The sequence below is a fragment of the Equus caballus genome, chromosome 15, assembly GCF_041296265.1.
Source record: "Equus caballus isolate H_3958 breed thoroughbred chromosome 15, TB-T2T, whole genome shotgun sequence".
Classification (NCBI taxonomy): domain Eukaryota; kingdom Metazoa; phylum Chordata; class Mammalia; order Perissodactyla; family Equidae; genus Equus; species Equus caballus.
The window spans coordinates 19,689,157-19,761,245 of NC_091698.1; the positions used below are offsets into that span (position 1 = coordinate 19,689,157).

The following is a 72,089-nucleotide window of genomic DNA, read 5'->3' on the forward strand; positions in this document are numbered from 1 at the left end:
GTAGCAAGGATGACTTCCAGGGTTCCATTCAGGATCCTAGAAAAACGTTCAAACATAAACGGTCACATTTTAGTTAGCTGCCTTTCTCTTCAATAGTGACACAGCAAGATTGCATAAAAATGAGTGGCGTAAGGCCCATTGCCCATGAATCTATCAAGTTTGCAGGATAGTTAATGGAGAACATTTTCAAAGCAAAGTGCTTAGGAGACATTTGAATTACGTGTTCAAGGAGAGGGCTGCACGTGGGTCTGGGGGCACTGGCCTGCAAAGCCGTGAGGCAAAGCTGGCAGCCACAAGGCGCAGAGGGTTCCTTCCATCCACAGCAGCCACACGCCCCCACTGCCAGCTCGGGGGCCACTCACGGGCTCAGGAAATGCTTCTGGTGTTGGCGTTCAGGATCCTGAGTCAGTTTTCCTGATTTTTGAAGCCAAAGACCACAGGATCTTGTTTTCCGAGCTTCCAGGCACTGCCCTGTTCAAAGTGATCCCAACAAAGCGGAAACGACATCTAGAGAATATGTCCCTTGTCCTCACTCAAATTTCCTTCATCGGAAACCAAAGACTATTTCTATCCAGACAGACATTTTCCCACTGGCTGGAAGACTGGCACGCTGTATTTCGGTTTATACAAAAGAAAAGCAGCAACTGTGCCGAAGCATGGCATGACTGCGTATTTACCCTTCGTTTATTGGAGACAGACTGGAAGAGTGTCCTGTCTAGAGCGTTGAAGTAAAATCTCTAAAAGACAGAGTTCTTAATAAAAAGAAGAGAGAGGGGGAAGCCAGCATACGTGCATACAAACAAAGCCTTTATTCACTCCAGCGGGACCAGAAGTCAGCAGTGGGCACGGGCTGGGGTTTCAGCCGGGATCCGCCAACGTGGATGTGACCCTGCAGGTGAGAGATGGAAAACGAAAGCACAGGATGGCAGATAATCTGAGAGCCATGAGGTCCCCCCACGCTCCCCGGGAGGCCCCTCCAGCAGCGCTCAGAGTCCACTGTCTCCTAACAGCCTCTGAGAGGAAAGGTGAGCAGAATAGAAACAGTTCACTGGGGTTCTGAATTCACTGATGTTGGTGACAAGGAATATGACTGTATTTACACTCCTCTCTCTGGCATTTAGAAAATGATTAGTTGAATATTCAGGAGTGAGCTCGAGTTAAATGCAAATGTGTTTTTTAAAATGCCTCAGAGGAACAAGGCAAAAATCCTGGGACTTAGACTATTAACATTTATTCCTATTCTAGAATAAATGATTTAAAAACATCTCTCTTTTTACACGCAGGAACAAGAATCATTCAGCTCCAAATGCGCCTGTGGTTAAAGTAGTGTCTGGACGATGTCAGAGAGCATCCCACAGTCCCCACTGGAAGCTGGCATGGAAGGCAGGGGTGTGGTCAACACCCAAGGAGACCCTGTTCTAGAAACACAGCAGTGATGGCCTGGAGAGTCCAAGACAAGACCCGGTTGGGAGATGTGTTGCTCCACATTTATGTTATAAAATACCCAGCGGTGAGTTCAACATGACAAGAAAAGGAACGATCATTCACCCTTTCCGGCAAACCCGGGTGGCCATCATTGACAAAATGCGGTAGAACTTGTGAGAGGTCCCAGGAGCCAGCATCGCGGGCCGTCGGCAGGGTCACCATGCAGTGTCCTGGTCACCAGGGAATCAGGGTGAAATAAACGGTGTGAGGGAGCTGCAGGGGCAAGAAGATGCATGTCGCTCAATACCTACAGGCCCTGGGAGGCCATGGCACTGAGGGATTCATGAAATTAGACAGGAGTGGCGCATGCGACAACAAAGAAATTGAGGAGAAGGACTCTACACACACACAAAATTTGCCCGGGCCCTTCACACCCTAGTTACACAGGTCGTCCAAACTCAAAGCGTCAAAAAATGGATTTCATTATCTTCTTTCCAACACAAACTCTGCTTCCCCTCTGGTTACTTAGAGATGTTACTATTCTTCCAGTCACCGGCGTTAGAGACCTGGGAAAGGAGTTCACGTCCTTGCCCCCTAACTCCTCCCCGAACGCGCACACAGTCCTCACTGAGACCCTCTTTCCTTGTCTCCGTCATCACTCACACTGCTGTGGATCACGGCCTCGTTGGTTCCTGCCTGGAAAGAGCAAACTGGATGGTCCCCTGGTCTCTGGAAGTGATTTCCTGGGCCCTCCTCCTGTCTGTGTTCATGCAGTCACAACGAACACATGCAGCTGTGGGATAAAGAGCACTTCCTATGCCGTGATGCCTTGGCGCCCCTGCTCCCTCTGCACAGGATCGGGATGTCTTCTTCGCCTGGCCCCCACGGGTCCCTCCGCTCACCCTGGAAGACTGAAGGTCATCCCACAACATCCTGGGCAAAGGAGGCGCCGAATCCTTCCTTTCCCAACTACTTCCTGAGCCTAGACGGTATTTATCACAAATTACAGTAACTGTTTATTCTCCCCTCTATTCCTACCACCTACCGGAGGAATGTGACAAGTGAACCTGGACTCTCATTTTGCTTTTTTGTTGTAAGGATAAAATGTTATTGTGTAAATAAAGGTAGATGGCGCACGATTTAAGGCGAGGGGGGTTTTGAGTACAGCACTCAGGCCACATTGGATGCACAACAGACAGTCATGGGTATTCTTATCTTTCCACTCTCAGTCCCTGGCCCAGTGCCCGACACGAAGTATTCACTTGGTAAAGTGTAGTGGCAAGTGGGTGGCTGTTCAGTGGGACTCTGCCAGTTGGTCATCTGATATGGGTTTCTCCTTCTTTGCCAACAGAGCTTCATGTCTGTTTAGAGCTGTGAAAACACTCCCTTCCCCAGCATTGCTGCAGTGAGGTTGACAAGGGCACCAAGTTCCGATGACATAGAAGACCCTGGTGGTGGCGGGCTTCAGGGAAAGCCATAGTTTTTCCTGATAAAAATGAATAGATTGTGCTGGCATGTGCCTTTTGTCTTTGCCTTCCCTCTTGTTCCACCTGCTCTGTGGATGTGACGCTGGAGTTTGAGCAGCCATCTTGTGACCATGAGAACAGAACAGTGGAGCAAGAGATGGTCTTGAACAGCAGTCCTGGACTTCTGACATTTGGATTCTTTGTTTTGTGAAAAAATAACCCCCCCACTTGTTTAAGCTGCCATTTGCAAGTTTCTTTTATGTTTAACTCAGCTACTCTAAATGCGGGGGTTGGGGGGGGGGAGCAATTTTGCCCCCCAGGGGCCGTTTGTCCAGCATCCCAGACTCAGTGTGACTCAAGGTGAATTCACCATCTTTATCACCAACTCCCTGTCTTCTGCCTGTTCCCTGTTTTGTCTGTGGTCAGTCCACGGTTTCACACGCTCCCTTCCCGTCATGAATTCCCTCCATCTCCAGGAGGTCGTCCCTCTCTAGCCCACAATGAGCTTTTCCACTCTATGTTCCATGGCACTTCAAATCATCTTGTCTACACTTAATTATGTAATATTTCATATTATTATTTTCATATATGGACAGCTTGGTTTTAAGTATACATTCCATATTTGTAGGACAAAGACGATGTCAAGAACTTCTGTATCCCTGAGGTCAAAGCTCACCCGAGACAGCACGGAGCTGGTACTCGGTGATATTCTCTGCTGATTCTGTAGCATCTTCTCAATTAACAATTTGCCACAGCAGTCTAGGTTTGGGGCTTCCTCATAGCGCTGATCAGCAAGTTGACCAGAACTGAAACCAAAGCCAGGTTGTATTGTCTTAAGCAACACCCCCTGTTTCCTGAATCCTTGCCTCTTTCTACCAGCATCACTTCCTCGAGAGCACACGTGGCTTCTCAGGTCTCCTAGGATGTTGTAGACCCTCAAACTGTGCAAAACAATAGTGCTCCACGGGCAGGACCTCATCACGCCCCCACGTAGCCGGCCATGAGCACTACAGGCTTGTGCATCCACCATCGTCGGCAGCCGAGATGAAAGTGGCAATAATTCAGGGCAACTCAAGGGAACGACTTCCATGTGGGTGAAAGGAGAAAATTAACCACAGGATAAAAGGCTGTAATTCAACAGACAAACTTCCATGAGTGTCAGCACAAGGGAAAAAACGTGAAATGCAGATAAAAGGTGAGCACATTCACTTTTCAGGATGACATAATTGGAAAGGCTTCCTTGCACAACGCTTCCTCTCACAGCCACTCACATCTAGAACAGCCCCCCACGTGACATGCGGAGCCGACGCAGCCCCGCCTGGGAAGGTGGGTGTGACCACAGCAACACGAGCCACCATAAACCAAGGTGGCAGTTTCTTCAGTTAGCTCAAATATATTGACAAGTCTTAAGTTTCAGGGGGAAAATACATTAAATAATCTCTATTTTCAAAATGAAAAACGAGCAGTGCAGTTGAGACGGCAATTATAACCATGTTGGCCCTCTGTCGGAATATGTGATCCCTGAATTAGATTTTCATTTTCTCTCTGAAGTTTTGAAGAATTGTGAGTGCTGGAAATTTGCCTTATAATAGGGTGTTTGAAGTGCCAGCTCCTGGGTCCACCCAGCCCTCCTATATGGGGTCTCTGTGGGTGCAGCCCCAGCATGTACATTTATAAACAAACTCCTGGGCAGGCTCACAACACTCCAATTCCAGTTGGAGAAGGACTTCCCCGGCAAGTCCTAAGCACCTCATGACTTTAGTTCATTCAGGGAGATGAAACAGAGAGCCCTGCAGGAGGCTCTGATGGACAGAAGGGGGGCGGGATGGGAACAGCTCACAGATGAGGAGACCTGAAAGAAGAAAAACCAAGTTTCCCGCAGCCTTCCCTTTCAAACGGAATATCTTTTGCATGAAACAGACCCTCGGAACATGCACCGTTTTCCCCGGCCGTCAGCAGACGCACAGCTCCTGGGGATGTTCTGGGATGTTCTGACCACTGCACAGTTGGGCTTCTGCAGAACACTGGCCTGAGGTTTGCTCCTGGCCCCGTTCGTTCCTTCTCACACTGAGATGCGCGCACGGCTGAGCCGGGAGGCAGGCACACTGGGAGCGCTGGTTCGAATGACGCACAAAGGTTTCCAGCTGCTCTCGCCCTGGCAGCCTGGGGCCCACTGCCAGCACGTGGCACAGGGAAGCTCCACATGCACTGCTAAGTTTCTAAAAAGTTGTAAGAGTAGTATGCTTATGGGAAAAAACCAATACAGAGTGATATTGGCTATATTACTTCGTTTTTTTCTTCTCTGCTGTCCATAAGGAGACACCCTCAGCACGATGTGTATATCCTTCCATGGCTTTCCATGTGTATAGACATCTCCGTATGCACAGTCAGCTCACGCATATGCTAACGTGACAGGAGGGTTTTGGTGCCATAAGAGGATGCTTCCCCTGCCTCCTTGCACATGTTCTTCTGGAGGCCTTTGCGGTCATTGCAGTCTAAGCTGCCCTCTTGGCTACCATGAGGGTTCCTTTACCAAGAGCCCCTCAGCGCCAAGCGCAGCTTTCCCTGTCTGATGCTGCAGCTGGGACTTGGCGAACTGCATTCTCCAAACTCCCTCTGCATGGGTTTCCAGATGGTTCCTGCCAACGGAAGGTTCCGGAGGGAGCTGGCTGGTGGGAGGAGGGAGAAGGGACTTCTGTTCTGTTGGTGACATCAGCCTTGCCCAGCAGCAGAGGACAGGGCTCCAGCCTCGGGCTGCTCTCAGCTCCGCCCGCACCAGCCCTGCTGGATCTGCTCAGAGCTGCCAAGACAGCTGTGCCACGTTCCCTCACTCTCAGGTCACATCCTTCCTCGTGCCCTGAATATCAGCCGCCTAGACCTGCCCCGCCAGAGCCTGGGCGGCAGCTTCCGTGGCCCCCACCTCTCATGGACCCCTCAGTCTCAGCGGTGGCAGCTGCTCCTGAGGGTTTGGACTCAGCGTCTCCTTTTGCTTTCTCAGCCTTCCAACACCCACATAACCAATTCCCCGTGTTACGTTTGCATCCCCTGGGTCTGAAATAGCTGGTGTCGTTTCCGTTTCCCTGAGTGGTCTTGACTGATGCTGACAAGCAGATTTTGTGAAGTCAAAACAAGTAAGATGGTTTGATTTTGCACGAGCCAGGCTTTGTTCTGAGAAGTAAGCCTTTGGGTATAAAGAGTAAGGCTGTGGAAGACTGAATGTACAATCAGACCGTGGCCAGCATGTGCATAAAACTAGAACTCTGCCCACAGCCTGCGCCAGCCAGCCCACCAGCCAGCCCACCATCTCTAGTAACCAGTCTGTGAAGCCAAACACACGCTCTAACAACCCGCCCCGAGTGGCCAGGACTTGATAATAACTGACAGCTTCCCTAATTTTTGCCTCTGCTTCCAACTCGGGACCAGCCAGAGAAAGCCAGACCTGCACCCTCACCAGTCACACAGTGAGCCCCTGGCCCAGCCTCCACGCAGGCCCAGCAGGGCCTCCCCCTTTCCCACCGTAAAGCTCCCCAGTCCGCTGCCGGCCTTCGAGTCTGCAGGCCGCCCCCTCGCTGCCGCCAGCTCGGAGTCAACAGTGATCGCTCTCATTTAGGGGGTCTTCTTTCTTTCCATGGCTGAAACCATGCTGTTTATGGCCAAATCCACGGAACAGGGAAGAACATGCATGGGACAACAGTGTTTTCTCTCCGAAAAGAAAGCCAGTTCTGCAGGGCCACAGGACGAACAGGTCCGGATGACATGACTCCGAGCAAGCCGTGCTCCCCTGACAGTGGGATGCAAACTCAGACGTGCGTCAGGGGACTAATGTGGTTCGGGGGCGGGGGGGTGGGACCCGGGGGCTTCGAGCTTCAGAGGAATGTCCAGTATCCGACATCGCACTTGCTAAGGTTTCGCCTGAACAGGGCTTTCAGCCTCGCAGACTCTTTCCTCAGAGAGAGCGATGGACAAGCCGAGGGGGCGGCTCCTGCAGCCCGGAGGGGCCTGAGTGGGAGGCTGTGGGTGCCAGTGCAGGACGAGGCTGAGCCCAGGAGTGCCGAGCCGGAGCAGCCGAGGTGGCCAGGGCCCACCAGCACCTCGAGCCCTCCTTGGACGCCCAGGTCACACACCACGTGCCGGGAACTTCGTCAACTCCGGGAGAAGCAGGGAGAAAACAAGGAGAGAGAGAATTCAAACCTTGAGTTTCACACATTTAAAATAGACGGGTTTGTCTTCTGCCATTAGCAGAAATGAGGATATGTGAGCTAAACTGGGCCCAGCCGTGGAGAAGTACAGAATGATAGACTTCGGGCCTCTGCATATTAAATACTAGCATAAGATGTATATCATAACTAGTGTGTGTATAGATATATATATATACGTATTTTTTACATGATTAGAATTATACTAACCCTAATAATCTTTGAGAGCAATTTTTCACTTATATCTTAAAAATCCTTTTTGCCTTAGTAAGTTTAGTATAAAATTATTAACATTTTTAACTTATTTAACCAGCTCCCAGTGAATGAACATTTAGGTTGTTTCCAGTTCTTTGCTACTACAAACAATGCTGCAATGAACATTGTGGTAGGCGGGATTCCAGACGGCCTCCAAGATCCCCACCCCCATGTGGACACAGCGTGTATAATCTTCTCCCTTGAACGTGGACAGGACCTACCGGTTAGGGCACCCATCAGTTGACTCTGAGTTAACTAAGAGGGATGTCATCCTGGGTGAGCCTGACTCAATCAGGTGACCCTTCTAAACAAGGTGAAGTGTCAGGAAGATACTCTCCTGTTGGCCTTGAAGCAGATAAAAGCTGCCATCAGTTCTATTCCACAGGACAGACCTGAATCGGCTTCAAAGGAGACCATGAGGCTCGGATGAGAACTGAAGCCCGGCCAACGCTCTGACTGAAGCCATGTGAGACCCTGGGCAGAGGGCGCGGGACAGTACACCCAGACTTGTGACATGCAGAAATTGGGAGGCAACAAATGAGTGTTGTATAGTTGTCTAAATTTGTGGTAACTTGTCATGCAGCAATGGAAATATAATACAAACATCTTTGTGTATTTTTATCTTTATATCTTTGACTGCATTCTCAGATAGTTTTATAGGAAAACCCGAATCGCTTTTTAAATGACAAGATGTACACCTAAATTTTGGGAATACAATTGTTTTTGAAAAGTACATGTAAAGTGATTTTCTGTAAATTGCATGCTATTTTGTTCGGTGAGGATTTTTGGAGTGTACATTTGCATGATGGCATGCTGTAAAAAGTCAGCAATCGGGTTAATGGTAGAGTAGCTCATATTGGACTAAGGCTCCTGCAGTTAACAATGATAAACTCTGAACAAAATATTAAAGAAAACTGGAGGGGATTTGAGTTTTGAAAGAAGTGAGCCACACTTGGTGAGAGCCGTGTTTGTAAAGATTCTTTGCAGGGGCACTCCCAGTCCATAAACCACGAGTGGGAGGAAGTCACAGTCTTGGTTACATGTTAACCTGACACATCAGGGCTTCCAGAGTAGCTAGAATTGAAGGAGGGACCCTGGAAAGGAAGGAGCCACAGACAGGTCAGCCCTAAATTCTGCACATAAACTCCTCTCAAATGCTTGGCTGACCGCAGAACTGTCCATGTCTGTGGGCATCTCCCAAAAGTCCAGTAGAAAGCTGGGTGGTTGAAAGAACAGACCAGAAGCTGTAGCTTAGAAGAGGCAGAATTCAGGGTCTGAGTCCTGGCAAGTTAGGTTTGGTAAGCACCTTGAGCTTTCCCCTGAAGCCCCAGGAAGGCCATGCCTTAGGAGTAAACTCTGTGTCCCAGGACTGAATGAGGCACCCTAGTACTAAGGGAGAAGCCGTAATAGATCTACTCGAACAGAGCATAAAACCAAGTCTCAACAAATTCAAGGGGATTAGCCACTAGCTCAATTACCTGTTAGAACAAAACCAACGCTCTTTAGAGCAAGAGCAAAGAATGCAGAATCTTTCCAATGTATCCTCTACAATGTCCAGTATAAAATTTTTTAAAATTACTCACATATGAAGAAACAGAAAGATGTGAATCACAGTCAAGAGCAAAAGCAGTCAACAGGAAGAGAAGCTGAGACGACGCAGACATTGGAGTTACGGCTTCAAAGCTGTTCATCTAAAGATGTCTGGGGACCTCAGAGAAGACGGTCTGGACTAGGGAACTGACAGAGAATCTCAGCAGGAAAACGCAAGCTAAAAAAGATAAAACGAAAATTCTAGAACCAAAAGCTACAGCATCTAAGATGAAAAATTCAGTGGATGCTATTAGCGGCAGATTATAGACTGATAAATAATACTTATCCAATCTAAACAACAGGAATATAAAAGATGGGGAAAAATGGACCAAATCTTGGTGATCTCTGGGATATAATCAAGCAATCTAACATGCATTTAACTGGAGCCTCAAAAGGAGAGGAGAGAGGAAATGGGGCAGGAAAAACATCTGAAGACATAATGGCTGAAAATATCTCAAATTTGATGAAAAACATCAACTTAGAGTTCCAAGAATCTTACTGAAACCGAAGCAGGATAAACACACACACCAAAAAAACCCCCCAAAAAACAAACAAAAAAACCCCACATGTAGGCATATCACAGTCAAACTGCTGAAAACTGAAGATAAAGAGAAAATGTTAAAAGCAGCTAGCTAAAAGGATTTATTACATGTTGATGACTTTTCATCAGAAACAGCAAAGACCACATGAGAATGAAACAGCACTTTATAAATGCTGAAAGAAAAAAGATAACTGTGAACTCAACATTCTATATCTAGCAAAAGGTTTATTTTACAAATTAGACTGAGATAAAAACCATTTCCACATGAATGTAATCTGAGAGAATTTGTTGCCAGTAGACTTGTACTACAAGAAATGCCAAAAGAAGTCCTTTAGTCTAATGGAAATGATACTAGATGGAACTCAGATCCATAGGAAAGAAAGAAGAACACTGGAAATGGTACATATGTGGGTAAATTAGAGAAAAAGGCTACCTTTACCTCTCTTAATTTCTTTTCTTTTCTTTTTTTTTGGTGAGGAAGATCGGCCCTGAGTTAACATCTGTTGCCAATCTTCCTCTTTTTGTTTGAGGGAGATTGTCACTGAGCTAACGTCTGTGCCAGTCTTCCTCTATTTTACGTGGGATGCCACCAGAGTGTGGCTTGACAAGCGGTGCTAGGTCAGCATCTGGGATCTGAACCTGTGAGTCCTGGGCCGCCAAAGCAGAGTGCACAAACTTAATCACTGTGCCACCAGGCTGCCCATCTCCCTCTTAATTTCTTTAAAAAAAAACAAAACCTGTTTAAAACAAAAATTATAACACGGCATTGTGAGGTTTTTGTTTTCTGTAGCTGTAGAATATATGACAACAAAAGCACAAAGGAAGAGGGGCAAGTGGAATTATATTCAAAATTTCTCATAATTTACGACAATATTAGCTCTATATAGATCACGATAAGCTAAGGATGTATACTGTGTTCTCTAGAGTGACTACCAAGAGATAATTAAAAAGCCAATAGAGGAGTTAAAATTGAAGATGAAAAATATTCAATTAACCCAAAAGAAGGCAGAAAAGAAGAAACACAGAAACAAAAACCAGATGGAACAAATAGAAAATAAATAGCAAAATGGTAAACTTAAGTCCTACCATGTAACTAACTGCCCTTAATATAGTTGAACTAAGCAGTCTAATTAAAAAGAAAAGAATGTCAGAATGCTAAAAAAGCAGGATATAACTGTATGCTATCCACTAGAAATGCAATTCAACGAAAAGGCAGAGATTGTCAGACGTAATAAAGCCAAATGCAACTATATGGCGTCTACTAGAAATGCGCTGAAGACACTAACAGGCTGAAAGTAAAAGGATGGAAGAAGATGTTCCACGCCAAGCTTACGGAAGCTGTGCCACTGTATGAACAGCAGACAAAATAGACTTTAACATAGGATTATCAGGGGTACGTTTCATAAATGTGTATGCATCTAATAAAATAGCACCAAAATATGTGATAGAACTAAGCAGAGAAATAGAAAATGCATGATCACATTTGGAAATTTTAACACCACTATCTCGGAAACTAATAGAACAGCTAAGCTACAACAGGTTTGAACAAGAATGTCAATGAACTTGACTGAAACTGACAACAAGTGCAGAATACACAATCTTTTAAAGCACGTGCAGAATGTTCATGAAGCTAAGGGTATACAATAAGTCTCAGAAACTTTCAAAAGATTAAAATTATTTTCTCTAACTGTAACAGAATTAAATTAGAAATCAACAAAAATGAGATACCTAGAAAAATCCCCAATACTTGGAAACTTAATGACACACTTCTATATAACCCACGTGTCAAGGAAGAAATCACAGGGAAATTAGAAAATACTTTGAACCCAATAATGACTAAAATATAACATATCTAATTTGGGGGAGGCAGCTAACGCAGTGCTTAGAGGGAAATGTATAGTGTTAAGCGTTTATATAAGAAAAGAAGAAAGGCCTTGAGTCCAGGATCCAGGCTTTGACTTTAGGGCGCCATAAAAGGAAAAGCAAATAAGCCAAAGTCAGTAGAAGGAAGGAAATGCTAAAGATAAAAGAGTACGTCAATGAAATTGATAACATAAAAACACTAATGAAAATACACACAGCCACAGTTTTCAAAAATCTTAGTCAGTTTGATAAGCCCCTACCAAGAATGATCATGATGAAGTCATACAGAACACAAATCATGAATTTCAGGAATGCTGTCATTACAGATCCTGCAGGCGTTTGAAGGATAATAAAGGAATATTATAAACAGCTCTATGCCAATAAATTTGATAACATGGATGAAATAGTCAAATTCCTTGAAAATACAACTTAAAATAACTGACATATGAAGAAATAGAAAAATCTGAATAGTGCTATTACTATTACTTAAGAATTCAGCAGTTGGAATTCATAACAAAAATCTTGCCCACAGAAAACTTCCAGGCTCAGATAATTTCACTGATGAATTCTGTTGAACAGTTAATTAAAAATCTTGTCAATCTTACAGAAAGTTTCAGAACACAGAAGAGAAAGAAACATTTCCCAACTCTGTACGGGCCAGTGTAACCCTGATACCAAAACCTGATGCAGAGGTTATGTGAAAAGAAAGTTACAGACCGATGTCCATGTGAATTCAGATGCAAAACTCATTTCAAAAGTACTAGTGAACCAAATTCAGCAATATATGAAAAGGAAATTGATTGTGATCAAGTGGGGTTTGTTCTCAGGGTTTAGTATCAGCAAATCAATCTAGGTAATGTGTCATCTTAACCAGGCTGGGGGAGAGCAAGATGATCATCCATTACGAGCAGAAAAGACACTGAACAAAATCTAACACCACTCGGCATAAAAATTCTTAGCAAACCAAGAGTACATGGGAACTTCCTTAACTCACAAAGGACATCTACAAAAATCTGTAGCTATCATACTCACTGGGGAAATACTGAGTGCTTGGGAACAAGCCAACATTGTGCCACAGGTACTGTACTGGGGCTTAAGGGTGGAAAAAAGAGGAAGATTGGCAACATGTGTTAGTTCAGGGCCAATCTTCCAAAAAAAAAAAAAAGAATGAATTACTGATTCATGCAACAGCAAGAATGAATCTCAAAAGAACTGTGTTGAGGAAAAGAAACTAAACATGAAAGTATATATACTGTGTATTTCCATTTACATGAAGTTCAAGAAGAGGCAAAACTAATTTATGAATTGGCAACCACTCATCTGCTTTCTGTCATCATAGTTTAGGATTTACAGGAAGGGAATATAGTAAGTTACAAAAATTCTGCTGAACATATAATTTCACTGAATTACAGAATGACTTAGCTAGTAGTTTAGATATTGGGAAGTGCAACCCCCAGAAGGAGGAAAGAAGGAAAGGCACGTTGAGAACTGTCTTTAGGAAACGTTCCTCCTCGCTCCGGCTTTCCTCTCCCTCTCAGTCCTCCATGATGCTCTGAACCCTCCACTGTCTGCAACCCAAGCCAAACACAGACCCTAAACTACCTCACGCCTCAAAGTTCCCTTGGTTCTGCCATTTCTGGTCAGTGTTTCCCATGATGCAAATAATTTCTGCACATTTGTGGTATTTGTCGAACCTAAATATCAGTGGAATTATGTGACTGGTAGGTTCATCATATTTTTCCAATGTTGTGAAATATTAAAATTAAAATATACCTTCTAAAATTGTTTTGCCTTCCACCCATGGTGAGGACCACACTCCTAGGGAGCTGACTGCACTTAGCTTGGGGTATGGAGGAAAAATGTCTGATTGAGTGAAATCATATTAATGTGTGAACGGCTGCAAGCCAGCACTTCCCCAGCTAGCTGATCCTGTATGACTTAACTCTCTACATTTGAGGTCTCTGAAATATGCCCCCTTCCTTCCTCCTTTCCGGCAACTCCCAGTCGCTCTCTTCTACTTTCTAGCTGTAGGACAAGTCTAAATCTTTAAAAGGGATATATTCTTGAAGTTTGGACTTCAAGAGATCAGATAATAGCATCCAAACAACATTCCTGCTCATTCCGCTCAGCCTTTGAACTGCGGTCTACCGTCTGGGTTTTGTGACCAATCCTAGTCACAGGATTCCTCAGCTACTCCCCACGCTCGTGCTGTGCTGGCCTTCCAGTGCCTTCACGTCTTGGGCACCGAACCACACTTCAGAGGCCACCTTTCGGTCTTCCTCCCACAGCCATGGCCTCCTGCGCTTCAGGCTCCCTTCCCGTGACAGCTCCGGTGCCCTGCACAGATTTCTCTTATCACCGGCTCCTAGACTCTAGAGCACGCATAAGTTCCCCGAGGCCATTTCCGTTTCCCTCACTTTGAATTCCAAAGATTCCCTAAAAACTCAAGACACACACAGACACAACTTTCTTTCTCAAAAACTTCTTTGGCAGCCTAGGGAGTCTGCTGGTGGAAGTGCGTTAGGAGGAGGGCCAGTGTCTTCTATGGGAGCTGAATTTTTGATAAGTAGGAGGTCTAAAATCAGGCACAATCCCTCTCAAGACGCTGATCTAGATTTGCTAGTGAGACGTGACATTTTCTGGGCAGCAGCCGGCGGCCGGGGGGCCCGCATGCTCATTCTCCCCTCACTGGTTTTGGATGCCCGTCATCTTAGTGCTGCTGCTGCAACCTTGAGAGCCCAAGTGACAGGGGCCGTGGGTGGGAGCCCCTTGCCTGAAACAGTCACCCTAGTTCATAATGAAATGCTGGTCTTTGAGATAAACATCACTCGGGGCCCCAGAGGACCACTGGTTTAGCACACTGTTGCGTACGGATTTTTCACCACAGCCAGCATTCAGTTTCTTTGGGAAGAAGGTGGGCTTCACGCTTTCTCCCCCACACCCATTTGTTCAGCGACTTGGGGAGTAACCTGGCCTAGGCAGAACTGCTAAGTGGCCGTGTCTTGGTGAGCCTACCTCGCTGTTCGCCAGGCTCCTTCCTTGCCTTTTAGGGTAACGTTCGTGGAAGGGTTACTCTGAGCTAAGCTATGTGCTAAGTGCCGTGTACACCACTTTTCAGTTTTTCCCCAAACAACTCTGTAGGGGAGAAGTTATCATCCTCCATTTTATAAGGGGGCAGGATATTAAAGTTTGAAGTGCCCGTGCCAAGACAGTGGTGGGCATCTGGCTTTTCCCCTGCCCCTGCTCACCACTGCTCCATCCTGCCTCCACTTCCCACAGTACCTCACTCTCATCTAATTACTGGGATTTAGCAAATATTTATTGAGGGCCTACTCTGTCCAGGCTGCTGTGTTGCACACAAAGATAAAGAACACATAGCGCCTTCACACAAGGCCTTCAAAGTCCTGGACCAACAGCGCTGATGTCACCTGGGAACTCGCTGGAAATGCAGATTCCCAGCCCACCCCAGACCTGCTGAATCAGAAACCAAGGCAGGGAGGGCAGGGCCGGATGGCACTCTGCATTTCCACAAGCCCGCTTGTGATTCCAATGCACGCCAAAGCCTGAGAACCACCGCACTAGACTATACGGCTGCCCCTCTGGGGTGCTGGACACTCCAGGGTCATCCATCAGTTTAGCGAGTCTGTACTGTGTTCGATGCACTTTACTCTTCTCATTTTATAGCTATGAACCGAGAGGTTTGAATGGCCTTCCAACACGCTCCTAGAAGGCGGTGAGGCCCAATCTGGGGCAGATCCCGGAAGCCCTCACTCTACGTAACTCTTTCTGATCATAAGGTTCCATTTCCTCTCTTACTGGCCCTGGGCTAGAGCTGAAGACAAATAGCTAAGGACCTGGAGTAAATGAAAGCTGCACTCTCTCTGAATAGACCTAGACTGTAGTGTTCTCCACCCTAGCACAGATTGTCTCCTTAGCCTGGGAAAGTGTCCCTGCTCAGTCAGCCTGTTTCCCGTCCTGTCCCACCCAGCGCTCCTTCCGAGCCTCGGATCTGGGCATCCACCTTGATGTCCACTTCCAGCTCCTCTCGACTGAGTGTTCAGACTTCCCTCAGGCATTTTCTCCTCCTTTTCCTTCTGGGTACCTGGCGCTCTGGCTCCTGTCTTCTCCCAGCTGCCTCTCCACGATCTCCCGTCCCAAGCTCCACCAGACAGAACCCCATCCTGGCACTCAACCACTAAAAACACACACAGAAATAAATTCTGGCGAACTGTTGAGTGAAAAAAGTGACATTTACATTGCAGATATCTTATGATTATAACTCTAAAGTTATATGCAGACAGTGAAAGAGACTGGGAGGAAATATACAAAAAATAAAATCTGGGTGACTGATTCTTCATGTTTAAAAATCTAGTATATTCCATACATGTTTAAAGTCACATTTTTAAAAATTGGGTTAAAATATACATAATAGAAAATTTACCATCCTAACCCTTTTTTGAGCGTACAGCTCAGTAGTGTTAAGTACATTTGCGTTGTTGTGCAACCGGTCTTCAGGAACTCTTTTCATCTTGCAAAACTGAAACTCTGTCCCCAATAAACACTAACTCAGCCCCTCCCCCAGCCCCTGGGAACCACCTCTCTACTTTCTGTCTCTATGAATTTGACTACTCTCGTACCTCAAATAGGTACACACACACAGTATTTGGGCTTTTGTGTCTGGCTTATGTCATTTAGCATAACGTCCTCAAGGTTCACCCATGTTGTAGCATGTGTCAGAGTTTCCTTCCTTTTTAAGACTGAATAATACCCCATTGTGCGTATACACCACCTTTTGTTTATCTGTTCATCTGGCTATGGATGTGTGGGTTATTTCCACCTTTTCACTATCATGAATAGTGCTGTTATGAACATGAATATACAGGCATCTCTTTGAGATCCTGCTTTCAATTCTTTTGTGTATATATCCAGAAATGAAATTGCTGGATCATATTTTAATTCTATTTTTAATTTTTTGAGGAATGATCATACTGCACCATATTTTCCATAGTGGTTGCACCATTTCACGTTCCCACTGACAATGCACAAGGGTTCCAATTTCTCCATATTGTCCCCAACACTTGTCATTTTCTGTTTTTTTTTAAGATTCACTCTGAGCTAGCATCTGTTGCCAATCTTCCTCTTTTTTTTTTTTTTTGCTTGAGGAAGATTGTCCCTGAGCTAACATCTGTGCCAATCTTCCTCTGTTCTGTATGTGGGATGCCTCCACAGCATGGTTTGATGAGTTGTGTGTAGGTCTGTCCCCAGGATCCAAACCCTCGAAATCCTGGGCCGCCTAAGCAGAGTGCACAAACTTAACCACTATACCACTGGACTGGCCCCCCTTCTGGATTTTTTGTGTGAGCTGCTGCCACAGCATGGCTACTGACAGATGAATGGTGTGGTTCTACGCCTGGGAACCGAACCCAGGCCGCCAAAGTGGAGTGCACTGAACTTTGACCACCAGGCCATCAGGACTGGCTCCTGTCTTTTTTTTTGATAGCAGTGATCCTGATGGGTGTGAAGTAGTATCTAATTGTGATTTTGATTTGTATTTCCTCAATGATTAATGACACTGAGCATCTTATCATGTGCCTACTGGTCATTTGTTTATCTCTTTTGGAGATATGTCTATTCAAGAACTTTGCTCATGTTTTAACTGAGTTGTTTGGGGGCTGTTTGGTCGAATTATAGGAGTTCTTTATATATTCTGGATATTAACCCTTTATCGGCTGTGGGCTTTTCATTTGTGGCCTTTATTATGTTGAAGTAGTGTATTCCTATTCCTAGTTTGTTGAGTGTTTTTTACGTTGAAAGTATGTTAAATTTTGTCTGATGCTTTTTCTGCATCAGTTGAAAGGATCAAATAGGTTTCTTCCTTCGTTCTGTTAATAGGGCATATTCTATTGATTGATTTTCATATATTGAATAACATTTGCATTCCAGGAATAAGTCCCACTTGGTCATAGTGTATAATTCTTTTAAAGCTGCGTTTTTTTAAAGAGAGAAATTCTTTGGTGAAGACAGTGGTTCTGAGAAAACAGACTTGTGAAATAATAAGAAAACAATCTACTTCCTTTCTAACTATAAGGTTACAACGAATTGTACAATGAAAACACATATTTATCCCAAAAACATAGGGGGCAGTGCCCCTGATCCTAACATCTGGGCTGCATTCCTGACTCTTTTACCTTTTTTGTACAACTTTTGCATCCTTGTATTAATTCCTGGACTTCCAACTTTCGCCTCAGGATAAGGAAGTTAACACCTAACAAGTTTAACATAAACGTAAATTAACGGCTTAGAACTTACTGTCCAGTTAGAGATTGCCCCGCAACTGGATGCATTCTGTTTGTCACATAATTTCAGATTTTGGTTTTTTAAAATTAGAATAGGATTTTACCAATGGAAAGACCCTCAGGGACCACCTACACTTATCACCTCATTTTACAGATTAAAAAACCACGATTCCCAAGAAGTTAAGTTCTTGCCCGAAGTCACATGAATAATTAAATGCTGGAAAAGGGACTAGAAACCAGGTCTTCTGACTCCTACCGGACCACTGCTTCCAGCTGGCCTCTTTCCATATGCGGTGTCACTTTCTGCAGTAAAAGAGGCAGCTGGCCAAGACTTCAGCAGATTTGCAGAGATCTGGGACTCTGGTGAAACCAGCTCCACCAGATGCTCCTCCCTGCCCTGCACAGGCCGGGGCTGGCGGCAGCAAACCGCACAGGGCCTACAGGTCTCTGCCACAGCCCACACCACCGCTATAGCACACAGGCAGGGCCGCGCTGATCGTTGCGTTCCATTATCTCATTAGAGGAAACTTCCAGGTCCATTTCTGAGGACGGAGAGATCGGGGATGATGCCATCTGATGTCACCTTACACAAGATAATTTTCCAACCTTTTTGAAAAGACAAAGCTGTCTCAAAAAGTAATTCCAGAGAATGTGGACTTGGATTTCTCTCCTCTCACAAGCCAACAAATACACTAGTGCTCACCACCCACCTCTATTTGTATGATGTTATGGAAAGATGTGAAATTAGAGTGCTGTCTTAGTCCGTTCAGGCTGCTAAAACAAAGCATGATAGACTGAGTGGCTTATAAACAACAGAAATTTCTTTCTCCTAATGCTGGAGGCTGCAAGTCTAAGATCAAAGTGCCAGCAGATGCGGTGTCTGGTGAGAGCCCACTTCCTGGTTCATAGACAGCTGTCTTCCCCTGTGTCCTCTGGTGGTGGAAGGGACCAAGGAGCTCTCTGGGGTCTCTTTCATAAAGGCGCTAACCTCGTTCATGAAGCCTCCCCCTTTATGACCTAATCACCTCCCACTGACCCCACTTCAAACACCATCCCGTTGTGGATTAAGATTTCAACATACGACTTTTAGGGGGACACAGATATTCGTTCCATTGCACATACAATTTTCGTACAATTCATTGAGTCGTTCGATTTTTTTTTTTTTGTCCTTAAAAGTGTTAGTCATTCTTTCTGTGGCAATAATTTTCTGTAACTACCTGATTTTTGCTTCCTAGGAGTTTTAATTACAATGGTAAGGTAGATTTTTTTTTTAATGAGAAGGAAAAAGGACTAGACTGTCCTTGTCATTACGATATTTTACAAGCATAAAATTCATGTAAAGTAGGTTTGGGAAGTTGTTTTAAAAAAATACATTATTATGGATCACAGAGATTTATTTTATTAAAATGCACTCTATATTTATTCCCTTATTGAATTAAAACATGGTATTCATTTTTAAGAGCCCTTCAAGGAAAATGTGGCAGAAAATTTATGAAGACAATTATATTGGTTATTTTTATGCCTTATACATATTTCCAAATATTTAATTATATACTTACACAAAAACATATTTAATTGATTTTTTAAATGTATATGCTAAAGTTTTCAGAAAATAAACGGGACATGCTATAGAAAACATTATTTATCAAATACTTAGTTAAAATGCAATACAACTTTAGAACAAAGGCTAAGTTTTTTTAAGTTAGAGAAGATAGAGATCAGACTAAGAGGAGTTTTTCTGCCCACATAGGACCATGCTAAAGGGCAAGAGAAATTTTCATGTCACAATTCCTGCAGCCATAATAAAAGCAAAAAGATTCTCTTCTTTGATCATATAATCCCAGAGACTTTCGCTAAATATTAAGATTTCCACAAAGGACAGAACTTAAAACTTCAATTTGCAGCCCTGGTCCTAATGTCACGGGACCGTCTCCTAAGCCCTAAGCCGGCTAGATTTGCGTGAAGAAGCTGGGTTTTACCTGAGTTTTCCTCAAGGCTGGTCCTGTCACTCCCCAAACAGGTGAGTTTCAGCAGCCAGATTTTTCTGCTGTTAGTCACTAAGAATAGATTTGGTATTTGTAGACCCTCCATTTGGAAATCAAGAGGAATCTCTACAAATGGACGTCACCAAAAAGAAAAAAGGTAAATAGCCATAAGCAAAGTACCCTCTCGCCCATCACCTGACCATCCCTCACTGCATGGTTATTCCTGCCATTTAACAGTGCGGTCTGGTTGCTGATGACATTATGTTTTTGGATGATGAAAGTACCACCTAAAACTTGAATTGAAAAAAACTAAGGTTCAGACATTTCCCCATTGCCTTGGCAGGAGGGCCGCAAACTCAGGACAATTTTGCCTTTTTTTTTTAAAGCTCCTCCTCAGCCTGTCTCATGGAGGTCGTCTTGTCGGGATCTGGTTTCATTCATTCACGGACGATTTGGCTACCCCAGAGCACATTCAACTTGACACCGTATCTTTCTAGGCCTCAGGCCACTGCACCTTTCCAGCAGACAAGTCTCAGGTTCCAGAGGGAAGCGGCTCTCAGTTACAGAAACCCACTTCCCGGGAGGCTGCCACACCAGGCTCACATCCCCTATAGACTCACCTCCCACCCCCCAACACACACACACACACACACACGTGCACACACTCTGTGAACAATGTCACACACATACACACACTGTACACACACATACACACACTCTATAACACACCCCGCAGCCTTTTTAATTAAAGAAGTATTTAAAGGCAACTCAGGGCAAATTTGTGGGTCTAGCGGCGGTGAGGCTGCGCCGCGTTTGGTCCTAGGCCGTGCGTCTCCGGGAAGGTGAGAGCTGGAGAAAAGGAGAGTGAAGGAGTCGCTGGGCTGGCAGGAGCCCCGGGGAACACCCATAGTGACAGAAGGGTAGCGGCCATCGGCAGCAGTCCTGTAGCAAACCTTGGTGACAAAGAAACAGAGACATGGGCAGGAGGGGCCTTGCAAGAATTTGTATTTTTGGAGAGATGGAGAGACTCAAACTGAAGCCGGACTTCTGGGGCCCCCACCCTTGAGATGCTGGGGAAGGGGCCGGAGGAGGAGCTAGCGACACCGGGACGCCAACCCAAACCAAGTTCCTGAAGCGGGTGAGCAGCGTCTTCCAGCGTGGCCAAGGGCGAGCCCAGGCTCCCTGAGGAGAGCGGACAATTCCCTGAGATTCATCTGAGACCACACCACCCCTGTGAACTAGGAGTGCCGGCCGACCCGCTGCTCAGCTGACACTGCAGTCCCCTCCGGGGCTCCGGGGCCAGCTCCCTCCTGCTGCCTGGCTTCTCACAGGAAGAAAGTTTCCCATCAAGCGATGGCCGCTTTCCGGGCCGGCTCAGCCAGGTTTGCGCTGACCCTTTACAGCAGCGCTTTTCTCCCCTAAGCAGAGCCACCCCTCCCCTGGGTTGGTGGTGGAGAGGGAGAGAGGAGCAGCGTGCGGACAGGCAGCGCGCCACGCAGTGTCCACAGTGGCGGTCCGCGGGGAGCGTGGCTCCTCTGCGCCCTGGCCTGCAGGCTGGGGGCCCGCCAGGCCGAGCGGTGAGACCCGGCCGCTGGGGCCGGGCAACTGGGCAGCAGGACCCTGAGACGCGGCGGCAGGGGTAGGTGCCAGCCGCACTGCCAGGCTGCCCAGGTGTAGCCACAGGGCTGAGGGTTTGAACTCGCACGGTAGAGGAGAGAGTGTGGCAGATGCAGAGAACTTAGAGCGTGGACTGCGAGTTTGAATCCCTGGGTTCTAAAGGTGTCTCTGTCCCTACTGTGCGGCTCGTGCAAGTCGGAAAGCCTCGCTGGGGCCTGGGTCTCCTCTGAGAAGTGAGAAGCTCAGGCCAGACAAGCCTCACTCAACACGGTCACGCCCTTCTCAGCCTGGGGCCGGCTAGATCCCGCATTCCAGCAAACCGGAAAGATGGTCAACTTCACTAACTACCTTTTAATAACTAAAAAACTGGAACAGAACTTTCCAGAACAACTGGAGAGAAAATCCAAGTGCCAAACGTACCAGATGAAACACCTCTCAAGAATAATCAGGAGTTGGGTCGACCCCCTAAGCGGCTGTTGACCCTAAACCACCACGGAGAAGCAGACAGACGGCACAAGAAGGTGCAGGTTAGGTCTGGTGGGGAGAGAATTGCAGCTCCCTGCTCAAAGTGAACCACAGCCACGGCTCGAGGAAACACGTGTTTGTGGAGAGGTGCCTGGTGATCTCTTTCCATCAGGTTGCAGTCAGTGACTCACGGTTTGTTTAGCGACGCGAGGAACAGATACTTTCAGACTTCTGTAATAAACCTCAGCTGCGTCTCACCGAGACAGCACAGTCGGCCACTTGTCACACACAGAGAGCAGCAGCAAATGCTTCCAGAATCTTCTGCCATCTCAACCCTGATCCAGATGCCTTTATTTGAAAAGAAGGCCACTTTTTCTAGCCTGTGGAGATGGTACTTTCTGTGCAACCTTGAACAAGTTTCTAAACCTCTCTGAGTCCCAGTTTCTGTATTTGTGAAATAAGACTAATAATGGTATTCACCTTGCAGAGTCATTGTTGGGATCAAATGAGATAATACATGCAGAGTGCTTTATATGAGGACATAGGAAAGTGCTCAATATGTATCAGCTGTTATATAATTTTAAAAAATAGACTTTATTTTTAGAGCAGTTTTAGGTTCATAGCAAAAGTGAGCAGAAGGTACAGAGACTTTCCCATACACCCTCTACCCCCACAGAGGCACAGCCTCCCCCACTGTCATAGCAACCAGAGTGGTACCTTTGTTACAACTGATGATCCTACAGTGACACATCATTACCACCCAAAGTCTGCAGTTTACACTATGGTTCACTCTTGGCACATTCTAAGGGTTTTGATAAGTGTGTAATAACATGAATCCACCAGTATAGTGCCATACAGAGCGGTGTCATTACCCTAAAAATCCTCTGCACTCTGCCTAGTCATGCCTTCCTTCCCCCACAGCTGGCAAGCACTCATTGTTTCACCATCTCCATAGTTTTGCCTTTTCCAGAATATCATATAATTGGCATCGTACACTATGTAGTCTTTTCAGACTGGCTTCTTTCACTTAATAATACGCATTTGAGGTGCCTCCATGTCTTTTCACGGCTTCATAGCTCATTTCTTTTGGGCACTGAATGATAGTCCATTGATTGAATGTACCACAGTTTACCTAGCTATTATATTATTTTTATTGTTATTTTTCACATTTGTGCTAGCTTTAGAAAGCATAGCCTGGAGGAACTCATAGACCAGTTAGTTAAGTAAGACATACACACATGTGAGATAGCCATAGAAGAATACGGTAAACTATCCGTCTGCCTGATGGAACCATACATCTGATTAGCTAGATCAGACAGTGCTCGACTGGCAGTGCAGACGGTGAATCGGACCATAGGTACCAAGAGCTAATGGAGCTCTGGAGAACAAGTGCCAAGGGAGGGAGCAGTGGCGCTGGCTGTAGCACCAACAAAAGCTTCTTCCCGGGGGAGATCGGGTCCTGGATGACAAGATGGCTAGAGAGTGGCCGGGCAGAGGAGACGAGGTGTGAAACCAAGGCAGGCAGCCGACTGAGAAATGCCCCGAGTGCAGGGCATACGAGCCAGGAGCTCAGGAGACTGCAGAGACCGAGTCAGAGGGGAGCCCTGCACGCTGGACAGACAGCCCAGGCGGTTTCATCCAAACATCCAGGACTGGGTGACAGCAAGTAAGGGGACAGTTAGGAATGTGATGCTACCATGAAGGGACTGAACATCCATCAGGGAGGGCATATCTGGCCTTCCAGGGGGCAGGGGGTGGGGGAAGTCCCCCAAGGCCTGAGGAAGAGGCTGGAGGCCACGTCAGGTGGGAGGCAGAAAATGTCTGTTCCTGAATGCTAAAAGTGGGAATGGACAGAGGGACTTGTATGGACATGTTATAAAAAGTGATAATAGGATCTTGTCTTAGACACTTTGAGATAGAATTGCTTGTGACATATTAGTCTGAAGCGTTAATAAATATAGGACTTGGTGCTCCAGAGGGAATAGGGACAGAGGAAAAGCTGGAGAGGGGTGCCCACTGCAGATAGATGATAGATAGATAGATAGATAGATAGATAGATAGATAGACAGATAGAGGACAGATAGATAAATAGATAAATGACAGGTAGATAGATGAAAGAATATACACGCATCCCCATCGCCCACCCTCCCATCCCCCCAGTGAGCGAGGAGCCCTAGGCAGGGGCGGGGCCCCACACCTGGTGCTGCAGTGCACCTGGCCGCACCTGCTGTCACTCCCCATCCTGGTGGGCTAGAAAGCCTTCCTGCCTGTGAAGGTTCACCCTGCAGGGCAGACTGAGGCCTCCTTCTCTGTCTTTCTTTGGGCCTCATCAACAAAGCCTTTCTGTAATTCGCTCGAGAAAGTGCTCAGTGCAGGCAGATGCTCAGCGAAGATGAAGATTTATTTGCTTTTTGACATGCTGCCTGCCCCCTCCCCACCCCCAGCCCAGGTTTACTGCAGCCCTGTCCACAGCTGCCACCCTGATAGGCCCCCCCTTTGGTATGCGTGACAACAAAGTTTGAACTCAGTAGATAGGTGTGGAGGCTTCTCCTCTGGACAATCCTGACTGTCTACACTCCAGTTCACCACAGACCCCTTGCAGGGGGCTTCCTTACTGCTGAGGGCCAAGAGGGAAGGAGAGAATCTGCAGCCAGAAGCGCGGCTCTTTCCTCCGCCGGCTGCTGCCAGGCCCCTGGTGGCCTGCTCCAGCCTGGCTACCTTGAAGGACAGGGTGTAGCATGGTAGGAAAAGCAGAGGGTCTGGAGCCAGGCCTGCTTCTGCCACTGCAGACACTCTGACTGCTCTGCCACTGCAGACATGGACAGGGCCCCTAGCCTCTCCGTGTCTCCGCTTCCTTGTCAAGAAGTCCGGATAATAAAGATGGGACTCTTTTGCGGGACTGATGAACCAATATGTGTACAATACAACATAAACGATGAGCTATTACTCCGGAATTAGGGTCAGTCCAGGGTAAGCTGCAGTAACCAAGGGTCAGGAAGATCCCCCCTCATTCCCTTTACCTTTGGGTCTGGTTTCCCCTCCTAGGGTTCCCTGTGTCCCATCAGTGGCCTGCTGGAAGCACTGCCCGGGGCTCCCCTTCCTCATCCTACCCCTGCCCCCGAGACAGGACACCCTTCCGGGGGGCTTTCACCATTGAAGCTCCAGGATGGGGCACGCTGCCCAGCCTGAAACTGGTTTCCATTTGATTAGGAGGAAATCTTACTTTCGCCCTTTTTCATCCCCAAAGATCCCTTGTAGCATCTACACATGACTTTCTCTGTGACATTTAAGGGTAAAGTGTCGCTAACAACAATGTTCGAGCCCTTTGGACTCAGGCTGTTGGAGAGTGGCTGTGCATTCATTAGCATGTCATGTCTGCCCTTCTTCATGGGAAAGAAAAGGCCAACTGAATCCATCATAGGAATATTTCTCAAGAAGCCCACCTTTTTGTTGTTGTTGTTTAAAGACTAGTTATGATTCAACCTTTAGCGGTCTCTGAGCACGTGTTTAACCAAGCCTCAGGGACGCTGGGGCTGGGGCTCTGCAGGGACCACACACCACAGGGACCAGCAGAACATTGTCCTTTGCCTTTTTCAGCACAAAAATAGCCCTCTCTGTGACAGTGGCCTGGATGTGTGCTCCCTGTGGCCCCTCTCGTTTTCCGGTAACTTCCCAGACTTCAGTTCTTCCCGGGTTTAGCTACACCAGCTTAAGCACTCACCGAACTTGGGAGCCCCTTGCAGAATTCTGTCCAATTCAGGCTTGAGGCAACGTGAGGCTCTCTTCCCCCTGGAATTTGCCTTCAGGCGGCTGCAGCTGGGCAAACTAGGAAGGAAGTTTCTCTTCGCACCCTCCCTTCCGTGTGCCTCCCGCCCCTCCCTCCCCCAGGCACATCCTCTTTCCTCCCCCAGGCCCTGGGCCCCGGCTTCTCCCTCCATCTCTCAGGAATTACTTCCTCCCCACATCGCACTCCCCACTCAAGCTGGGACTCTCGGGGTTTGGTTCTTAGAACTTCAGAGGCCCAAGGGGTCATCCAGGGCAGCCTCCTGATTTGTGAATGAGAACATGACCTTGCAGAGACTTTACCGGGAGCTGAGGGCACATGGCTGGTCACAGTGAGGCTGGGACCAGACGCCAGGCCTCCTGACCCCTGAGGCAATGGTCCTTTGCCAACACGTGGCTCGGTCCCCAGGGCTCCCACCATACACTTTGCTGGGCTCCCGGGGAATCAGACCTTCCCTGTTTTTGCCATCCCGCCTGGCATCTATCTTCCACCTATCCGAAGCCTCGCCAGTCACAGACCCAGACTGATTCCTTCACACTCACTCCTCAAGCACAAAGTACCTGAGCAAAGTGACCTCATTGTGGGCATGGACATTGTTACAACGCCCCTGGTTCTAACTTCTCGTTGGAAGGGTAGATAGGACCATCAGAGGATACTGAGCTCTGAATCTGTGCTGGGCTCCGGGCTGTACTCACAATTCTTCATTTAATTCTTACAACCGTCCTGGGAGGCTGGTGGGTTTTTATCCCCATTCAACAGATGAGGATGCTGAGCAGTGGAGAGGATAAGAAAGTTGGCCAAGGTCACCCCACCAGGAGGTAGGAGAGCCGATTTCAACCAGGATCACCCAACTCGTGCCGCTCAGCCCACCAGACGTGGGTACCCGAAGTGGGGCACCTGGACCAGCTGCATTGACATCACCTGGGCACTTGCTAGGAATGCAGAGTCTCAGGCCTCACCCAGACCTGCTGAATCAGAAATCTGAGGGTGAAGGCTGGCACGCCGTGTTTTCACAGCTTCTGTGTGATTCCGATGGGTTCCCCCTAAAGCCCAGGAACCAGTGCAGTAGACGACACAGTGGCCCCTCTGGGATGCTGGACACTCCAGAATCATTGCAATTCATCAGTCTAACAAACCTGTGCAGTTTACAACCACAAATCTGAAGATTCAAGAGACTTTCCAACATGCAAATAGAAGGTGGAGAGGCCCAGTGTGGTGCAGACTGTGGAAGCCTCGCTCCAAGTAATTTTTCTAATCATTAGGTATCAGTTCCTCTCTCGCTGGCCCTGGGCCAGGCCTGAAGATAAACAGCTAAGGACTTAAAATAAATGAAAGCCACATTCTCTCCCAACAGATCAATAATGTTCTCTCCTCTAATACGATCTTCTCAGCAGACTGAGAGCGGGTCACTGCCAGCACTTATTTTAGCAAAGCCACAGAGTCCTTTCTGCCCACCTCAAACATTCCAGTTTTTTTACCCATCACCTGGGCACTAGAGATCAACGATCTCATGGTGTGGAAAGATGTTAGAATTCTCTGCTGCCCTTCGGAGGCCGACTGAAGATAGACAATTTATTGTGGCATTTGATGAGCTGTTGATGCATTTACATGCCTGTTGCTGATGTCACAGTGTGTGTGGATGTGTCTCCACAAGGAGCAAATGCTAACACCCTCACGATGAGAGGACAAGCAGGCACCGTTCAGCTCCCCCAACCAATCAGGTGTGCTAAGGCGGCCTCATTTAGTGCCGCAGAGTCTTAAAATAGATCCTTTAACAGATGAGTAACTTTCCAGTGTTTCTCTCCTAACCACCTGGCTCCCATCTCTAGCGCGTGTCAGAGAAATACCTTCTCCCAGGCCGCAGTGAGAAACCAGGGTGAGAGAAACACCTCAGAAGAACTACTTTTGGAAAACTTATGTCTGCACTATGCAAGGGGAACCTGAAGGCCATTTTGGGGGATTTTTTGCCATATGCTCCACACACAACAGGTGAACAATTAAGAAGTATATTGACGGCCACAATACCTCCCGTCTCTCACAATGCCTCCGATCGGCGGGGCTGTCAGCTTGCTACTCTTTGCATTCTGTCTTTATTTCATGACAACAGTCCTCTTTATTCGTGTGCCCTATTATAAATTCATTCATTATTTATTCCTCTGCACCAGGCATGTACTAGAAAATGGAAACTCAAAGATGAGTGAGAATCCTGCCCTGCACCTTGCCTTCCAGGGGCTGATACTATAGAGAGGGAGACTGGCCGGTAACCCTGGCTCCGCGTCGCAGGGAGAGTAACGGGGCCATCTGTGTACCACCTCGAAGTTTCCAGAGCGCACGCGCATCTCTCACGACGCTGATGGTATCTTGTGAGCGAGCGAGACAATCAAGACTGTGATGCCGATTTTAAAGACAAGGAGAAAAATGAAGTCTCTCTGATTAAAAGACAACTCCAAATAAGATTTCTCCACCAGCTTTTACAGACTGTGATGACAGAATTTTGCTTTCTGAGCAAATTTTCTTTCCCCGCCTTGCTGAGCCACTTGCTAAGATGTGGGTCCTTGAAGACGCCAACAGGCATGGAGGTGACAACGTGCTAATGGTCAGGGCAGGCTTTCTGCTTCCAAAATAGACTCTGTTGGGACTCAGAAGTGATGCCATAGTGTCTACCAAAGCAGATGATGAAAACAGAGGGAGTTGTAAATGTTCCAGGTGACGCCTGAGCGGAGGGCCGGGAGCAGGGCCCCTGGCTCTGCTTCCCTGGGATGACGTGGATGTGAGCCCAGGCGGCCTGGAGGCTTCTCTTGGCAGTCACTGCCTGTGCAACACAACACGCCTCCTCAAGCCCATGCAAGCAGGGTCAGTTTGAATGATTAGGCCCTGCAAATAGATGCCCTTGGTACAAAGGAGCAGGGGGGCTGAGAAGGGGTCCGACTCCTTGGCTCACCTCTTCTCTGGAGAGGCCCACAGACACGAGTGAAGCGTGCAGCTTTTCTGCTGCTTCAAGGTGCCACTGCATGCAGGCAGGCCTGGAAAGGGCAGGCCCACTCTTCTCCGGCTCATCCCACATCTCGCCATTTCATAGCAGAGCACGTCAGGGCTCAGAAAGTACCGATCCACACACGGCCTCTGTGGCCCTCACAGGCCCGCCTATTTCTCATCTACAGTCCTCAAGGAGGGAACCGAGGCTGGGGAGCTGGCGGCCCCAAGTCACGCAGCTGGAAAGCGTCAGCGTCAGCTTTGAATGCAGGTTTGTTCCTGGTGCTCCCCAGCTGAGGCCAGACAGAAGCTACAGGAGCACATGCCCGCCAACCAGCCGAGAAGTGAAAGGGCTGCAGGGGACCAGCACCGTGAGTTCAAAATTGGGAAAAACTAAACAAAAAGGAAACATCTCTTAGGAAGGAAGCCGAATCTTAGAGACATTCGGTTTGGTATTTTGGTTGTTTTTCTCTGAAAATGTGAATTGTTCTGCCTTCTTTGTTGACAGTATCTTGTCTGAAGTAAACATCTGCTGTGTGCCAGCACTGGTTTGCACTCAGGTTTTCCGAGGACACGTCTAGTGAGTTTTTCATTCAGGCCCAGCTGCGGTGACCCACTGCCCGCTCTTTATCCTCCCCTCCTGTTGGTCCTGCTGTGACGCATTCCGAACAGAACGAGACGCTGAGTTTGCAGGAGCTTTCTGAGCCTGAGCAAGTGGGATCTGCCTATGAATCCATGGGCTCCCCATAACTAGGAGGGCTCATGGTGAGGAGAAAATGGAACACGACAAACACTGAGGCCACCCGCGCTCCTCTCCTTCGTGTCTCGGGTTGCCCCCGGCCCCGGGCTGGGTGAAGGAGCGACCCTCTGGCAGAGCGGTTTCCTTTGCAGTGGAGGACTCTCACACCAGAGCTTTCTGATCAGCAAAAACTAGGCATTTCCCCATTCTTGAGGGTTGCAGAAAATGGTGGTCTCCAAAGTCATTCATCCTCTCTCACAGCAGGCAGGCATGTGGACAGGGGCCCACAGCGGAGCTCTCTCTCCCTCCCTGGAATCAGGACCCTTTAGAAACTGCAATTTTGGTTGCCCCTGAATAAACCACCATCGTGTCATCTGGGGATCAATACAAACAAGAGTGTGGAAACAGAGAGAAAAGTGCCCTTCTCAAGAAGCCCGGAGTATTGAAAGTACGGCTTCCACAGTCACCCCTTCAGGGTCCTGCAAAGAGCCAAGCGGGAGGATAAACAAGATGCCCATCTTTAAAAAATTTGTTCCCAGAACTAAAATTACCAACTTTGCCTAGAAAAAGACCCAACCTTGTACGTTCCTCGTTTGAACACCTGGAGCTGTTTGTTATTCATTTGCAAGAATTCCTTCTGGCTCACAGCTACTTTGTAGACACCCTGGATCATCTGCTCTGAGAGTCAGCTGAGACGCTCCCACGGAGCTGTGCTGCCTGCCATCGCCTCATGACGAAGGGCCGAGGGTGGCCACTGTCCCCTCAGTTTGGGAAAAAAGAAAATGTAACACAGGAGAGAGGCAGCTTGTGTCGTCTCGAATGAGCTCTCTGCTCTCGTTCTGAACACTCAGAGAAAGAGAAAACCCTGGCAAAGAAGGAGCCTCATTCTTCCTGAGCAGTTCTTCTATTTGTCTTGACGTTCAGATTGTCATTTATTCTCTACTGTGCCTTGACGGTAAGGAAAATCCCTTTCTAGCCAATCAAGGCATCATAGTTGCCTGCCTTTAGCTGGGCCCCAGGTCCTGATAGCCTCCACATTTTTGCTAGGAATAGCCAAAGTTGTAAATTCGAGATTCTGACGCCCCACAACAATCCTGCAGAAAGCCCTTTCCAGCACACACCCCCGTCTCTGCCTGCACTGAGTTGGCGTGACCTGAATAGGTTTTCCACGTGTCAGCCCCTTTCTCCGATTGGCTCTCCCGGGCTACGTGGACATTGCTGCATGTGGGCCCCAGGGCATCATGACCTGCTGACCAAACCACCCTGGTGAGAAATGTCCCGAGCTCTGCCAGGGTTCTCATCAGAGCCACCCCTGCGCAGGGGGCCCGTGCGAAAAACAAGCTGTGAGTGCACCTGCGCAGCTATCCACACTGTGAATTAACTGCTCACTAATGAGCACTTCTAACTCATGACCCCAGGACTGTCAACTAGAGGCGAGGAGGGTACTAGCAGTTGTGCTGACGGTGGGCGGCCCCCTCCATCTTCTCTCCTGTAGACCCTTCTCTCTCACTCCTACTCCTCGTGTCTTCTTGACCTTCAAGTCTACGTCTTCCCTGTGGCGGCCCAGCCTCTCTTCCTCAGAACTCCTAGAGCATTTGGCATCTGGACCAACTATTTGACTGTTATAAATCGCCTTGCAATGGAATTATTTTCACTTGCATGTAATTTTTCTTCTTTCAACCAGATGACACACTCTTCAGTGTCAGGGGTGGACATCATTTACCTTTTGTTCACGTTTTATGGTTGCACCATTACGCTTTCCAAGTATTAGGGACTTAAGAGAATTTGTTCCTTCCCCATTCAGTCTATATCCCATGTCAACATTCGAGGTGGAGGCACAGATAGTGTTGGATTCCGGTGACAATGAAGCAGTCAAGCTGTGTGGTTGTTACAGCACTGCCTAGGCATCAGGGAAGGGGACCCGTCTCCACTCTACTGCGTGAATTACCTGTGTGTGGTTCCGTCATAACTGCTCTGGCCTTACTGTTTTCATTTGTAATGGGAGGAAATGGTTTCAGACGACCTATAATGGTCTCTTCCAATACTAAAATTGTGCTAATTAACACTTGTCTTTCCTGGCTTGTAAGAAAAGATGATTTTATGGAATTAAAGCACCCTGAAGTTGCAGTATCGAAGCCCCACATTGCCCACCCTGCCACCGATGGAGGGCTCAGGGCTCCCCTTCCCTCAGAAGGCCTGGTTCTCTGGAGCTGAAATCTGGTCTTCAGTTCCGCCTTTGAAGCCACATATTCAGTGGAATCTGCCTCTCCCACGACAACTCTAGAGATGCTGGCATGCGGATGTCACATGCCACTCCACTTCCCGGGTTAGCCTTTTCCAGCCCTCGCATCTGCTCATTGTTTGACATGCTTTCCAGGCCGGCCTGCCTGCCAGTCCTGTGCCCGGGCATGCCTCATTGGTCAGAGCTGGCTGCAGTACCCAGACGGTGCTCCAGCAAGTGCACAGAACAATGGGACCATTATCACCCTGGTAATGGACATCGTACTTTTATTAATACAGCTGAAAATTGCACTAGATTTTTGGCAGTCATGGCCCATGTTTAGCTCCAAATAAACATACGGTTATCTAAAACCTCCATGCCCTCTTCACAGAAAAAGCCAAGCTGTTTCCCCAGCTGTGTTAACAGGCATTATTTTTCTAATTTAATTTTTTATTGAATAAAATTTACTAGCTACTATTTATTATTTGATTTAAAAGGTTAAAAGATTCTGCAATAGGAAATTTTGTTTAGAAATTTTTTATACTTTTGAATATTACGTGGCTTGAATAATACTTTAACTTAAAAAAAAGAACCATCTGTAGTACTTCTGTTTCTAAAAACAATGTATCTTCTATGTGGATACATGGTGTTTATGATCTAAATTAAAGGTGACTCTCTTCTGGTCACCCATTGCTCATTGTCTAGTGTGCGGATTATTTCAAATGCATCAGCCTGTTGTGTTTGGGAAACTGGGGTATGTGAGCAAAGGGGCTACGAGCAACTGAACGACGCTGATGGCCTTGAGCGCAAAGCTGCTGTCTGGTTTGCTTAACTGGAAACAAAATTAATTACGAGACTCACAGATGACTTTCCGGAGTTACTGAATTTGCAGACATTCTCAAATCCATCTGTACTTTTTGGTAAGTTTCTTGTTGTGGGGGTGTTGGGATTCAAGTAGAAACACAATTTTAGCCCTTGACAATGAACTCCAGGCTGGATTTAAGTTTCAGAAGCACACTGAGGCCTTCTTATTCCAGGTCGCCGGCTGAAGTCTTTAGGACCACAGGTGTGGTGTCATTCACGAGGAAGAGGCTAGAGGCCGGGAGGGTACAGCCAGGAACATCTGGGGGAGTTTGACTCCAGTCCAGAGAGACAGGACGGAGCAGCCCACTATGCAACTACCTGACGGCCGGCTTTAAGTGGGTGGGCCTATAAGCTCAGTCAGATGTACTTTTCTATACAGACATGGAAATTAATCTGGAAAAAGGCCTTTGGATACGTTTGCGAGACCACGTGGTCACCCAGGTTAGGGCCGCCCAGTGTTCTCAGCACAGAAAAGAGCCTTTTCTCTGATACCTGAGACTTTTAACTACCAGGGCTGTATTTTGGTCTAGAAAACATCACCCAGCTATTCCTGGAATGCCGTGTGGGGGGGTGGGGGGGGGGTGTGACACTTTGCTTATTAGCACCTGTTTAAAAATAAAATATTTTTCTTATAAAAGTATATATATATATATATATATATATATATATATACACACACACAGAGTTACTGCAGAAAATTAGAAAAGTAAACAAAAATATAAAGGAAGAAAAATAATCTCAACATCCTAGCAAAAATTCTGGTATATTTTCTTATTACTTTTTTTTCAGTTCACAAATATGAATATGTAGGATAATATTTTTTTCCTTTTGCTGAGGAAGATTGCCCTGAGCTAACGTCCATTGCCAATCCTCCTCTTTTTTTGCTTGAAGAAGATTAGCCCTGAGCTAACATCTGTGCCAATCTTCTTCTATTTAGTATGTGGGATGCCTCCACAGTGTGGCTGGTGAGCAGAGTAGGTCCACACCTGGGATCCTAACCTGTGAACCAGGGCCACTGAAGCGGAGTGCATAGAACTTTAACCACTTGGCCACTGGGTAGGGCCCATGAATATGTAGAGTATTTTTAAACAAAAAACTCCTTCATATAATTTTGTAAACTTTTTTCTCTTAAAATTATAAAATGAACAATTCCACATACTACTCAATGTTGTTCAAGTATCCAGTCTTTAATGGCTATGTAATTTCCATATATATGTACATAAATACATAAAAAATATATATTTCTCCTAATTTAGCACACTTGAGTGGCTTCAAATCTTTTGCTGTGATAATGCTGTGATGAATGTCTTTGTGCACACATCTTTGACCATATATCCGCTTATTATTTAGAATAAAGTACTAGAAGCAGGCTCATCACGTCTAAAGTAATTAACAGCTCTTAGGGCTCTTGATACATATGAACGAGTTGCTTTTAAGGAAACTTTCCTGTACAGACTGATTTCATGAGAGTGACCCGCCCGTGTCACCCTTTACGGCACTGAGTCTTAATTTATTTTTCATCTGCCAATTTTATATGAAGCAGTAAATTCTAGTTTTAATTTGCATTATCTTTGATAACTACTTATGATGAACTTTTCTATGCATTATGTATATCAGCTTCTTTTATGAACTAGTTCTTCTTGTCATTTGCATATGTTATAAATTTTATTAACCTCTACCCCCTTTTAAAAGATCTTAACAGTTGACCTTTTCAAAGACGACTGGACTGTGTCTGTAATGGATCGATTGTACTTGTAAATATAAGTTAATTGTGGGTCGTGGAGGGTTCTGGTTAGTGATTGTTCCCAAGCACGTGGCTTACTTTTATTCAAGCAATCATTCTTTCCTTTTTGTGCTCCTATTTCGTTGGTTTAGATAATACTCAAGCAAATTACACAATGTTAAGAACAAGTTTGGGATCAAACACAAGTTGCTTATGGGGCACATATGACTCAACTAGCAGAGCCAGACATCCTGGGGTAGAGAAGGGACCTTCCAGCCGTCAGCACGGGCCGGCCGCCTGGGCCCCATCAGTGTACCTGACAGGGGAACGGAGAGTGCATGCTGCCTCATCCAGCTGTCGAGTGGAGATGGGCTCAGGCGGCTCCTGTTTCTCACATTTGAAGAGGAGTTTGACTCCAGCTTTCTCTTTGTTTCTTCTTTTCTCCTTTAACTCTCTGGTTCATCCCTAAGCCTTAGGACGGTGATTAATTCACACTCTCTTTTATTTTCCTACCAGCCCTTTGACGCTATCCTCTAGCCAGACTTCTAGACCTCTGCAATTTTTGACCGTCATTATTAGTAAAGTCTAATAACGATATGCAGCAAACTCATGAAGTTCTGTTGCATGAATAAGTAAGCAAATGAATAAATGCATGAGCTGCCAAGTATGTTAATCATCAAAATCACAACAGTCTCTACCTGGAGACTGATGTTCAGGCTATAACAAGGGAAAAGTTACCCTCCTAGAGGATGAACGCATTTCTCAGAGACCTCCTGACGGCTGGTGGAGTGTGACTGAGGAAACGTCCTCCAGAAAGGGGCCGGAAATGGTAGCCCTGTCACCACGACATTCGGTGGTTGAAAGAGGCAAATGGCTGTCCATATTTTTGGTTGAAAAGTTAGTAAGTTCATTTACTTTTGAAATGAAGATGACTTGGTGATCCAGACATCAGATCATGGACAGAATTAAAGGGAGAAAAAACACTGGAAAAATAAGTTGAGTTGAAGGGAATGGAGAAAAAAAAATAATTTGGAGGTAGTAAAGGAAACACATTTTGTTTTGTAAACCAGGGGCATTTTAAAAGACAAAGATCCAGCCTGCCTAGTGGTTAAAGTTCAGTGCATTCTGCTTTGCTGGCCTGGGTTCAGTTCCTGGGCGCAGAACCACATCACTCATCTGTCAGTAGCCATGCTGTGGCAGTGGCTCACATAGGAGAATTAGAAGGACTTACAACTAGAATACACGATTATGGACGGGGGTTTGGGGGAGGAAAAAAAAGAGAGAGGAAGATTGGCAACAGAGGTTAGCTCAGGGCTAATCGTCCTCAAAAAAAAAAAAAAAAAAGGTTCCCAGGAAAACCTGTAGTTGAGGAGTTGGGGGCCCAGGGAAGAAGGCCACCACAAAGCTGCAATGTCCACCCGAGACCCGTGGAGGGGACGTCCGCTGAGTCCCACAGGGAGCTCCGGACATTGAGGGCCCCCCCTCAGAGCTGGCCTGGCCAGAGGACAGGAAAGCCCCGTGTTCATACCCTCCCTGGGGTCATGGGAGGCGTCTGCAGAGCCGGAGTGAGGGGTGAGGGGGAGCACTCGCAGGGGCTCCTACAGACCACATGTTGAGGCAGGCAGAATCAGGTCCCAGTGCCCTCCATGACCTTCAGAGGACCGACGGCCGGCTTAGGACGGGGCTGCCTGCCGTCCCTCCTTCCCCATGGCTGTCCCTTGCTCCCACCCTTCCTGCTTCCTACCACTCCTGTTCCCCCAGAGCGCAAGATAGGGAACGATACACAGTGAAACACTTGTCACCTTCAAGGGCTCCCCAAGACGTCATGGACTCGGAGGCTCCACGGCCAGGCCCCGCCGGGAAGGGGGGAAGCCAGGGCAGCGGGGCAGGGAGGCAGCCAGAGGCCCCGCCGGGCCCCCCGCCAGGAGCGCGAAGGGCAGGGTGCTCCCCAGCCCCCCACACCGCCACCTGGGGCGGCGGCCACGCTCACATGTCGCCGCGCCGCGCTGTCCCGCAGTCGTGGTCACGCTGGCTGCGCGCAGGGGGCGGCCGAGGCGTGCGGGGTGGGCCTTGCTGGCCGCCGAAAGCCCGCAAGCGCTGTGGGATGCGCCGGGCGGCCAGGGCCGCTGGCCGGGGGCGCACCGTGCAGACATTTCTGGGGGCTCCTTGGGGCTGCTCTGAGCCTCCCCCGGCCGAACGCACGGGGCTCGGCAGCGCTTCCTCATCAGCTCTGGCTTGTGCTCCTGGGTACGATTTTGAGGGGTGTGTGTTTTTACTTGAGGAAAAAAGGAAAGATGAGCTACTGATTCATTTTATGCCACCTGGCAAAAATTTGTCGAGCTGTGTATTACTGATTTGTGCAATCGAGTGTATTTGTTATACTTCAATAAAATGCTGAAAAGAAACATAGTGTCACATTTTTACCTTCACAGCATCACCAGCATTCATGAGAATCTTGGGTTTTTCCCGCCTTGCTCTTGAGTCAACGAGGACAGGACAAAGTGGCTGCCCTTCAGCCACCCGTGACGTTCAGATGGAGGCTCTTAGGTTGGCCTGCCACTGCACCGGGTGAATCCAGGCAGGCAGCTTGCCTGCTTCCCAGCAGCCACCACCCGGGCATACCCGTCTGGGAGCATACCTAAGGTCGCAGAGAAAGGGGAAACCCAGACAAATGAAAAGAAAATAGTCAGTCTTCCATGAATGTGAGTCTCAGCGATCAATAGAGTGGGTTTGAAAATGAGGTAGCACTCCTCAATTATTTATGGCACGTTTCCAGTCTGCTGGCAATATTCTGCAGCTCATAAGCAGAGCTCACTGCCTCTTATTCTGCTTGCTTGCATGGCCTACATATTCTGAAGCAGAATCCTGAAGGAAGGTTCCAGGGCTGAACAGGCAGACCCGAGAGATCACTTAATCCTTCTGAGCCCCGGCCTCTGTGTGTGAAACTGCCCCAGACTCCCCAAGCCCGAGCTCAAACCAGGCTCAGGAGGTGGGGTGCCAGACTTCTTTTCACCCCTGACTAGCATGTGACCTTGAGTAACTCCTTTCTGTTGTAAAATTCTCTCACGTGTGAAAGCCTTTAGGAGAAGAGATGCTAAAGGAAAACTGAAAACCAGGTAGAAAAGCATTTGGAAGGTCTACTTCTGTTGGTAGAGTACCAACTATTCACCAGTCCCAGCACATTTTTGGAAGCTGTCGCCCCTCTCCTTTCCCGGTATGTGTGCAGGGATTAAAAATAAATGAAGTCAGGATTCTTTCCTCTCCCCCTGACAGACCTGTTCTCTCTCTCAGTGAATGGCTTTTCCAAGACTGATAACCGGTAATAGGGGTCCTTCACCGATTCTGACCGCTGTAAGTATTTTTTCTCCACGGAGAACATTTCCTTGTACCTGAGAGACTTGCAAGGCTGCTTCTGCAGCATCTGAGCTCCACTCCAACAGCCGTCGCTGAGGAGTCCCAGACAGCTTGCAGTTTAACCTGAAACTCTGAGTAAAGCAGACGCCAATCAAAGGCCCAATAGGATACGAGTTTTAAATTTAAAACATGTCAAAAATATATTTTTTCTAGTGATAGAAATAGTATATTCAATTTAGAAAGGCATAAATGTGAGAAAAAGTAAATGAACATCACTGATAATCTCAATACCTAGAGGTAGTGACTTAGGAATATTTGGGGGGGTGATCTGTGTATAATACGTGTATACACACACATATAAAGCTGTGTTGAATGTATTTTCATATTTTATCTTTTCAGATGCTATTATTATATTGTATCTTCTTATACTATCACATATTCTTTAAAAAAATTATACATTATTTAACATTTACAAAAGATAGGAAGAACATCCTTTTAGCCATTCCCCAGCCAAAGGACAACCTCTAACACAGCTGAACCGTCCTGGGTGCTTGCTTCCTGCTCTCACTCATTTTCCCCACTAAGAGGCAACCTTCTTTCAGATTTTGGTGATTACTATCCCACACATTTCTTTGTATCACTCCCTCATATATTCATATTCTTAAGCAAGATATAATATTGTTTTTCATGTTTTTAAAATGAAATGAGTGGTGTCTTATTTTTATACATTTTTCTTCATTTTGCTTTTGTCCCCCCATTCTTTTCTAGAGATAATACTTTGTTTGGGAGAGTCATCCTCTGGACTGTGTCGCTCTGGGCCATTCACCCCACTGGTACCTGGTGCGGCATCGTGCGAAGGTGCTGCGTGTGTGCACATCCTGCTGATGGACATGTGCCTTGCGTCCAGTGTGTCTTCTGTTATAAACGTTGTCACCGTTACCATTCTTGGCCACATCTTCTTTTTCACATAGTTGAGAGTTTCCCTAGGGAATATACCTGGAGTGGAATTGCTGGGTACATGCACCTTCCACCTCGCCAGATACTGCCAAAGTCGTCTTCAAAGTGGTCGTAATAGCTTTATTCCACAAGCAGTGCCTAGAATTCATATTGCTTCGTGTCCTTCCCAATGCCCAAGATGGTCAGACTTTCAGAACTTTAGCAGTCTGGTGGTATAAAATGATACATCACTGTGGTTTTAACTAGCGTTGCTCATTATTCAAATACACAGTTTTTAATGGATGCATAATAATATTCCATCCTAAGGAAGAGACTACAATTTCTTCATTCTTCCCTTATTATTGGACAAACAGTGTGCTCCTAGCTTTTCACCATATAAACGGTGCTTCATTGACTATCCTTGTGCATCATTTTTTAAGCAAATGGCTGATGACTATTCCTTAGGAGAAATGTGTGAAGACGTACATTACACAAAGTTGCTCAGCACCCAGTGACTTCTGAGTCTGCTTATTTGCTTGCTCTTCTATAAACAGTGGGTTAATATTATTTAATAAACAGTGTTTATCAATTTAATAGGGAACAATTCTAACTTGTTTAAATTTGCATGTTACTTCCTTATTGGTGAATTCAGTTTTGTTTCATATGTTTATTGATTATTTCTAATTCTTACTTTGTAAATTATTAACACATTCTTATTACCTGTTTTTATATTGAGTGCAGAATGAGATAGCTTGAACTTTGAAAATATTGCAAATTTTCTCTCAATACGATTGCAGGAAAATTTCCTCTAAGCAAACGAGCGATTTTGTCTAAAGGTGTACACCAGATCGGAGTATTGATAATCAAGTCACGTGGTACCGTTAGGAGATAATTACACGGACTCAGAGCTTTGGGCTTCTTTGGTTTTGATTTTAGTTGGAGCCAAGTCACTTGATGTTTCTTGGTGATTATAAGCCTGGCATTAATAGGTTTTATATTGAAGATAAAATATGTAAAAAGAATGTGTTCTGTAAATCCAGGGTAAGTATTTAGTTGAGAGAAATCTCACGGGACCACATGTACTCACACACAACCGTGCACTCACACACAACCTCGTGTCAAACTTCATCATTAAATGTGGTTACAGATGAGAACATAATTCAGGGCTGAGACAATTTTCTACTAGGACACAGAGCCTCTAGCTAAGAGAGAAGTCATAAAACAAGCTGATAATGAAGCTCATTTGCAAGGGAAATGCAGCACTTGTGTGAGCTGAGCTGATTGCTTTCCTTAAATGGGAAAAAGATTGTCGTCTTTTAAACCTGACAGGAGATCCTTGATATTTCTCTCAGGAAGCCTCTGCCTGTCTCCCCAATCTTGTCTTCCCCTCCCTACACTGGGGTGAGAAGGCTCAAGATGTTGACACGGCACAATTCATGAATATGCAAGAATTGTTGGGAAATAGCTGATTTGAAGTGAAATGAAATAACTATAAATCTGAGGGGAAAATAATGCAGAAATTAAAAGCCCAAAGACCAAGAATCTAAACATACAGTCTAATGTCCTAATGCACAGTAGTCATAGTCTGTAAACTCACCGTGAACACTGAGTTAGTGAGAACTGAGCCATTGCTCCTAAGAGAAACACGGAAATAGGTTCCTGCGAGCTTCTGGTCAACTGATCAATACATAGCCTTGTTTTATGTGTGTTTCTGTTTAAAGAAACCTTGTTTAATACCTATTGTTGATCCATTGACATTGAACTCATGGCCAACGGCAGTATAACTCAGGCCTGAACGAAGCTCATCTAACAAACACATTTTCTCTGTAAGGCACATGACAGCCTTCCTGTGCTAAGGAACACTAGACAGCGCTTCAGCACTACTCATGGGGGCCATTTTAAAAGTGAAATCACAACAAAAAGCACAAAAATACAAAAATTTAGTGATACTAGACAGACTGGGAAGGGGACACCGTTATACAGCATGAGGGTTGAAAGAAGGCAGAGCATTGCCTTGCTCGACCTCAACTGGGACCACGCGCGGCGGGCAGCTCAAGTCTCTTCTGCCCCTGCAAATGTCCGCGAATGACCACAAAAACACCGAGAACATTGATTTGGGGGTTGCAAATAAATTTCAGTGAGTAACCAAATTCATAAATACAGAATTCACAAATACTGAGGATCGCCTGTATTTTAAATGTATTCCTTCAGTCTTGCCTTTATTCTAGGAACTAGGGGTGAAGTTAAGTTTTGCCCATTGTGGCAAACACTTGTTGTTTCAGCCTCTGTTTCTTTTTTTTCTGATAACATTGCTTCATTTTTCTGGAGAAACTGCTCTGGAGAAATTTCCTCCACAATGAGCCTTCTTGATGGTGTTTCAGTCAACAGTCCTGTTCTCTTATGACCAAGGCATGGACATACCACCCAAGCTAGAGCCATAGGGATCTCCTCGCTGGGAATGAGACTCTTGAGCTGAGTGACGCAGGATGGAAAGTGGGTGAAGCTGATTTGTGCAGCCAGTGGCACCTGCAGGAGATGCCTCCCTGCCTCCCACACTCTAGAGCCCCACATCTGCTCTTGGTCATGTCCTTTTAGCTTTTTCCCAGATTATCAGCTTCTTCTCGTCCTTCCATTAGATTCCTTTTCTGCTCCAGTTAGCCAGAGCGAGTTTCTATTGATTTTGACTGAAGGACCTTGACTAATACACATCCTAAAAGGTGAGGAGGGAGGTACCTATTCTACTTTGGCTCCTTCTTCCCAACAGTAGCAATTTCTATTCAGGGACGGGGGAATTGCTTACTGAAAGAAGCAGGATCTGATTATCTGCATATTTTAGGGCAAGAGAATGTGGCCCTCAAATGAAACTGTGGGTAATTTCCATACATTTTTTAGTGCATATGCTTGGCATTTGTTTTTTAAAAAACTGTAATATATGCATTGATGGAAAAGGACACGTAAATATACACATCAGTCTGGTCATCCACAGCTTCATTTGTTGACAGTTAAACCTTGACAACCTCAGAGAGCCCAACCTCAGGTTTCTATCAATAGCACAAAGTCACTGGTGGAAGACAGAAGGTTCTGGAAAGCAAGACCTACTGTCCTCTCCTTTCCTAATTCTCTAACTCCAGTGAATAAAGTAAGGTCGCTATTATTACTTCTTGTTCAAATGAATGACAAAGCTCAACATATCCAAAGTTTCTTTAGTTAAATAATTGGCCTTATTATTATTGTTGTTTAAATGGGAAGTTGGGTTTACATTATAACATAAGAAGGGTACTCCCAGTATTTTTATTTGAAAAGTGACGACAAAATTAACCCGACTATTTTAAAGGCGACTGTTTCTAAAATCCTACCACAACCATCTATTCATCCACCTAATAAATATCTAACAAGCACCTGCTGTGTTTCAGGCACTGAGCTAAACACTAGGGACCCAGAGACTCAGTCTGTCATTCACAAACAATGGCTGAGTGTTTCAGGAAACCCAAGTTTCTGCCTCTGGGATCTCTCATCCGGGTGGAAGCGGTTTACATATAAACAAATGACCTTAAAATACACTCCGTTCTTGTTTATTTTGTTGACCTTAGCTCCTCAGAGTGTGCCTTGAACTAGCAGCATCACACCACCCGAGAGCTTATTAGAAACTCAGGAGGAAACGAAGGAAAAGAGAGTAATTTAGAGCTGAGGGTTAAGAAGAGTCATACTGTGTAAGCCAAGCTAAGAGGCCTTTAGGAGTGAAGAGCTTTGTTTTTCAGAAAGACAACAATGTCAGCTACACTAGGATGACCCGTCACAGTGAAATCTAGGGTGACAGGAAAGCTATAAACTAGACAAAGACACGAAGACCAAGTCCATTAATCTCAGTTTCATTGAGCTTCTTCATCAAGAAGTCCTCCACGTGCCTTCCTGTCTCCATTGAACTATAGGTGACTGCACTTTCCAGATGCAATTCTCTTGGGTTTCACTGGAATCATCATGGTCAATAAATATCTTTCTAGAACCTACCATGCCAGCAGTGGTATCAGGCCCTGAAGGGGACCCAAGGATGAAGAGCTTGTGGATTTGCCCTTCCAGATGTCTACAGTTAGCTTGGGAAGATCGGAACATTGAGTGTGTGCTCATAAAAGATGATTATAATACGAGAGCATATACACCTAGTGCCAAACGAAAGGTAGAGTCGGTAAATGCCATGGAAAGAGGAAGGTGTCCCTCTGGCTAGAGTTTTTGGGAACAGTGTTTAGAGAAGGTGAGGTTGAAGGTGAGTCTTGAATGGCCTCTCCACCCCCATCGGTAGAAGAAAACTCTCAGGTTGATTCTTACTGTCCATTCAGGGGCACTTCAATAGTGTGCAACCATCAGCGAGGCACAATTAAGACTGAGGAATTCTGTACTCAGGTGAAGAAATGCCACATTATTCAATTTTTCTAAGTCTTATTGAAACCCTCCCCAAGTCTTACTTGCCAGGATGCAGAGAAATTCCAATTTCAGTCATAATGGGGCTACCTCAGCACCATTTGGAGTCATGCCTGGAACTTGTGGAAAGGTCCCATATTCTCCGGTCCATGTTGACCCCTGGTGATATCTTGATTGTCTAAGATCTGACATCCCTTGAAGGGAGTTTATATCGCTCCCATGCCAAATTCGGGATTAGGACTCTCTGGGATTCGGTGGAGAGCCATAGCCTGGGGTTCCTTTCCACCTGGAGAGGTGAACCATCCAGCATCCACTCTGAGGCCCTGCCTCTTTCTGGGCTACTGAGGCGGTGCGTCAGCTTCCTCTATGCCTGCAAATCTGTCCTCTAGCTCCTCAAGCCCCGGGGGAGTTCTACATGCTATTCCTTCAGCTTGCTTTTCAAACCGGGGCTGAGATTCTGTGGGAAGCAGAACAACGGCCCCAAGATGTCCATGTCCTAATTCCTGGAAGCTTATAGGGCAAAGGGACTTGGCAGATGTGATTAAGGATTTTGAGATGGGGAGATTATCCTGGATTATCTGGGTGGGCCAACATAATCACAAAGGGCCTCATAAGTGAAGGAGGGAGGTGAGAGGGTCAGAGAGATTTGAAGATGCTGGGTTGAAGATAGAGGAAGGGGCCATGAGCCAAGGACAGCAGGTGGCCTCTAAAAGTTGGCAAAGACAAGGGAACAGATCCTCCCCTGAGCTTCCAGAAGGAACACGGCTCTACTGACACCTTCATTCTAGGCCAGGGAAACGTGTTCCAGACTCCTGACCTCCAGAACCATAGGATGTTAAATTCATGTTAAGTCACTAACTTTGTATAATTTGTTACAGCAGTCATAGGAGACTATACAGAGCCGTTCCTGAGCAGGGGCAGAGTGAGGGGTGAGGGGGTCAAACCTATCAGCTTTGCGTCTTCCTACACCGCCAAAAGAGTGAGCAGAGACTCAATCGACCCCCAAACTAAACGAGCCGGCTGCCTCCGACGGGAGGCCTGTTCCGCTGCTGAAGGAGCTCGAGGCCACTTGTCAGTGATGTCTTGGAAAGGATTCATCCCTCTGAGCATGCGGGAGGTGGGGCAAGAAGGGATTAGTCTAGAATGTCCTCTTCAGTGCTTTCCATACCTGAGTTTTCATTATTTGAATTAAAAAAGAAAAGCGCCTTTCTTCTTTGTGATCACGTAACAAATCCCTTGCTGTAAACGCTGGATCGTTTTTTTGTTTTTGCATTTGGAGATGGTAACGTAAGCTGCCAAGATGGCTTATAATCCTTTATTTGAATAACATTCAGATAGCAAAAGGGGCTTAAACACCACACACGGTGTGTTATGGGAATCAGGTCCATTTTGCATCTTCTACAAAAGGGATTTTTCAGTGTTCCAAAGCAAGCCGACCTGCCCTGTGAGATCTGATGGACCCCATGAGTCTTTAACCTCTGCTCTGCCGCATCCAGTCCTCAGCCTCGGAGCCAGACCTGAGGAGTATTTTGGATGCAGTGAATCACAGAACATTCTCTGGGAAGAGCCAGCTCTCAGGCTCATCCCTACGTAGGCTGAGAGCCAAGCTGGGGCAGAATTGGGAAATAAGCTGAGTGTGTGCTGGGGCCTCGTGAGCCTCAGTTGTCTCATCTGTAACAATACCTGGGAGTGACCATACCTGGGGGTGACAATCCCTGGGATCATAGGGCTTTTGAAAGGACTGAATGAGTGTGCAGAGCACAGCATCTGGGAGATGCAAGACCTTCAGTAAATGAGTTTCCAGGACCCTCTTTGACAATGTTCCAGCACTTCTTCTCCATTCCCGAAGACTAAGTGTCCAGCTCCTTCTCCAGGTAGGGCCTGGCCTCCAGATTAAGATAGAATAGTTGATTTTAATTTTTCCTGTCCAGAGAACTTGAACATTAAATGTGCTGCCCAGAGAGGGCAATGCTTAACCCAAAGGAAAGCAGGTCGAATGTGGTAGTTTGGGTGCAGAGTCATGGGGCAGAGAGGACACTGGGCTGGGGGAGATGTGACTGAGCTCAGAGGACATCACTGGGTGGCTTCTTGCTCCTTCCATTGGTGGCTCACATAGCGCCACACAGAGAGTGTGCACAACCTTGGCCTTCAGTCTCTTAGAGGGTACCTTCAGGCACGAGGGCGGTTGAACAAGGGCAGGCCTGGCCCCGACCAGCTCTCCTTGGGAAGAGCAAGGGCCGCCCTACTGCCGGCAGCCTGCTGGCATCACCTCCCTGGGACACACAGTGCATGGCAACAAAACGAAAAACTAATGACCTGCAAATGGAATTTCATTGCTTCTTATTTTGCGTAGACGCTTCTGACTGAAACAGCTGTCTCCACCACCTCTCTCTGGGCCCAATTGCCCCCATCTGCCAGTGTTACATCCTGATGGGCCTTCCATTTCAACTCAAGCACACTCAAAACAATCATTTCCTAGCTCTGGGGAATTCATGTCACCTCTGTCCACCTTGATTTCCCCAAAGGAGGCTGTGAGGCTGGGGTCATGACTTGTTTTAGGCTCCAGTGTTTTTTTGGCCTCTGACCTTTAGACTATATCTGAAGTTTGCGTGCTCTGTGAGGAGCATCCGTGAGTTAATGACTTTTCCTTGCTTTCGAGGGTCAATAAGGTGAACGGAAGGCTGTTCTCAGAAGAACGTCACTTCCCCTATTCGCAGGAGTGCATGGACCAGAATTACCATGTTTTTATCACACTCTATGACTGCACTGTCCTTTTTCACCCGCTAATCATCCCCTACTCAGGATCAGAGTGGGCCGCCTGCGATAAAGCAGTCTACCCACATTCTCATGACATCAGGCAGGAATCCCAAGGAGACTGTCTTTGCGTCTCTCCGCACACCCTGAGAAAAGTACAGGCTCCCCACAAACCTGTGTGTGTGTGTATGCTCCCCTGTTCCTCCTTCCGGATGGGCAGAACAATGCCCCGCCCACCCCACCCCCAAAGATATCTACATCCTGATTCCCAGAACCTGTGAATTTGTACCTTGCATGGCATCAAGGACTTTGTAGGTGTGATTAAGTTAAAGACAACCGAGAAGAGATGATCCTGCTTGAGCCCAACAGGAGTCCTGACGATCACTTGAGTCCTGAGAAGGGAAAGAGGTGGCAGGAGGTCCAAGTCAGAGAGAGATGTGACAAGGGAAGCACACAGTGGAGAGATGGCAGCGTGAGAAGGACTTGGCCCATGTTACTGGCTCTGAAGGAGGAAGGGGCCATGAGCTAAGGAATGCAGGCAGCCTCCAGAAGCTGGAAAAGACAAGGAATGGATTCTCCCCGGAACCTCCGGAAGGAACTGCCAATACCTTGCTCTTAGCCAGATAAGCCCATGTCAGACTTCTCACATACAGAACGGCAAGGTAATAAATTTGAATTGTTTGAAACCACTAAGTTTGTGGTAATTTGTCACAGCAGCGAGAGGAAACGAATACAGTCCTCGAAAGTGAAATTCATGAAATCCGTTCAGTAAGGTTCCCTTCAAATGGCTGTGGCTGCAACCACTACAGCTCTTAGTCACCAACCCAAGCAGCGCAAGCGCAGGGTACCTGTTCCAAGACTCTTGCTAAGGAAGCCATCGACACAAAGACGGAGTAGGAAGATGCTCCAGACCACATGGGCAGTTGGAGGCGGCTCTGGCTCTGGGAGCTGGGCCTGTGGGTTCCATCAGCCTGTCCCTCCAGGACAGCTGGGCTCAGCGCCGCCTTCCCCGTGCACTTTGTCCCATGACATCTACTGCATGTGTTCTGTTCTTGCTAAAATCTTGTCACACACACCCCCAAAATAAAGGGGAAAAAAGCTTTCTTTAAGGTTGTCCCTCAATTTAAATCACTTTTCTAAACAGAACAATGCCTAAATTACCTCAGAGTTTCAAGCTAATTCAGTCAAAAAGAATTTATTGAATTATGCATTATGTTGCCTTATAAATCAGAGATGATAAAGGACGGCCTCTGCCTTGAGTAGGTCAGCCGGCTGGATCGAGAAGAAGGAGGAGAGGATTGGAGTACTTAGTTTATTACGAAGTTGCTCAAGAACAGAGCGAGCAAGCTCCCTAGTGAGGGCTCTGTTCGCCTCGCCGTCCTGAAGCTCCATCTGTTTGGTCTTTATAAACAACCACCCCTCGGACACCCACGGTCCCCTCCTCTTCACTAGCATCTTTCTCCTTTGCCCCTAATGAGACCCAGCCTCGGTGTGCCCTCCACTGCTCACTCCGTGCATTCTCCCTCAGAGGTACCCTGCCCTCCAAGTGCCAACCTCATGGCTCTGGGCCGAGACGACTGCCCTCCGATGTCTTGATGCCACATCACACAAGTCTACAGCTAGTCCTCACCCAAACAGCCAGGGCTGCCCGCATTCCTGCCTCCAGCAGTGGCTCTATCATTTCCTGAAGCTTGAAAGTGTAGGCTGTATTTGACTCATTGCTTCACTTCAAGTTCTAAGCCCATTGCTTTGTTGTTAAGTTTTATCATAGCTCTCATTTTTAAGGCTTGCCAGTTGAACCACACACTGTAGTCCACCATCTCATGTACCGTCTGCAAACCCTATGAGATAGATGTTATTATGCCGGTTTTAGAGAGGAAGAAACTGACGCTGAGAGAAGTCAAGTTCACAGGGCTGGTGAGTAGCAAGCCTGAGAGTCAACAGGGGTCTGTCTGACTTGGTTTCTGTGTTAATTATGTTTTTAATTTCTTACATTTTATGATGCTTTGACATCTCATGGCCTTGTGGACCCGGGGAGGGACTGCCTCTCCCAGGGTTAGCTATTTCCTAGAGAAAGCAAAGAGCTAGCCTGTGAGCCTGCCTTTGATATGCAAACTACCCGGTCCAGAGCCCAACCACTTCCTTACCTAACTCACAGCGAGCAAGTGTCCCCCTGGCCCACGGCACCCCAGGGCCAGGTCCCAGCAAACTGGGGAGCACCCCGTAGCCCAGATCTCACTGAAATTATTCAGACTAGCCAATCCTGAGTTGACTCAGCGTACCTACCCTGCTTCGCCCACTTCTTACCAAGGAAACCACACTAAAGGCCCTGGCCCACGCTGGCCCCTCGCATCTTCTGCCCCCAGGCTGTGCCTGGTACTTCCCCATGTGGCCTGGGGCATGGGCTGCCCCCACCCTCTTGGGAACTATGAGTAATAACTCTTGTTTCAAAGCAGCTGTCTGTTATCTTACCCATCTGATTAAAACACAATGCTGGGTACACTCCAAAACGACTTCCTGTCTCAGCCTGTTTCCTCCCGTTTCTCCTTTTCCTTGTCTCTTAACCTGAGGATTCTCCTTGATCCTATTTCTAGTCGCACCTTCGTTTCAAGGCGGGGTCAGGACACTCTCAGCCTTAACTGCCCCTTGGGGCCACCTGGTGAACGTTGACTGCAGCCTAGCCTCCCACACTCCACCCCAGAGATCTGGGATTAATTGTTCTGAGGCAGGTACACTCTCAAACCTGGGTGGGCATCGGGATTCCCTAAAGGGCTTGTTACAACACAGTTGGCCCAAACCCTCCGCCAGAATTTCTGATTCAGTAGTTCTGAGGTAGACCCTGAGAATTTGCATCCTACCAAGTGCCCGATGGCTCAAGCATTCATAGTTTTTAAAGAACACCAGGTTATCCTAACGGGCAGTCAAGGCTGAGAACCACTGAGCTGGACCAAAGTCAAATGGAGATATTGTAAACTTGAATCATGAGTGAACTACTTTTTTAAGAAAGATCTATAAAGGTTGATCCCAATAAAGAACGATGGTTCTTCCAGAAGTCAGTGGAATCCTCAGACACACGATAAACGGTATCTCCTCGACCTCTCCATTTTGGTTGCGAGCTCCGGAGCACAAACACGAGGCTTTCTCCACCCCAGGGGACCAGACGGCGTTTGCGTCTGCAAGTGAAGGTGAGCCTGGCTGAGGCCCGTAATGATGGAAGACAGAACCAGACTTTACTTAAACGAGCAGGTGCCTGGGCCTGAGCAGTGTGCCTGCAACAATGACGTGGTCACTGGGTTTGCAGGGCGAGGCCCGGGCATGGTTGTGAGGAAAAACACGGCTCTCTTGCACACACAAGAGGATGGCTTTCAATACGTTCCTGGTCCAGCTTCTGAGGAACATGAATCAAACTGTAATTGGCTGTTTAAAGAAACGCCGAGCAACCAGTAGAACTATGTGAAAATTATAGGGTCCCATGGCCAGATGAGGAAGAGGGGAGCACAGTGGTTAAAGCATCTCCCAGCCCATATCCTGACCTCCCCAAACCCTGCCAGCAATTCAGATAAGAGCTACCACTCCCTCCCCAAGGCCAGGGTGGAACAAATTGCTCTGGGGACCCACCTAAGACATTATTGCCACAGCTAGTTCTAGTTTCTGGATAAGCCTAGTTTTCAGTTGCCTCCAAACCACAAATGCGTAGAGGAACCACCCCGGCACTTCCTGAAGACATAAACTAGGAAGCACAGGGACCGTCCCCTTGCACAGACATGTCTTCTGCCACCATGCGAGTTGTCCAGGGGCTAAGGTGTCATCCACATAAAATTTTGGCCACAATAAATACTTCTTTCCTGGAGGGGGTTCCCACACTTTCAAACCTCAGATTCCCTGGATGAAAGCTTCAGGAGCATCACTGAAAGAAAAGCACAGAGAATAAGTAAATTTTGACATGGTCGGGGGTGGGCCAGCTACGGGAGTGTTGGGGGTGGGAAAGTGCACCCACGCACCCCCGCGGGGAGGGTGCCCTCCCCCAGGCCTGGCCTGGGGCTTGGCGTGTACTCCTCCCTGAGAACACAGCATGGGAGCCTGCTGCAGGAGGGGCCCTTGGCTTCAAGGTCTGCCGCTGTCATCTAATAAGGAGACCACTTGCCAGGCCCACCTCCTGGGAGGTCATGCAAACCGAGTGAAATCCACAGTGTTCGTGCGGAGGACAGAGACCATCAGAAATGCACAAAGTGTCACCAAATCTGAACAGTCCCCACAATCAGGGCCCTGCTTCACGGATTCCTCCTCTCCATAAAAAACAATTTTTAGCTGGCTTCACCAAATCTTTGCAGCTTCTTTAGAATAAGCTGTGAAAAAGCCATGTATAACACCGACCTGAAATGCTGTTAACCACACCGAGGCAATGGATCTCTCCGCTCGCTGAAGGTCATGTGTGTCTCTGTGCTCACTGTTTCATTTTCCTCTGAGTGGTCTCTCCCCACCACCACCTGGGAGGCCGCGGATCACACAGGAAGGAGGGACTCTCTCAGGATGAGAGACAGACACGCTGCTCCCAGCCCCCATTTCCCTGAGTGAGGATGTTTCGAATCAATTCAGACCGTCTGTAAATCGGCTCACACTAAACCTCTTCTGTCTCCTCAGCCCCATCTAGGCCTCCTTTTTGAAACGTCTTCCTTCCTGCGCTGTTGTGTCTCCAGCTGCTGCTTTGTGGCACACTCCAAAATCTGCCAACAGTCTCCTGAAGCATTTCAGGTGCTTCGGCCTGAAACTGAGACTGCCTCTCGCTGTTTTGAAGGATGCTCACGACTGTGACAAACCCCAGGAGTCTCAAGGCTCTCCATTCCCCTGGATTGTTTTAGGATGTGCTTCTCTTTTTAACTTGAGTCCCTAAGGCCTCCGGTTTCAGATAAGAAAGTGATTAAAGGGCCGCTGAATTACGGTCCAACTCAGGCCATGCGGGGCCCCCAGGGGGGGCTGAGAGATGTCAGCCCCCCTCCCGGAAGGGAACACAACCACTTAAGGGCAGATGAAGTCTCTCGTCCCTTAGTTTACCCGGAGTTGTCAAACTCTTTTCCCTGGAGCCCCTGGGTTCCCACAGGGCAGTTTTGCTGAAGCTGTGTCTGTTAGTGATTCTCGTCATTAATTTTGCAATTACATACTGTTTCTTCCTTTCCTATGATTTCATTGGGATCTCTGGAAGGAGAGGAGATAAAGCGTGTGGATTCCACCTGCCACCGTTAACCATCTCAGTCCGCGTAGCTCTTCTGCCTCAAATGTCAAATGTCTTCAAACTTAGCTCCAGTATGTTTTATTTATATCACGGTCTTGTTGGCCAGAGGGAGCTCCGGTTTCACCCTTTTAATCTCATGTCTCTGGTTGCAGAAGATGTGGCCCTGGCCATGCTGGGCTTGGGTGTAGGGTGTGCCACAATGAGTAGCTGTCACAGGTCAGGATCCCTGGAAACAGACCCTGAGCTGAGACTGTCGTGAGGAGGTGCTGTGGAGAGCGCTTCAGGGCGATGTCCATGGGGCGTGCAAGTGGGACTGGGCAGAGCGAGAGGTCGCAGCAGACGCCTCAGCCCGTCCCACAGGCAGCTCAGCACTGGGGTGCCCTTTACAGATGCCCCAAATCGAGGCGAGAGACCTGGATTTTGTACCCTGGCACTGACCGTTCTTAGGATGCTGACTCTTTCTGGGAGGAGGCACGACCTGGGGCAAGGCAGCTTTCTTTGGCCAAGGGTAAGTCCCAGAGGGAGAGTGGTCAGCAGCCAAGCGCCCTGTGGGGTCTGGGTGCAGCACTGCAGGATCCATGACACGTGTCATTTCCCAGGGCCCGAGGGACTGAGATGGAGCCCCAGAAGACCGCTGTGACCCAGGAGCTCAGTGAGGCCGAGCACCCACCAGGCCAGGGGTTTCCACAGTCCACTCTGGGAAGTCCTGGCCTCCCGGGGCTCTCCTCAATCCCCAGCAGCCCAGCGTGAACTTCTTCGTGCTTGTCAGGCCTTCTGGTGCTGTGGGATGCTCATCAGAGATCCAGCTGTGAGATTCCTCCTTCTCTCCATCGTTTTGGAGTCACTGAAGGCAACCTCCCCTGAAATAGAGGCAAGGAGGGGTGCCCCCTTAGGAGGGTGGGTGGTCTGGAGAAGGGAGCCCCGTGGTCTGGAGAAGGGAGATGAGGGCAGCTAGACTCTTTGCATTTTGTAGGTTTAAAAGGAAAATCTGCCTGAGCCTTTGGGGTGGAGCCCGAGGGAGGGAAGGATGGCATCCTTAGGCCTGCAGTGGTCCTGCACCAGGTGCGGGGGCCAGCTGCATTTGGGAAATGAGTTGAGCAGTCAGAACAGCAGCCTTGGGAGCCCAGCTGGGAGAGGGTCCTTGGCAGAGGGGACTCCTCTTGTCTCAAAATCCTGGTTGGGGGGCTGGACCCGTGGCCGAGTGGTTAAGTTCGCGCGCTCCACTGCAGGCGGCCCAGTGTTTCGTTGGCTCGAATCCTGGGCGTGGACATGGCACTGCTCATCAAACCACTCTGAGGCAGCGTCCCACATGCCACAACTGGAAGGACCCACAACTAAGAATATACAACTATGTACCGGGGGGCTTTGGGGAGAAAAAGGAAAAAAATAAAATCTTAAAAAAAAAAAAAAAAATCCTGGTTGGTCAGTGGAGAGATCAGTCCCTGGGAGGCTCCTGGCGGCAGTGAGGAAAATGTCCACTGTACTCTTCATGACCGGTGTGCAATGGCAACGCTGAGGGCCAGCAAGGGCCAGGCCCATGATCTTGGGTGGTTACCATTTGGGTTCCTGGAAAATATGTTGGGGTGTGTGTGTTTTCTTTTGGAAGGGAGCCTTTTGAAGAACATACTGAATTTTTTTGGTTAATATGTGAGATGAGGGCTTGAGCAATTATTTAGAAAAATAGTGATGGTTATTATATTTGCAACCTGCATTAATAGAGTAGTTCATCTAGTTATACATATTTATCTGTGGCTAAAATGACTTTCGAGCACACTGTCACAGCATGAAGGCATCTACGGGGCAGGAGTTATCAGGGAGCAGGAGGAAAGGCCAGCATTGACTCTGGAACTGTTGCACCTACCTCGGTAATCTCCTTGTGTGATGAACAGAACCAGGCGTGGAAAGGCCCAGCTCCCTCCTCCAAGGGGCCACAGCTGCGAAGAGACAGCAGAAGAAGCCAGAAAGAGAGCGCTCACCAGGAACAATGTCTGCCAGCACCTTGATCGTAGGCTTCCAGCCTCCAGGACTGTGACAAATAAGTTTCTGCTGTTTAAGCTAGCCAGGCAATCATGTTTTGTTATGGCAGCCCAAGTAGACGAAGACAAGCCTTTCCCACAAAAGAAATATCACACCAAAGAGGGAAAACCGAGCTCTAAGAAAAAAGATACTTAGGGCTGTGTGAACGTCCTGAAAGGTAGGACATTAAGGTCAATGTGGCAAAAGGCTTCAGTGTACAGAAAGGCGATCCGAATGGGGTCTTGGTGTCTGCTCAGCTTGGAGCAGTTGATAAGGATGGGTAAGAGGGCTGAGGGACCCAAAACCTGCATCATTGTTGTACACTCGCCCCTGAAGGCCTCTGCATGACATGATGCTGAAACCAGAAAGCACAAGAGATGGCGGGGGATGCAGCCGCAAAGCCCGCCCTCCCTGGCACAGTGTTTCTCTGTGATCGTTGACAAGGCCATGTAGGTGCTTTGCTGCACCTCAGGAAAGGCAGAGAGATGAAAATAATCCAGATGTGAATCAGGAAATGAAAGGGCTGCCACCTGAAGGGAGAAAACCATCCTCCTCACCACCAAAAACAGACAGCAAACAAGAGCAGGCACACCGCCAGGCTGCCTTCCGTCAGGACGGGAGACGGCATCTGGGTGAGAGTCCTGACCCTGCCTCAGTTTCCCTAGAAGCATTAGTGCAGCTGTGTGGCTACCGACTGTTGACGGACGCGACCTTTCAGAAGCAAGGGCGAGGCCTGAAGACCGTATTTCTAGACAAGTTCGGAATAAAGACACCGGAGCTGTTGCTTTTACTCATTTTGTGAAAGAGTGCTTTGTGGGTGCAAAGTAGACATGGCATAAGCAGAAAATGCCAGGCACCACCCGGCAGCCGGAGCTGGCCTGGATGAGGGGAGAGACGGACGTGCTGTCTGCAGCAAAGAGGCGGCAGCCGGGGCAAGACGCAGAGCCGGGCATGCTAGGAAGGCAAATGACGCCTTCCTGAAATACACTTACTGTGGGTATTCGAGACACAGACATGATATAAATTATAATACGGTGCATACCCGTGTGCGTGCCAATCAAATTTGAGAGCAAATCTTGTCAACGCAGTTGTGAACTGTTCATAACTCTGACGCACCCGCCTCGCTCTCCACCCAGGAAACCTCCCATCTTGCCTTCAGAGTTGGTCAGACCCAGGCGTCTCTTCAGTTTTTTACCTTCTATTTATATATAAATAACACTTTCAGCCTGAAAGTATGCTTTGAAAGGCCAGGAATTGAGACAAGAATGCGGGGCCAGTCTGTGGGTGAAAGAGCAGTCAAGGTAGGTGACACGGTGCCCAGGCCCACATGCCCCTTCCTCCCCCCTCCCCTCACCTGTTATCAGTTGAATGGTCTATGTTTCCTGTGGGCAGGTGCTGTCTTTGTCATCAATAGGTGCTACTGCGGATGTGTAGAAGGCATTCAGGGGATACCTAGAGAATTAATGGAAGAATATATCAGAGAGGGTATTAGGTTTTAAGGCCTGAAATAGGGGCTTTCAAAGCCAGATTGAGAGGTCTGCCTTTTTTTCATATGCAATGTATCAGGACGATTGACAATGATAGAAATGTATAGAATGAATGGTGAGCAAGTGAGGCCACCTAGGAATTTAGTTCCCCAATTTAGTTGTATGAACAATTATTGAACACCAGCTTTGGACGAGGCACTGTGCTGGGCTCCAGAACAAGGAGCAAGACATAGACCCTATCCATAAAAAGCATAGCCCAGGCTTCCTGTCCATGTCCGAGGGCAAAGTCGTCCTGGCCTGAAAAGGTCGACTTAGAAATCTTGAGTGCTTGCTCTTAAGATGGGCTTGCTCATCACTGGGACGATAGAGTTACTGCAAGTTTATATATCTGCAAATAATATTGAAAAATATAAATCATGATTTGTGACATCTCGGTGTTCAGATTACACGATTTATGCCTGCAGTTTCCCCAGGAAAAAGCCTACTGGGTACAACTGGACTGTCTCATCCCCGATGGCTGCCGTTAGTGCCTGGGATTGGCCCCTAACCAGGCAGGACCTCAAGTCCTCAACATCTATACACATAGTTATTGGCTAAAGATCGATGGTTCCAAGTCACGTCTCATCTTTTCTAAGTTGGAAGCTGAGCCATCTGGGGGAGAAGAGAAACCTCTTGTGGAAGAAGGTGGGCTGTGCGCTGGCACCCTCTGTGGGATAAATCTTAGTGAACATTACACAGGATGGGCTCCCCCTCTGTAAGCTCACCCCCCAGTGTCTTCCACAGATGCTTTACCTAAGTTCAGGAATCAGGAGAGTTTGACCAGTTTAAGAATAACTGTTTGTCCAGAGGACATCCTATTGTAACAAAGAATCGCGTGGTTCCTACACAGGTTTTGAATGTCCCATGTACGGCATTAAAAAAAAACCTCTTTGTCCAATCTTGATTTCTACTCCCACTTTTTTTTTTTTTTTTTTTTTGAGGAAGATTAGCCCTCAGCTAACTACTGCCAGTCCTCCTCTTTTTGCTGAGGAAGCCTGGCTCTGAGCTAACATCCGTGCCCATCTTCCTCTAGTTTATACGTGGGACGCCTACCACAGCATGGCTGCCAAGCAGTGCCATGTCCGCACCCGGGATCCGAACCAGCAAACCCCGGGCCGCCGAGAAGTGGAACGTGCGAACTTAACCGCTGAGCCACCAGGCCGGCCCCTCTACTCCCACTTCTTGAGCACACAGTTGCCTAATAAGCAAACCCACAATGACAGACAGGTCAGCAATGTATCATATTCCAAAACCAGATTTTAAGAGCCCGATTTGGAGCCGTGTTCCTACGGGACCCCAGCTCTTAGGTTTAAAATCTGAAATGACTTGTACAAATGCCGCCGCGTGTTTAAGTGAGCTGTCACGGCTGTTTGGGCTTCTTCCTCTCAGTTTTTGTGGGTCAGCAAGCGGGCCAAGGCAGGACTCATCTCTTGCAAGTTCGTGGAGGCATCAAGTCCTGACAAGCAGAAGTTCCCACCTTTATGGCTGACAGGTGAACTTAGACATTGAAAACTAACCAACAAAATATTGTTTTCCAAAAAGTTATACATTTATTTAAAACTCTGAATGCTGTGTTAGCTTTGCCCTCAATCCCTGCACATTTCAAGAGATTCGGTATCACGTTACCGCTAAAGCATGTGGAAATTTTATGTCAAACATGAAAGGCATCCTATTCCTTTTAAAAGGACTGCTTTCAGATTCTATGTTTCAAAACTATCACCTGGGTTAGAAATTTGGGTATGTCCTCAATTGGTGGGGTTTGGAAATATTTTTTAAAGCTCTAAATATTTTCAAACAATAAAGAAATATTTTAAAACATTTTAAGATGTTTTAAATCTTTGATAATTCACAAAGTTTCAACATATGCAATTGTTTTCATTATATCTCTGATGTGTCATTCACTTGGCTACAGTAATAGGATTTTTCCGTAATTTTTTTATCCGCTGTTCTTCCTGTTTCTCTGCAGCTTCCTTTGACCCAGTAACCAGACTGCCCTACGTTCTATTGCATTCCTTTGTTGTCATCTCCGAAGATACTTTTTCTCATCTCTCCATCATCACCCTTTACCTCAAATTTTCATATTTCTCTTTATCTCTGATCCTCTTCTTGAGAAACACAGTGAAGGACGAACAGGTTGATTTAAACGCAATGCTTTTCTCCGTCTCAGGGGGCTGATTTCAGAGGTCGGCACTTTCGTGCTGCCACCTGCAAGCATGGAGTGGGGAGCAGGGAACAAAGGGCTGGGAAGGGCTGGGAGCACAGACAGCACCAGACCCACAACACAAGGACACCAATCGCAGAGAATCCTTTATTGCTGACTTCTTCATACACGTAGTTGGTCTCTCGACTCTAATTTAATATTCCAGCTGACTCAGACTGGGCAGAGTCCTTCTCATCTGGTGCCAGCTTCCTCTGAAGCGTGGGGGTGCCCGCCTAACAGGAAGGAAGAGGAAAGGAGTAACTGGTGATTACCCAACGGGCTGTGCAGAGCGCTCCCTGAACGTAAGGCAAACGAATAAACAAAATCAGCGAAATGCTCTCTGCAGACAAAAAAGTGGTCCCTCCCACATTTGGACGGAGCAGAGCCAGGCTTGACCGAGAAGGGTCGCACCTTTGTCTGTGGAACTTCTTCTCCACCTGCCCTGACAAATACTTCCAGAGCTTTCTGTCTCCAGGGTTGGGTTTAGCCCATTTACAAAGCCTCAATTTACGTTTGTAAATTCCTATTCCTGAAAGCTTAGCCGCTCCACTCACAAATTAAAAATGGAAACCTCTGGAGTGGTACCCTGAGCCTTTTAGTCAGAGGACGGTGTCGTGAGTTTGCTTCTGTGTTCTGTGGTGTCTGAAGCAGCAGAACAGGGTGACAAAGAGCCCAGGTGTCTCTGGAAGGCCCCCAGGGGCTCTCCCGTCTCCCTTCTGTTGACATGGCTGGAGCAGAGGTCAAGCCGAGGGCATTCACTTTGAAACTGAAGCCTTATCATCCCGTATGAATTTAGTTTCTTTTTGCCATGACTTGCCATGGGAGACACGGACCTGCACATTGGCCCCTGGCTTCCTCTGCCTCTCGCTCTCTTTCCAGCCATTTAGAATAGAAAAACTCGCCCTGCGGAAATCTAACCTTAGTAAATCAGCGCATGGTTTGTCTAACCTGGTTTCGGGATTTGCTGTGTTCAGATAGTCATGAAGCCAACCTCATGCATTTGCAATTTTCCTCATTGTGTGCGAAATCCAAACAGGGAAGAAATATTCAATATTCATTACTAAACTTTCATCCTAATTAACAATGATGAAAATGGGTGTGGTACAGCTGAATTTTCCAGAATCATGTCACAGAGATTTCACGTATCAAATACCTCAGCATGTTTAAAATTAAAAATTCCAAATGGAAAGACCTTGAAACCCAGTTGAGATGTTGGCAGAGTGACAGGCCTGCAAGAGTGGCAGCTGGTCACTTAGAGGGGGTAGAATCCTCCAGTTTCGGTATCCGGCCAAATAAAAGCCTTTTTCTGTCAGAAAGTTAACATAAATAGGAAGCTTGCATGAAGCCATAAATAAAAGGAAAGAGAGGAGGGAGCGCTTTCCCAGGGGCCTGGGGCTAAGGTCAAGTGGTCAGTCAGCCAAACAGTGTCCACTCACATAGAAATCTGGCTGCTCCCCAGAGCCCTCCTCTCTTAGTCTTCACCCTTGCATGTTTCCAGCATCCTCTCTTCAGAATCCTTTGGGGTTTACAGTAACAAGCACTTGGAGAGGCAGTTGCCTGATAAGAGTTGGCTGTGGGGAGCAGAGAGGAAACAGCGGAGAGGCTGGAGGCCTGGGTGGTGGGAGGCGATGACAGGAGCAGCATGTCCTTGCTCCTGTGGCAGCCCTGACCCGGGGAAGACTGTGAACCCCACAACAGACAGGGCCGGTCGGTAGCCCGAGCTCAGAGCGCTCAAGGATGTCTTGAGAAAAACATGGTGTTTGGTCTTATTCGTGAAAGCCGTGCAAGCTGCTGAGGTATTTGAGCTGTCACCCGGCGGGCCGGTCTGTTCCCAGACTGCCCGTGTGGAGGAACGGCTTCCTCAAAGGCCTGGAGCGGGGCTGGGTCCCTGCGTTCTGAGCAGAGGCACAGCTGTGTGTCCCTTCCTGATGGAGATGAAACTGCTGCTGCAGGGGAGGAGAGAGTGGTGAAGGGTACTAGGCCTGCTTAAAACCTTTGCAAGAATAATGTATTCCCGAGTTAAGAGAATTACACGCAGACGTTCCCAGTTAACCTTTCAGTCTGGGAACTAACTAGAGATGACTCAGAAGTCTGTGCTCTCTGGGGTCTACTCTGACAGTGGTAAGTCAACAGTTTGAAGACAAAGAGGTCACACGTAAGTGACCGGCCGCTATTCCTACCCTAACTGAATGAGTTCAGCGGGCCATGCAGCAACTGTAGGCGCAAAGACATAGGCTTGGTTGATTTGATAGAAAGAAAAGAGAGAAATTCAGGTCTTGGGTTATATGGGAATGAGGGGCTGGGCGTAAAGGAGTTGTAAAGGAAACCTGGGTGGGCAGGCGGGTGAGATCAAAGGGCTGCAGACAAACCCCCACATTCCCCTGAGCCCATGCAAGCTGGAAAGTGCAAACGATCTCACCATGCCACTGCTGCCAATGCAGGAAGTGCATTGGACTCAAGGCACATACTTGGTATGAAGTGAAGGACTCAAGGGGTTAAATGTCTGCTTTATTTTTTTGTTCCTATTTTAGTATTATTGTTGGGACGTGGGAAATTCATGGTGTTTTCCTGCCACTGATTTCGAGAAGAATTATCCTCTGCTTCTTACCTGCCTCACAAGAGGTTCTTCCAGGAAAGCACGGACCCATGGAAATGGACCTGGGAGAGAGTGGGCTGCTGGCCCAACCTGGATGAAGAAACTCATGTTCACAAGTACAGTGATTTGTCATAAATCACACAACTAGAAGAGGTAACAAGGCAAACGAACAGCCTTCTTAGAAGTGGCATCTGCGTCAAACTGAAAAGCTTCTGCACAGCAGAGGAAACCATCAACGAAATGAAAAGACAACTTGCTGAATGAGAGAAAATATTTGCAAATCATATATCTGATAAGGAGTTAATACCCCAAATATATAAATACCTTATATAGCTCAATACCAAAAAGACAAACAATCCAATTAAAAAATGAGCGCAGGATCTAAACAGACATTTTTTCAAAGAAGATATTCAGATGGCCAATGGGCACTTGAGAAGGTGATCAAACCACTAATCATCAGGGAAAGGAAATGTAAATCAAAACCACAAAGAGATACCACTTCACACCTGTCAGAATGGCTGTTATCAAAAAGATGAGAAATAACCAGTGTTGGTGAGGATGTAGAGAAAAGGGAACCCTTATGCACTGTTGGTGGGAAGGTAAATTGGTGCCGTCATTATGGAAAACAGTAAGGAGGTTCCCCAAAAAATTAAAACTAGAACTAACATTAGATCCAGCAATTCCACTTCTCTGTGTATTTATCTGAAGGAAATGAAAACACCACAGTGAAGAGACGTCTGCACCCCTATAGTCATTGGAGCATTATTTATAATAGCCAAGACATTGAAGCAACCTAAGTGTCTATCAATGGATGAATGAATAAAAAAAGTGATATATATATAACGTTATATATATACACACACATATATATATAATATTATGCAGCCATAAAAAAGAAGGAAATTTTGGCATTTGTGACAACATGAGTGGACCTTGAGGGCATTATGCTGAGTGAAATAAGTCAGACAGAGACAAGTAAATACTGTGTGATCTTACTTATATGTGGAATCTAAAAACAAAAACTGAGCTTGTAGATGCAGGGAACAGATTGGTGGCTGCCAGAGGCAGGGGGTGGGCAACATGGGTGAAGGTGGTCAAAAGGTACAAACTTCCATTTATAAAATAAAGTCCTGGGGATATAGCATACAGTGTGGCCACTATAGTTAATAATACTGTATTGCATATTTGAAAGCTGCCAAGAGAGTAGATCTTAAAAGTTCTTGTCATAAGAAAAAACATTTTTGTAACTGTGTATGGTCACAGATATTACCTAGGTTTATTGTGGTGATCGTTTTGCAAAATATGCAAATACTGAATCATTATGTTGTATACACAAAACTAATATGTTATACGTCAATTACGTCTCAATAAAAAACCTATCATATAAATCAAGGAATTTCAGATGTGCATATCAGCATCGTAATGTGGCTATTTTTCTTATATTTAATACAACACAGATGATTACGTCCTCCCTCAAAAAAAAGAAAGAGCACTTGGCAATTCTCAAACAGGCCATCCTAGCAAACATTTCAGTAGAGCTCTCGATTGTGAAGACCCCAGGGAAGCGGTAACAAGGATGGCGCTGACAAGCAGCATGGGGAAGAACCCTTGAGGACCCGTGAGCCGACCTGGTGAAGTGAGATGTGGGCAGGCCATTTAGCCTCGAGGAACCTCGAAACCGCCTGCAGTGTAAAGAGAAGAAAAGCGACTGCCCTTTCAACACAGAAGAACTTTGAGTGAAATCATGGATATATATGGAAACTCTTCGTAATCTGTAAAGTGTGATTCAAGTACAGATATTTAAGAAACAGGGTTGTGCTCGAACCTGTGAATCTGAAAGGTGATACCGGAAACACATGATTTCCTAATCAATTTGCAAATATTGCTACAAAATTAGCTGCCTAAAAATTATATATACAAGGTCACAGGTCGATCTCTAAGATTTGCCAGTCCAGGAAAAGAGGCTTACCTAGCACGTGTCTAAATATTTAAGTTCTGAATCAAGCTAACAAACTAGTAAATAGATTCCACCCTTCTATCTTTGTATCATCCTAGAGACCAGACTCAGATACAAGATGCTTAGACTCCTCGGCATTCCACGCCAGGATGTGATGGTGCTAGGATAACCTCCCAGCCTGCTCCCCTCTCCTTCCGCTCCCAGCCCCGCCTCAGCAAGACCAAAGGCCTCGAGCACGTTCGTGTCAATGCCTCAGCCTGGACGTCCAAGCCCTGCCCACACCCCTTGCAAGCTGTTGCTGCCCTGAGCCAGGCAGAAAAACTGGGGTGGGGGTGCCTGAGAGGCCCAGAGGTAACAAGGGATGCCTGATGTCATCTTGGGAACATCCCTGCCTGTTTCAGCTTGCAAGTGCTGCTGGGAATATGAGGCTTAAGGTCGTTGACCTGAAAAAGATGTCTGGAATAAATCATTAAGAGAAAAGGCAGGTTTCAAAGTACTATATAGTGAACAATACAATTGTTGTTAAGAAAAAATCTGGAAATATATATACCCAATCTGGGATCTTTATTATCCCTTTAATAAACCTATTTCTACTACCTATCTCTCATGAAAAAAAATTTATTTTTTGATTGCTTCTGGAATGTGACACTAAAATGGATGGATAGATAGATGGTAGACATTAAATATAGCAATATACTGTATTTCACAACTAGGAGGGGCACACAAATGATGGACATATCTGAGGAATATTCGCAAAAGGTGATTACTAACCCGTGGTAGGAGAAGTTGAGAATGGAGAGGGAGTTACACAGACGTCCGTTCTCCATCCTGATATGAACAGTCCCATCAGTAACGTGCATTATAAACAGAGAGTGTTCATAGAGTTGGTGGGTGGGGAAAGATAGGACCCGAATGCAGTGAGAGCAACTGCAGGCTAACAGAGGAAGAGGGTGTTAGCTGTAAGTGTGGCCAGGAGAGAGCAAACACAGACAGGTAATGAGGGAGCACCAGGCTGCGGGGAACACAGGCACACAGAGATTTGTTGACTACCGGGACGAGGAAGGTGGAAGGACGCTGGTAATGTGCGACGGCCTTCTGCCCTCCCGCCATCTTGGCCAGGATTACCAGGGGCTTCATAACTGAAGCAAGAAATAACACAGGGTGAGGATCCCAGGTGGGTAACTAAAATAACTACGTGCTTGGGCATGAGAACTTTCAAAGGAGTATCTTAGTTAAAAGGAAAGAAAGCCAAGTTGGGGACCTTATCAACAAAAATATTTAAAATATGAGAAACTAGTACAAAAAATAATATAGCATCACCGTATCACCACCCAGGTCGGAAGAGAAATTACAGATATAACTTCATTGCCTTAGGCTCCGTGGTCGCAATCACCATCTTCCCTCGCCAGGTGTAACCGCTATCCTCAAGTTAGTGAATGTTCTTCCTGACCATGTTTTTGTACTTTTCCTATAGATAATACTGTTTGTCGTAATTTAAAATAATTGATATCGATTTAAATGATGTAATTTTGCCACTTGCTTTTTCCCCATTACCTTGATGTTATGTTTTTGGCATTCATTTGTGATGAAATATGTTGCTTTAGTTCATAAACTTTCACTCCTATATAGTATATATGGTATATAAATATGCTACAATTTATCCATTTACTATTGATAGACATTTTGATTTTTCCTTCTTTTTTTTTTTGAGGACAATTGGCCCTGAGCTAACATCTGCCACCAATCCTCCTCTTTTTGCTAGGGAAGACTGGCCCTGAGCTAACATCTGTGCCCATCCTCTTCTGTTTTATACGTGGGCTAGCTGCCACAGCATGGCTTGATAAGCAGTGCATAGGTCCATGCCCAGGATCCGAACCTCAGGCCGCCCAAGAGGAGTGTGTAAACTTAATCACTATGCCACCAGGCTGGCCCCATTCATTTTTCCTTCTTTTGCCGATACAAACAAAGCGACAGTGAGCACCTTCACGCATTTTCCATCATGAGAGTTTCTCTAGGATAGAACCATAAAAGCAGCACTGCTGGGTGGTAGGATATGTGCACATCTTTACTTTGACCAAATATTGCCAGGCTGCTCTCCAAAGTCTTTGAGCCAATTTACACTTCCTCCAGCAGTCTGAGAGTTCCCATCTCTCTACACCATTGTCAACGCTTTTTGACTATGAACTGACTCATTCCTATGTAATTGACACTCTCTTGATTACTAGTGACGAACATGTCTTCACATATTTACTAGCTATTCAGTTTTTCTTTTCTGTGTTTTGCCCATTCATATCCTTTGCCTGTTTTCCTCTTAGTCTGTTTGTATCTAATTGATTTGTGGAAATTGTTTATATATACCAGGTTCTAGTCCTTGTCTGGTTACATGAATTGCAAATCTTTTCCCAATTCATGGCTTGTCTTTTCACTTAGTCCATTGTGTCTTTTCATATAAAATTTTTCACCTAACTGTAGTCAAGTACATCAGTCTTTCCCATTCAGTTTTAGGTGTATTTCTATCTCATTTTAAAATATCCTCTCCCACCATGATGGCATAAAGATATTTGACATATTTTCTTCCAAATGTTTTAAAGTTTTGCTGTTTACATTTAGAGTTTTGAATACATCTGGAAGTAACCTATTTCCCTATCTTGGTAGCTCGTTCTCCCTAGCACCATTCACTGAGCAGTCTATCCTTTCTCCAACATGTGATGCGTCTCTGTGACACCTGAGTTTCTACATGTTTGAGTCTACTTTTGGATTTTCTGTCCCATTCCACTTATCTTTTTGTATATACTTTGTAATATTTATTTTCTGTAGGGCAAGACCCTCAACTTTTTTCTTCTTGAATTTTTATGTTCTTAGGTTTAGAAATGTTTACAAAAACTGGTCACGTTTTTCTTTGTCATACCCTTTAGAGGTACGACAAAGCATCAGTTAGGAATCTTTCTCTTGCAAGGAACAAAAAGTGCCTTTGACTATTTTAAGCAAAAAGAAGGGAAAAAAAGATCTTTTTACAAAGATATAGGTCTCACAGAATTGGTAGGAGACCAAGATCTGGCTTAGAAAATGGGTCAGATGCAAAACAGTGCCAGGAGGCCAAGCAGAATGGAATGTAACTATGGAGTGGCCTGCAGGGTGGTGGTGGTGCCACCTCCTTGCTCAGTTGCTGGGAATGGACCTTCCATCGGGTATAACTGAACTGACTTTAGAGGACTGCCCTTTCACACATTAGGGATTGCCCAACAAACAGCAATTTTATTTGATATCATTGATGTTGAACCACTCTGATTTTCATTAATTAACCAAAAGACGCTGAAATCATGTCATCATGAAGGATGAGCATATTTGACTTCTTCTCCTATGTATCAGGTGGACAATAGCAAATTCACATCAGCTGCATCAGATGTTTTTTATGTAGGTTCAAATACTGGTTCTTAGTCTTCAGTGTGCATTAGAATCACCTGGGAAGCTTTCAGACCTCACCGATGCCCTCGATCCTGCTCAGACCAGTTAAACCAGCATTTCTGGAGATGGGGCCTGAACTAACTTCTTCTTCTCTGCCTCCCCCTCATCCTCCCCCTCCCGCCTCCCTTCTTCTTCTTTTGCAATCTCTCATTTCTTTAATATGGAAAATGCCAAACCATAATCTCAATATCCCCAGAAACATACATGTGTTGAAACCTGTTGTTACTCTCTCACTGCTGGCCTGAGGTTTCTTTTTTTTTTAATTTTAATTTCCGGTGTACATCATTATATTTCGATTTCTGTGTAGACTGCATCATGTTCACCCACCAAAGGCTAATTACCGTCCGTCACCACACATCTGTGCCTAATAATCCTTTTGCCCTCCTCCCTGCCCCCTTCCCCTCTGGTAACCACCAATCCACTCTCTGTCTCTATGTGATTGTTTTTTGTTGTTTATAGCTTCTACTCATGAATGAGATTATATGGTATTTGACTTTCTTCCTCTGACTTATTTCACTTAGCATAATACCCTCAAGGTCCAGCCATGTTGTCACAAATGGCCGGATTTCATTGTTTCTTATGGCTGAATAGTATTCCATCGTGTATAAATACCACATCTTCTTTATCCATTCGTCAATTGATGGGCACCTAGGTTGCTCCCAAGTCTTGGCTACTGTGAATATGCTGCAATGAACATAGGGGTGCATATATCTTTATGCATTTGTGTTTTCATGTTCTTTGGACAAATATCCAGCAGTGGAATAGCTGGATCATATGTGAGATCTATTCTTAATCTTCTGAGGAATCTCCATACTGTTTTCCATAGTGGCTAGGCCGGTTTGCACTCCCACCAGAAGTGGATGAGAGTTTCTTTCTCTCCAACGCTTGTTGTTTCCTGTCTTGTTAATTACAGCCATTCAGAGCGGCACTAGTTGATATCTCATTGTAGTTTTGATTTGCATTTCCCTGATAGTTAGTGATGTTGAACATCCTTTCATGTCCCTGTTGGCCTTCTGTATATCTTCTTTGGAGAAATGTCTGTTCAGATCTTTTGCCCCTTTTTAAATTGGGTTCTTAGCTTTTTGTTGTTGAGATGTATGAGTTCTTTATATATTTTGGATATTAACCCCTTATCAGATATGTGGTTTGCAAATAATCTTCTCCCAATTGGGAGATTGTGTTTTCATTTTGTTGATGGTTTTCTTTGCTGTGCAAAAGGTTTTTAGTTTGATGTAGTCCCATTTGTTTATTTTTTCTATTGTTTCCCTTGCCTGTTCAGACATGGTACTTGAAAATATGCTGCTAAGACCAATGTTGAAGAGTGTACTGCCTATGTTTTCTTCTAGAAGTTTCATTGTTTCCAGTCTTACATTTGAGTTTTTAATCCATTTTGAGTTAATTTTTGGATTTGGTGTGAGATAATGGTCTACTTTCATTCTTTTGCCTGTGGCTGTCCACTTTTCCCAGCACCATTTATTGAAGAGGCTTTCCTTTCTCCATTGTATGTTCTTGGCTCTCTTGTCGAATATTAGCTGTCCATAGATGTGCGGGTTTATTTCTAGGCTCTTGATTCTGTTTCATGGATCTGTGTGTCTGTTTTTGTGCCAGTACCATGCTGTTTTGGTTACTATGGCTTTGTAGTATATTTCAAAATCAGGGAGTGTGCTACCTCCAGCTTTGTTCTTTTTTCTCAGGATTTCTTTGGCAATTCGAGGTCTTTTGTTGTTCCATATAAATTTTAGGATTCTTTGTTCTATTTCTGTGAAAAGTGTTGTTGGAACTTTGATAGAGATTGCATTGAATCTGTAGATTGCTTTAGGAAGAATGGACATTTTAACTATGTTAATTCTTCCAATCCAAGAGCACGGAATGCCTTTCCAATTCTTTGTGTCTTCTTCAATTTCTTTCAACAATGTTTTATAGTTTTCAGTGTACAGATCTTTCACCTTTTCGGTTAAGTTTATTCCTAGCTATTTTATTCTTTTTGTTGCAATTGTAAATGGGATTGTATTCTTAATTTCTCTTTCTGCTACTTCTTTGTTAAGTGTATAGACACGCAACTGATTTTTGTATGTTGATTTTGTATTCTGCAAATTTACTGTCTAGATTTATTATTTCTAAAAGTATTTTTGTGAATTCTTTAGGGTTTTCTATATATAAAATCATGTCGTCTGCAAATAGTAACAGCTTCACTTCTTCTTTCCAATTTGGATCCCTTTTATTTCTTTTTCTTGCCTGATTGCTCTGGCTTGGAACTCCAATACTATGTTAAATAAGATTGGCAAAAGTGGGCATCTTCATCTTCTTCCTGTTCTTAGAGGGATAACTTTCAGTTTTTATCCATTGAGAATAGTATTAGCCGTGGGTTTGTCATATATAGCCTTTGTTGTGTTGAGGTACTTTCCTTCTATACCCATTTTATTGAGAGTTTTTGTCATAAATGGATGCTGCATCTTGTCAGATGCTTTCTCTACATCTGTTGACATGATCATGTGATTTTTATTCTTCTTTTTGTTAATGTGGTGTATCACATTGATAGATTTGCAGATGTTGAACCATCCCTGCATCCCTGGAAGAAATATCACTTGATCATGGTGTACGATCTTTTTAATGTATTGTTGTATTCAATGTGCTAGTATTTTGTTGAGGATATCTGCATCGATGTTCATCAGTGACACTGGCCTGTAATTTTCTTTGTTTCTGTTGTCCTTGTCTGGTTTTGGTATCAGAGTAATTTTGGCTTCATAGAATGAGTTAGGAAGCTTCCTCTCCTCTTCACTTTTTTGGAAGAGTTTGAGAAGGATAGGTATTAAGTCTTCTTTGAATGTTTGGTAGAATTCACCAGGGAAGTCATATGGTCCTGAACTTTTATGTTTTGGGAGGTTTTTGATTACTGTTTTGATCTCCTTACTGGTAATTGGTCTATTCAAATTCTCTATTTCTTCTTGATTCAGTTTGAGAAAGTTGTATCATTCTAAGAATTTATCCATTTCTTCTAGATTATCCAATTTGTTGGTGTTTAGCTTTTCGTAGTATTCTCATAATCTTTTGTATTTCTGAGGTGTTCATTGTACTTTCTCTGCTTTCGTTTCTGATTTTATTTGTTTGAGCCTTCTCTCTTTTTTTCTTGATGCGTCTAGCTAAATGTTTGTCACTTTTGTTTATCTTTTCAAAGAACCAGCTCTTGGATTCACTGATTTTTTTTCTATTTTTTTTTTAGTCTCTATTTCATTTATTTCTGCTCTGATTTTTATTATTTCCTTCCTTCTACTGATTTTGGGCTTTGCTTGTTCTTCTTTTTCCAGTTCCTTTACGTGCACTGTTACATTGTTTATTTGAGATTATTCTTATTTTTTGATGTAAGCCTGTATTACTATAAACTTCCCTCTTAGGACCACTTTTGCTGTATCTCATAAGTTTTTGCATGTCATGTTTTCATTTTCATTTGTCTCCAGGTATTTTTTGATTTCTCCTTTGATTTCTTCATTGACCCAATCATTGTTAAGTAGCATTTTGTTTAATCTCCACATATTTGTGGCTTTTCTGATTTTTTTTCTGTAGTTGATTTCCAGTTTCATGCCTTTGTGGTCAGAAAAGATGCATGGTATTATTTCAATCTTCTTAAATTTATTGAGACTTGTTTTGTGAGCTAATATGTGATCAACACTGGAGAATGTTCCATGTGCATTTGAAAAGAATGTGTATTCTGTGGGTTTTGGATGGAATGTTCTATATATATCTACTAAGTCCATCTGGTCTAATGTGTCGTTTAAGGCCAATGTTGCCTTATGGATCTTCTGTTTGAACGATCTATCCATTGGTGTAAGTGGAGTGTTAAACTCCTCTACTATTATTGTGTTACTGTCTATTTCTCCTTTTATTTCTGTTAATAGTTGCTTTATATATTTAGGTGCTCCTATGTTGGGTGTGTAGATATTTACAGTGTTATATCCTCTTGTTGGATCATTCCCTTTATCATTACATAGTACCCTTCTTTGTCTCTCGTTACAGTTTTTGTTTTAAAGTCTATTTTGTCCGATTTAAGTATTACTACCCAAGCTTTCTTTTCATTGCTTTTTGCATGGAGTATCTTTTTCCATCCTTTCACTTTCAGTTTGTGAGTGTCTCTAGGTTCAAAGTGTGTCTCTTGTATGCAGCATATATACGGGTCTTGTTTTTTTAATCCAATCAGCTACCTTATGCCTTTTGATTGGAGTCTTTAGCTTATTGACATTTAAAGTAGCTATTGATAAGTGTGTACTTATTGCCCTTTTGTTACTTTTTTTCTGAGTGTTTTAGTAGTTCTTCTTTGTTCTTTTTTTCTTCCCTTGCTCTCTTCCCTTGTGGTTTGATGGCTTTCTTTAGTATTATGTTCCTTTCTCTTAATTTTTGTGTATTTATCATAAGTTTCTGGTGTGTGATTACTATGAGGTTCATACATAATAACCTGAATATATAGCAAACTATATTAGCTTGATGATTTTTTCAGTTTGACCACTTTCTAAAAGCTCTACTCTTTTACACCCCTCCTCCAGAATTTTATGTTTTTGATATCATATCTAACCTCTTTTTGTGTGTGTAGGCATCCATTACCATCTTATCATGGAAATAGGTAATTTTAGTACTTTTGTCTTTTGACCTTCATGTTATCTTCATAAGTGGTTGATCTGCTACCTTTACCGTGTTTTTGCTTTTACCAGTGATTTCATTGCTTTTTGTTTTCATAATTTTCTTATTCCTATTTGTGGTCTTCTCCGTCCCACTTAAAAAAGTCCATTTGACATTTTTTGTAGAGCTGGTTTCTTGAGGATAAACTCCTTTAGTTTTTGCTTGTCTCAGAAACTCTTTATCTGTCCTTCCATTCTGCATGATAACCTTGCCAAGTAGACTGTTCTTGGCTGTGGGTTTTTTCCTTCCAGAACTTTAAACATATCGTGCCACTCCCTTCTAGCCTGTACGGTTTCAGCAGAGAAGTCAGCTGATAGTCTTATGGGGTTTCCTTTGTAGCTAACTTGTTGCCTTTCTCTTGTGGCTTTTAGGATTCTCTGTTTATCTTTAATTCTTGACATTTTAATTATAATATGTCTTGGTGTGGGCCTCTTTGGGTTTATCTTGTTTGCTGCTCTCTGTGATTCTTGTACTTGTATGTCTGTTTCCTTCCTCAGGTTAGGAAAGTTTTGGACTGTTATTTCTTCAAATAGATTCTCTCCTCTTTGTCTCTCTCTTCTCCTTCTGAGACACCTATAATACAAATGTTAGTGTGCTTGATGTTGTCCCAGAGGTCCCTCAGACTGTTCTTGTTCTTTTTAATTCTTTTTTCTTTTATCTGTTCAGCTTGGATGATTTTCTCTAGTCTCTTGTCCAGCTTACTGATCCGTTCTTCTGTATCATCTACTCTGTGGTTTTTGTTTTTCATTTTGTTGATGTAGTGTATCACGTTGATTGACTTGCGAATGTTGAACCATCCCTGTGTCCCTGGTATAAATCCCACTTGATCATGGTGTATAATCTTTTTGATGTATTGCTGTATTCGGTTTGCCAAAATTTTGTTGAGGATTTTTGCATCTATGTTCATCAGTGATATCGGCCTGTAGTCCTCCTTCTTTGTGTTGTCCTTGTCAGGTTTGGGAATCAGAGTGATGTTGGCTTCATAGAATGTGTTAGGGAGTACTCCATCTTTCTCAATTTTCTGGAACAGTTTGAGAAGAATAGGTATTAAGTCTTCTTTGAATGTTTGGTAGAATTCTCCAGAGAAGCCGTCTGGTCCTGGACTCTTATTTTTGGGGAGGTTTTTGATTACCGTTTCTATTTCCTTACTAGTGATTGGCCTATTCAGATTCTCCATTTCTTCCTGATTCAGTTTGGGGAGATTGTAGGAGTCTAGGAATTTGTCCATTTCTTCCAGGTTGTTCAATTTGTTGGCATATAGTTTTTCATAGTATTCTCTTATGATCTCTTGTATTTCATTGGTATCTGTTGTGATTTCTCCTCTCTCATTCCTAATTTTATTTATTTGCGATTTCTCTCTTCTTTTCTTGGTGAGTCTGGCTAAGGGTTTGTCAATTTTGTTAATTCTTTCGAAGAACCAACTCTTTGTTTCATTGATCCTTTCTATTGTCTTTTTTGTTTCAATATCGTTTATTTCTGCTCTTATTTTTATTATTTCCCTCCTTCTACTGACTCTGGGCTTTGTTTGTTCTTCTTTTTCTAGTTCTGTTAGGTGTCGTTTGAGGTTGCTTATGTGAGCTTTTTCTTGTTTAGTGAGGTGAGCCTGTATTGCGATGAATTTCCCTCTTAGGACTGCTTTTGCTGCATCCCAAATGGTTTGGTATGTCGTGTTCTCATTTTCATTTGTCTCCAGATAATATTTGATTTCTTCTTTAATTTCTTCAATGATCCATTGTTTGTTGAGAAGCGTGTTGTTTAGTCTCCAGATTTTTGCACCTTTCTCTGCTTTTTTCTTGTAGTTGATTTCTAGTTTGATAGCATTATGATCAGAAAAGATGCTTGATATTATTTCAACTCTCTTGTATTTATTGATGTTTGCTTTGTTTCCCAAAATATGGTCAATCCTTGAGAATGTTCCATGTGCACTTGAGAAGAATGTGTAACCTGCTGTTTTTGGATGAAGTGTTCTATATATATCTATTAAGTCCATCTGGTCTAATTTTTCATTTAATTCTATTATTTCCTTGTTGATTTTCTGTCTGGATGTTCTGTCCATTGGTGTTAATGGTGTGTTGAGGTCTCCTACTATTATTGTATTGTTGTTGATGTCTTCTTTTAGTTCTATTAAGAGTTGCTTTACAAATTTTGGTGCTCCTGTGTTGGGTGCGTATATGTTTATAAGTGTTATGTCTTCTTGGTGGAGAGTCCCTTTTATTATTATCTACTGTCCCTCTTTGTCTTTCTTTATCTGTTTTGCTTTGAAATCTACCTTGTCTGATATTAGTATAGCGAGACCTGCTTTCTTTTGTTCATTATTAGCTTGGAGTATTGTTCTCCATCCCTTCACTCTGAATCTGTGTTTGTCTTTGGGGCTGAGGTGTGTTTCCTGGAGGCAGCATATTGTTGGGTCTTGTTCTTTGATCCATCCTGCCACTCTGTGTCTTTTGATTGGGGAGTTCAATCCATTTACATTTAGAGTGATTATTGAGATGTGGGGGCCTACCACTACCCTTTTATGTCTTGTTTTCTGGTTTTCTTCAATTTCCTTTGTTTCTCATCCCATGGTTTAATCTGTTCTGATGTAGAGCTGCTACTCTCTGTCGTTGTCCTTCTACTTATCTCCTCTGCTCTTGGTTTTGTAGCCCCTTTCCTTTTTTGGATTTTTCAGGAACGAGGGTTTTCCTAAGGATTTCCTGAAGAGGAGGTTTTGTGGCAATGAACTCCCTTAATTTTTGTTTATCTGGGAAAGTTTTTATTTCTCCATCGTATTTGAAGGACATTTTCCCTGGGTAGAGAATTCTCGGCTGTAGATTTTTGTCCTTCAGATTTTTGAATATATTGTATCATCTACTCTGCTATTGAGTCCCTCTAGTGAATTTTTCATTTCCGGTATTGTATTCTTCATTTCTGATTGGTTCTTTTTTTATGTTTTCCAATTCTTTGTTGACATTCACACTGAGTTCATCCA

The 72,089-nt window shown here is 45.5% G+C and overlaps 1 long non-coding RNA gene across 1 annotated transcript; it reads right to left on the reverse strand.

The window, feature by feature from the left end:
• Nucleotides 1-798: 798 nt before the first annotated feature.
• On the reverse strand, nt 799-25,519 carry LOC138917739 (uncharacterized). Its single transcript, XR_011426181.1, has 3 exons — nt 25,421-25,519; nt 1,549-1,698; nt 799-889 (listed from the first exon to the last, which is right to left on the reverse strand). It is a non-coding gene; the product is annotated as an uncharacterized lncRNA (long non-coding RNA).
• Nucleotides 25,520-72,089: the final 46,570 nt, after the last annotated feature.